The 72,089-nt window shown below is 43.1% G+C and overlaps 1 protein-coding gene and 2 non-coding genes across 7 annotated transcripts in view; 1 reads left to right on the top strand and 2 right to left on the bottom strand.

The window, feature by feature from the left end:
- Positions 1-25,205, bottom strand: part of GPD2 (glycerol-3-phosphate dehydrogenase 2) — a 122,165-nt gene extending 96,960 nt beyond the window's left edge. Inside the window, exon 1 of one of the 5 annotated variants that reach the window (XR_012154259.2) lies at positions 24,944-25,205. The gene's annotated coding sequence lies outside the window, so the exon portion shown is untranslated. The other 4 variants (XM_073305516.2, XM_073305520.2, XM_073305519.2 and 1 more) reach the window with 4 other exon arrangements.
- Positions 25,206-44,549: 19,344 nt separating this feature from the next.
- Positions 44,550-44,620, top strand: TRNAG-GCC (transfer RNA glycine (anticodon GCC)). The gene has a single exon. It is a non-coding gene; the product is annotated as a tRNA-Gly (tRNA).
- A 306-nt stretch (positions 44,621-44,926) lies between these two features.
- On the bottom strand, positions 44,927-44,998 carry TRNAA-CGC (transfer RNA alanine (anticodon CGC)). Its single transcript has one exon. It is a non-coding gene; the product is annotated as a tRNA-Ala (tRNA).
- Positions 44,999-72,089: the final 27,091 nt, after the last annotated feature.

Below are 72,089 nucleotides of genomic sequence, written 5' to 3'. Positions count from 1 at the left end.
GTGGCTTCCTCCTCGGACTGCAGCCCCTGGGACTCTCCTGGACCCAGCTTCCTGCTTTCCAGAACCCAAGGCCGCCATCTCCTCATGCTGCCTCTTCCACTTCCAGGCTCACTCCAGAAAGGGATACGGCAGCTCAATGAGGACATGGAAAGTAACCTTCTTAGGAAAATTCTGATTGCACCCCCCGATTGCCACCCAAGAATGATAGGCAAGAAGAATAGTGGCCTAACGGACAATGAATGCTTGTTATATCTAGCCATGCTGCAGAGAGGGGTCACTAATGGTCAACAAACCACCAAGGGGAGGCAGTGATAAAGGCAACAGACAAGACACAATAGTTCAAAAAGAAGTGAAGAAGGGTAGATTTGAAGTGCAGGACTCCACCTCCTAGCTGTTGAGACAGAAGACTAGGACTGTGTGTCAGACATTCTTAGAGAACAAATGTTTGAATGCAGGACTGTCTCTAAATCCTAAATAGGCGTAGCCTATCCATTTTTCCTCAGGACCAGCAGAGCATCACTCACAAAAGAAAAAATATGGGCTGAGTGAGAATGGAGCAGTAACTAGAAGTCAGTCAAAGTTGTTTGGATAGGAAAGTGTTCTTTGTCCATGCCCTACATGAATGGAACTGACTCCATAGTGAGATTTGGAATAGTAAAAGTTTAAAGCTTTGTATGAAGTCACAATTTTCTGCCCTTTTAGGAAACTCGGCAGGGTATAATGAATGACACGATATTATAATCTAGTAAATCTTTTCCTTCTCCAACTACGATAGATCTTATGATCTCAATGTCTGTTCTCTTAAACTGAGTATATGTAATTGCTTTTGATAATGACAACTTTCTTGTCAAGCACCTGCAGAAATAATCCTGAGTGACAGAGGACTCTGATTTGTATAATCCTGTAAATATGATTAGACTAGACATCTAAAAATATACTGTACATCTCCATTTACATGTTTGTTTATTTCCTATCTAGCCATCTGCTAGACCAGGGGTCAGCAACCTTTTAGAAGTGGTGTGCCGAGTCTTCAGTTATTCACTTTAATTTAAGGTTTTGCGTGCCAATAATACATTTTAACATTTTTAGAAGGTCTCTCTCTCTAAGTCTATATATTGTATAACTAAACTATTGTTGTATGTAAACAAGGTATTCAAAATGTTTAAGAAGCTTCATTTAAAATTAAATTAAAATGCTGATCTTATGCCGCTGACACGCTCAGCCCGTTGCCGGTCTGGGGTTCCGTTCACCTAGGGCAGCAGCAGGCTGAGCGGGGCCTGCAGCCGGGACCCCAGCTGGCAAGGGGCAGGATCCAGAACCCCAGACCAGCAGTGGGCTGAGCGGGGCCAGCAGCCAGGACCCCAGACTGGGAGTGGGCTGAGCAGCTCAGCCCACTGTCTGTCTAGGGTTCCGTCCACCGGCTCCTGCCAGCCAGGGCCCCGGTTGCCGGCCCCCGTCAGCTCACTGCCGGCCTGGGATCCCAGCCCTGCCCACATAGAGTGGGTACCTACCTTCTCCCTGGTTCTAGCCATTCTCTTCCTCTCTCTGCACTGAGATGAGGGTGGGAGTGTGCTGAGAACAGGGCTGAGAGTGAAGGAGAAGGCTGGGGGTTGGGGTGCAGGGTCTGGCCAGGAGCTAGAATGAGGGAGGGGGCTCAGGGTTGGGGCAGGAGGTTTGGGTGTGGAGCGCTTACCTGGGCAGCTCCCGTTTGGTGCTAGGGGTGCAGTTGGGAATGGGGGGGTGCAGGAGCTCCCATTTGGTGCTCAGGGTGGGAGTAGGGATGTGGGGGGTGCAAGAGTCAAGGTATAGGGTGTGGGGGTATGTGTGGGGGGTGCAGGAGTCAGGGCACGGGGTTGGGGGGGTACAGGGGTCAGGGCATGGGGTTGGAGGTGTGTGAGGCGGTTCAGGGGTCAGGGCAGAGGGCTGGGGATGTGGGCTGGGGTCGTGGGGGTGCTCCCAGCCCCCTGCCCTGAGCGGCTCACAGCAGGGAGCTGGAGGGGATATGCCCTGATTCCACCCCCCTTCCCTAAGGTCCCCGGAGCAGAGAGAGAGGCGCTGCGGCTCCGCTTTTATGTCTCCCCCACTTTCACCTCTCCCCCTCCGTAGCAAGGGCTGTCAGCTGATTGGCCACAGGGAGAGAGAGGAGGGGCAGGAACGCCGTACTGTGAGGGAAGAGGCAGGGGGAGGGGGAAGCTTGCCTGCCCTGCAAGGAGAGCACGGTGGGTGGAAAAGAGCAGGCCGGGCCTGGCAGGATTTTTAGTAGCATGCTGCTGTCTGCCTGCGTCCAGCAGGCAGCAGCGTACCATTAAAAATTGGCTCATGTGCCGTGTTTGGCAAGCGTGTCATAGCTTGCCGACCCCTGTGCTAGACATAGTTACTTCAGTCTCTTCAATAGTATGGGAGAAGGACATGGTACAGATGTTTTAAAGACATGTTGAATAAGGTCACTCAGTTCCAAATCACCATGCCTCCTAGTTCAACTTGACAGGGAGGGATAGCTCAGTGGTTTGAGCATTGGCCAGCTAAACCCAGGGTTGTGAGTTCCATCCTTGAGGCAGCCACTTAGGGATCTGGGGCAAAAATTGGGGATTGGTCCTGCTTTGAGCAGGGGGTTGGACTAGATGACCTTCTGATGTCCCTTCCAACCCTGATATTCTATGATATATTGAACTGAGAACTAATGGTCAGAAAGCCATTTTTAAACAAGCATTGGTCTTTGTGTGTGTTCTAATGATAACAAACATCATCTAGATACATATTGTAAACAAGAATATCATTCTCTCAACAGTATAAAGGAACATGGAAAGAAAAACTGCAAATCTAAGATTAGAAGCAAAAAAGTTAAATTATTTGCCTGTTCCCTCCAAGGTGGGCCTATATGGATGGGACTCTCAGGAGTTCAGAAGAAAAGTCACCAACAAGGCTGGGTTTCATATCTTGGTGTCTGGGCTCCTCTGCAGTGCACATATTTATAGAGGTTTGACTTTATAATAAAGGTTGGGTCCCTGTAAAAGCACTTACTGAAAATCAGGCCTCTTTACGGTGTCTCAAGTTAGGCACCTGAAAACTGAGACACCCAAAAATCATTAGATGCTTTTAAAAAAAAACAAAAACCACCTCTTAGTCCAAATTATTTACTGACTGCATGTCAAATTAGTTACAGTCAGCTTCCCTGACCCTACCTCAACAATAGCATGATGCATTTCATTCTGCATTTAGGATGAAACAATACAGAAACAATTTTGATAAAAATCACATAGCCACTTCTTTCTACTTAACACGTCAGAGGGAAAGGCTATGCAGTAGACAGCTCCAGGAACATTTTCCAGAAATGCTCTTGAAAGGGTTAAAACAACCCTCAAGAGCACTGCTCAGAACTTCGGTCCCAATAATCTGGGAGTCCAATTTGGCCACTGCTGTCACAAAGTCTGCGATATCTTAGTCCAGTTCTGGGGACACACCTATAGGTTATGTTTTCCCAGCAGAGTTAACTCAAGAGAGTATCTGTACTCCAATTACTTCGAGGTAGCCTAGTCTGAGTAAGAGGGATCATGCTGTGAAGTAACTGTTAAGCTGCTGCATCCACACTGTGACTTCTGGACCATATCCCATGGTTCTTTGCAATGCACTAAGATGAGCTACTTTAGGAATTATTTCCCAGTGAACTGCAGGAGAACTTGTCCGTCCTTTCTGGGCACATGGTAAGAAATGTGGGAAGGCATTGGAGGAGTACCAGCACTCAAGCAGAACTAGCATCCACACTGCAGAAAAGTCATGTTAGCAACTGACAAGTTGTGCTAACTTGAACTGTAGCCTGTATCCCTTGATAGGCCAAGCAACTTGAGTTAGAAGCACCACCACACCCAAAGGTCTGTGTGTGGACAGAACTCAAGTTACAAAAAACACTTGAGATATAGTGAAGATAAACTCAGATTCCATAAGAGTAGTACACATCAGTGGTAGCATACATCCATGCCAAAGCATCAGGTCTTTATGACATGCATCCACTAGTAATAGTCTAACTCATAACATTGTGTCAGTGTGAGAAACAGCAAGAGGATAAGTCACTAGATCCATCCATGTACTGAAAGAATGAAAGAAAAAGGCAAGCAGAATACTCTTGGATGACTCAAGTATATTACCTCATGTGAACAGCTCCTGCCAATAAGGTTTATCAATCAGTTTTGCAACATTTGTGGCAGAGGCAAGGGGAAAAGTAAGTAAGTGAGTTCATCTGTATTGAAATACATGCCAAGGCATGCCTCCTGACTTGATAGATTAAGAATTTCCTGAACCACAGCCTCGAAATAAATGACTTCTCTCATAAGGATGGACAGAAAAGCAGCAGATTTGCTTTTAAAAACTTCCATCAGTGATGTTGCCAACCTCTTTAGTGCAATTAGTCTATCACTTGTTCTTTCATTAAATTCACATGTACTCCCTCAATGTGGCCACGTAAAGAGCAGCCCATCTTTCTCTTTCACCACAATGCAGGAGAGGAGGCATAGAAAACAGTAAAAGAAACATCTTAGAGGAAAAGTAAGTTGTTTTGTTAACTAGAAAGAAAAGTAGGGTGCAGAGGTGTTGCACTAATGCTCAGATGCTATGGAGATAGATAATATAGACACCACAAAAACCTGCTGAAATCTTGAAGCTAGTAACCTCTAAAAGGTTCTGCCATGCATTCAAATCACCTCATTTTCTCCAATCTTAACTACCCAATTAAACAAAAGAAGTCCTTGAAATCCTTACTTGTGTATCACTGAAGTACAATTGCCTTCACTACCAGACACACCACCTTACTGGATTTGCTATTTTCAGTTATGGTTTTGGTAAACCCAATATCTTAGTTCATAGTGGTTTCAAAATGTGACTGCTGCAGAGAAGTGCAGGAATTTTGGAACGTTTTATGATGGAAAGGAAGAGAAACAATCAACATAAGTAAAACATCCAATACTCAAAAAGAATTAAGGTGCCCAACTAGAAAAATTATATTGCCATCGTCAACATATCTTTTGTTTGTAGGGAATTACGAAAACGGAGAATTCAGCTTCAGTGAATGTATAACCATTATCAAAGCAGTCCATGTACTACTACTCCTACTGTAAACTTTCTTCAATAGCCAGAATAATTAAGCATTCCGTTTGTAAACTAGTAGTCCCACGTTAATCTGGAAGCAGTTTCACACATTTGATGCAGCAGGAGTGAAATCACTTCAGAAAACATAATGAATCTCTAACTTGTAGATGCTTGTTCTGGGAACACAATATGTTCTAGAATCCAAGTGAATTTAAAAAAGAACAAATTAGCATCTTCCAACACCAGGCAAAAATCAGCCTACATTGTCTGAGAATGAACTGACCATAAAGAGAATAAATGGAAGCAATTCCTTATGCTGTTGTTATATGGTTTATATTTTTATGTAATTGAACACATTTTATAAAATGTGATTTATTTCTAAATCATGAAACCTATATTTTTCCCATTCATATATATTCAAGTAGTGTATATCAAGGATCGACAATTTACTTGAGAATTCAGCTCAGTGCAGTAGTTTATGGTAAATAAACAGTAGCTAGCTACCAGTATCACCCTACAAGATCCTTAGCATCCCCAATACCCACTGCTTCGAATGAGCTGAAAGCATGCTGTGGCTTACAGAATCAGACATCTACATCTTTAGAGGAAAAAGCACAGAAAACTAGACAATGCAAATCTTACTTTTTAAAAATGATACATTTGCACTAACAAAAGTATTCCACTTAAGGTAGTTATATCACATCGCTACACAAAGTACTAGGGAAAACTTTGCTTATGGTTTCCCCAGAGCAGAGGGCGTCAACTTCACCAGCAGGCAAAATACACCAAGGGTGAAATCCTGACCCCACTGAAGTCAATGGCAAGACTCCCACTGACTTCAATAAGGCCAAGACTACACCCAAAGAGTGCATACAGAATATAACGTGGAAGAAAGAGAAAAGCAGTTTGGAAACAGAAGTGAAATGGAACCTATGTCAGACATTTAAATATACTGGCTATCTAAACAGAGTCAACCTTTCACAAGTGTAAATGGTAAACTTCAGAATATTAGTCCATGAGAATTCAGTAGTTTTAGTTATGAAAATAGTGCCTTATGCATGGTCTTCCTGTAATAATGTCCCTTCTAGCATGTAAGTGAACTCTTTTTATAGATACTGAACAGCCTTGTTTGTTTAAATTGGAATTGTCGTGAAGTTAATTGAGAACAAAAGTTGTTTAAAAAGTTGATTTATATTAATTAGTTTTTAACTGTAAGCTGAAAATGGAACCCCCTTAAGAAGGTAACATGCAGAATAAGAAAATGTGTCATTTATCAAGATCATTTTGAAACAAAGATTGTGCACATATTTGAACTGACATTCTGCACACCATTTTCATTCAATAGAATTAAGGTAGAGAAATTTGAGCTGGAACACTAACGAACATGCTGACAAAAATCGTAATGCTCATTTCCACATCTATGTGCTAGTCAATTTAAAAAACAGTGATTTCCAAGGCAACTTTACCCATTATATTATTTATCAGCGGTTTCTAAACTTGAGAACCATAATCTTAAAGAAGCACATTCTATTAGGGCATTTTAACAAATATTTTCCCACTATTTTCAGAAAAGTCTAGTTTTTCTAGGTTGATAGCAATAACTTACCTATTGGTTTTGTTCAACTGACCTTTACATTTTCTTCATTATGGATTAAATAATCCTTTGTGCATCAGCCTAGAGCTAAAATTTTTCCTCATCACACAGAAAGTGTCTGATACATGTGAAGAAAAAAAAAATCACAAAGTTCTCTATCAGTATTTTCTTTTTTCTATGCTAGTTTTCTGCGGCTTGTGTCTGCAAAAATGCTACATAAAAATAAAGAAACAAAATCAGACTCAATTAACTGTTCAGATACACACCTACACACAAAAGTCACAACAAACAGCCAGACAAATCCAGCTACTATTTAAAATGTAAAAACTAAGGGGATGAGACAGTCATACTGTTAATACCTCTACAAACATTATTTCTTTCCTGCCCTTACCCAGCATATGCTTAAATCAGGAATGTTGTAGGTGCTATGGGAATCACTGGGTCGCTAGCATTGCTCCTTTGTGAATAGCAGCATACTGACCAAGATCTGGAACCACCACACTGGTATGGCTCTGGCCCAAGCACCCTCTCCCATCAGCTTCCTGACACCACCACCAGAACCACCACCACCACGATAATAGTGGCTTAGTGCACCAAAGTACCTAGTGCTGATCCTGGAGCACTGGCATCTCAACACAGCTCCTTACTGCAGATTCTTGAATGCACTGAACGGCCAGATTTTGTGAGAATTATCACATGCTATCCAATAAAGCAAATTTCACTCATCTATTATTTTACCAAAAAAAAATGCATCTTCACGTATTTAAGAGAATGAATTTTACCACTGATTTATGAAGAAACAGTCCTGCAAAAACAGTATACACCCAAATCTGAAAGATTGTGAAGCCTTTTCTAGTATCACCATCAACACCTTCATACAACTTGCTCCATAACTATTTAGTTCTTAAGTTAAAAGCTTATATGTATTTGGAAAAAGGATGATTTTAAATGCTAATAAAGGACCACCTTAATTGCTGCAGATACACATTATATGTAAAACCACACTGAAGCATCCAATTATGATTTTTTGCTTGATATAAAACAGTGGTTTTCAACCTCTGGGGATACACAGGCTATGTGGAAGATTTCCAGAGGGATCTGCACCTCCAGTTTTTTAGGGGTCTGCAAATGAAAAACGGTCGAAAACCACTGCTACAGAACTACTGGTGTGAGAAATTTACACTTTGTATATATGTATGCTTCTTAAAGATATCTTGATATCTCAAACTAGGCTGCCAATGAAAGACTACCTTTTACTTTCATGGCAATTAAACTCTTTTGTATCAACACCCCTAAATCACAGTGCAGATTACCAATTTACATGTAATTAGGGACCAGATAGCAGGTGTGAAAAATTGGGACGGGGGGGCGGTAATAGGAGCCTATATAAGAAAGAGCCCCAAATATCAGGACTGTTCCTATCATATCGGGACATCTGGTCACCCTACATGTAATACTTCAGGGAACAGAATACTCCTAGAAGACCAACTACTGAAATAGACTGTATGGGCTTCTCCTCACTGCTAAAAATGCTGTTTTTAAAAAAAACCTTGGGGTAACCAACATGCATGAGTTTTCCTGAGTTAAAAGACACAGTGAAGACCAGGCACTTCTGTTTTTACTGTAAGGTATATTCATGGAGGTCAACCTTATACCCTCAACCTGGAGCGGACCTCTGCAACTTTATCTCATGGTAAAACAAAAATGCCTGATCTTCACTGTGTTTTTCTTTTTTTCCTCAGGATCACCCCAATGTCTGAAAAGGAAGGGGGGGAGGGGAAGCATTTTTTACTCCTGAGAAAGAAAGGCAAGCCGTGTGTGTGTGTAACAGGAACAGAAATTGTTTAACAAACTATGATCTTAGCATGATGCCCTGTCATTAGCAATCGGCCAAAGGAAGTAACAATGCCCTATAAACACCAACTGAAAGCAGAGTGGTCTATATAAGGGTGCACACACAGACACAGTAAACAGTGTTTTAAAGTAAGGACTATCATGGGCCCAGATAGGGGCAGATGACCCAAGAGGCATGACATGAGAATTACAAGCATTTATTGAAATCAGAAAAATAAACTAGGCATTGCAAAGAATCATCTGACAGTAGATGATGTATAAAGTTTTGTACACTTTTCTAGCATATACATATTAAAAAGACATCTATTGCAAGTTCTGAGAGAAAATTTTATTCCTCTCCAAGTTTGAGATAGTTAAAAAAGTTATTGACGGCACAAACAGTCTATCTGTATTAATTTTAAAGGACTACAAAAATAAATCAGTTACTATACAAGGCACACATTGCAAAATGGACATAAAGTTAGGCAGTCAGACAGGTTTATTCCACTATATTCCAAATATTTCAAACAGTTAATAGCATGAGCATGAACCTGGAGTGCTGTAATTTGACTAAAGACTTGAAATCATAAACCGCCACTAAGCGTCTTGTTCTTAATCTCTTATCCAAATGCAAATTATACCTGCATAACAGAACCACCCTAAGATCTATGATCTTGATCCAAAGTCCAATGTGGTCAATGGAAGTCTTTCCATTGACTTCTACAGGGCTTGGATCGTGCTTAAAGAATAACCGAGGAGCACTGAAATTCTTCAGAGCCAGGCTGTAACTAGTTATTTGTATTATGGTACACATAGTTCAATCTGTCACACAAAGGGTTAAGCAAAACATGCAGAATGTACAGCATCCTGCTGAGGGAACTAGTTTAGGATCAATAAAAATGCACAGGGACAATAATTCAAACTTACAGCTACTGGTAGAGCTCCAAATATATACATATATATTAACATTTACAAGGAAATAAAAAAACAAAACAAATGAACATAAAAGGGAAAATATATTCAGGTTATTTAGCATAGAGGACAAATTTATATTTTTAACATTCAACTTCCAAAAATAAGGAGGTGAAATAATGTAACTTTTTCCAACAGAAAATAAAGTAAACCAAAATACTTATTAACCTTTCAGCAGTGCAAAAGATACCAGCTGAAGCTGAATTCCACTTTTGATTCTTCTTTAACATACTACACTGAAAAATTAAAGATGTCCCTCTCTGCGATGTAGACATCTCATTTAATAAGGCTAGCATCTTCCCAAGTGGTTCAAAATGTATAAGATATCACAAAGCCCTCTGAAACAGCATGAGAAACTGTGTTCTGCTACCAGTAATAATAATACCACCTCTCTCTTCTACAGTGCTTTTCAATATATAGATCTCAAAGCGTTTTACAAAGGAGGTCAGTATCATTATCTCTATTTTACAGATGGGGAAACTGAGGCATAGAAAGCCTGCCTACGGTCACTGAGTAGACTAGTGGCAGAGCCAGGAACAGAACCCACATCTCCTAAGTCCTCTACTCTATCCATCAGGCAATACTGCCAAGACAACTGGGGATGGAAAGTTCTTGTTTTGCCTTCACTTTCAAGGAGCACTACGACAAGTAGCTTCAGAACAAAATAAGATATATCAGATTTATTTTAATTTGTGTCTTTGGGTCGGAGGCGCCCTCTTTCATGCACATATGTACTTCAAAATGCAAAGACAGATCCAAAATACATAGGGGAAAGTTGTCAAACTAATTAACTACCATTGTTTACTAGCCTTGTACACAAAAAGCCAATCAAAAACAAAACACAAATACAAGTTTTCTACATTTTCTTTCATTGACTTCAAACTTCTTCAGGGTTTAAGTAAGCAAGTCCTTAATGAATGCATTGTTAACAGGGATGATTCTTCCAAGTGAATCCTTAAACCATGTGATAAAAACCAGACTGAATGCAAAGAGAAGAGAATCTTTCTTCCCTATCTCAGGATCTATTTGCAACCAAAACTCCCTCCCGTTTTATTTGTGCCTTTCCCCATACCTCAGCCACAACAAAGCTACTGGAGCTCCTTTAATGGATGAGTTCAAGCCCTGCTATTCTTAGCCACTTGAACAGCTACACATGAATGAAGGGGAAGGAGTTAAGTGAGCTAAGCAGTGGCCTCAGCTCTGCTCAGCAAAACCACAGCAGGTCTGCTGTCCAGAAAAGAGGCTACACACCATGTCCACAACAACTTCAGCAACATGAGACAAGGCCAGCCTCTTGAACTCGGCCTCAGTTCTAATCCAGCTCATTCTTTCTCCAGCCAGTTAGGGCAGTATCTGGTAGTCCAGAGCCGTGGTTCTCAACCAGGGGCACGTGCACCACTGTGGGTACTCAACTCATCTAGATCAGTATTTCTCAAACTGTGGGACTGCAGTCCCCAAGGGGGTCCACAGGATGGGTTTAGGGGGGTGGCAAGCAGGGCTTCAGCCCTGAGCAACAGGACTTGGGCTTCAAACAAGGCTCACCAATTAAAAACAGACTCAATTATCACACTGACATATAAGTACAAAATTTACATTCCAATTAATTTATTTTATAATTATATGGTAAAAATGAGAAAGTACCATAATTTTTCAGTAATAGTGTGCTGTGACACTTATGTCTGATTTTTGTAAGCAAGACGTTTTTAAGTGAGGTGAAACTTGGGGTATGCAAGACAAATCAGACTCCTGAAAGGGGGACAGCAGTCTGAGAAGGTTGAGAATTACTGATCTAGAGGCAGTGAAGGACTCAGGCTAGATCTGGCCATGCAACTGGCTAAAGCACTGAGCAGGGACTGAGCTAAGGCCCTTACTCAAATTTGACTCTAGCCACCCAGCTGCACTGTAGAATGTTTGTGCCCAGCAAGCATTGCACAGGCCACTTCAATACTGCATGATCCCCATGAGAGTGCAGCCAATTTAACACTCAGTAGTTAGTAAAATCTAGCTCCACGGTGTTTAGTGTCTAGATTCCGCCTTTGTCTTTCTTCTGTGCCAACATTTTCCATCTTCCCTTATCGAATAAATAATTCTGGTCTACAAGGGTCAAATTCTGTCCTCAGCTAAGAATAAGAAGCCCCCTTTGAAGTGACTGGCAGCTGGGGAGACTTCAAGACAGTAATTAGTTTCTAGTAAATGTACACGAGTTCAGGAGATGATACCACTAGCATAAAGGTTTTTATTTTAGGTCGTGAGAGGATTTGAGGTCACATCCACAACTAACAGGACACCAGGACTTCGATCCTTAGGTTCAAACTGCTTAGTAGCTCGAGCACTTGCTCTTCAGAAAATAAGATAGAAGAAGACTCTACTTAAGTAGAAGTCCAGAGACTTCAGGCTAACAGATGGATAAAGTAAACAGTAAAGCTTGGTAGTAAGTGTGAAATGCTCTATACACTGCCATCAGACAGTGTTTGAGATGTAAAACCCATGAAGAGACGTAATCCAATCTGTGATGTTTTGTATTGAAGAACTATATGAGGCTATTACCATGGAATCAGGTTGCCTTGCATTCCATTTTAAATCAGCATAACTAATAAAAAGTGACAGGTTTCAGAGTAACAGCCGTGTTAGTCTGTATTCGCAAAAAGAAAAGGAGTACTTGTGGCACCTTAGAGACTAACCAATTTAAAATAAATTAAAAAATAAAATAAAATAAAAAGTGAGTCTCCCAAATAGATGACTCAAAAATAGACACAATCCATGTAGACTGTTGTGATAATGATTGTTACTATAAATTGTCATTGGTTTTAATAGCTGTGCCTATTTTTTAATATTGTTTTCATTTCCTTTAAAGAAATGTTCAAGTGAATTTAAAATGGTGAGGAATTCCAGACTGATGTCCCTATAGACTGATCAGACAGACAGTGTAAGCTTTCTCACACTGCCCTGCCAACATGCTTCTGCCCTGACCTGGAGTTACTACCCCAGGTTCCCTGCCTATTCAGTCTTTAGCCTTTCCAATGAGACCGCATTACTATGGTGCCAGTTGTGATGGTGGACAGGCAGGAGTGAGACAATCAACCTATGACTGTTTTGTCTAATTTAATAGAAGTTTAATGAAGTATTATCATGACTCAAGGGTAATCCTACATATTAACGGCTGTTTGCAGTCATCCCCGTGAAGGAAATACCCAGCAAGTAAAAAGGGGGGTTAAAAAATAATCTATTAAATGTGATAAGAATCACATGTGATAAGAATCAAATGAATCGATAAGAAAAAATGTTTATCAAAAAAGTTGATCAAAACATTATTTTACATTTAAAACTAACTGATTTATTAAACAAAGGAACTATTATCTGTAGTTAATAAACTTAACTGATTATTTCTGGTCACCATGTCATTCAAGATTTTAGAACCAGTAGATTTTCATCATCTCACACCTGGTTTTTATTCATAGATTGGAAGATGAAAACAAACTTTCCTACTTTTTTGAGGGGGGAGAGAGGATTCTTAACTTGAATGAATGAGTCAGTTAACTGAATTAGTTGAATAAACTGTAGTGAAGAAAATATTCTCTCTACAATTGCTGTCAAAAGCTAGCTTAGCACTTCATACTCTAGTTCCAAGTGCTTACCGAGTGCCTTCCACCAGGTCAGTGGTTTGACTCTCTTTAAAACTTGGCAGCAAATATGTACTACTAAATTATTTTTTGCATTTAATTTAAATTTTAATAAATAACTAATAGTTAAATAACTATTTAAAATAACTATTTTAATTAGATTTGAAATGACAACCTATTAAATAATTTTTAATAAAGCTGCATTTGATTTCAATCTAAAAATCTCATTTTTTATTTTTTTTATCCACCCTGATTACTATGATCCTAACACTTACCCTTTAGCATCAGCCATTTTTTCCAGCCAAATAAACATTGTAGGAGGAAGTTGAGAGATACAAAAATTGTCTTGTTTATTCCAAAACTGGACATAGATCTGCACAACTAAACAGACACCACCCTTTCAGTAATTTCACAAGAAGTAATTTAGGCATGTCAGGGGAGGATTTCAATTTTCTAAATTAGTTCCTCATCTGTAAAGCTGATGAGCACCTGCAACTCCCATCCAAGTGAGTGGGAGCTGCAGGTGTTCAACATCTTTTGGAATCAGACCCTTAATTAGCACATATGGGCTCAGTTTATGAAGCTAACACTAGTCTGATAGCAACATGTATAGCAAGATAATTTTCTAACAGGGCAAAAACAAATCAGGATGTAAGCATATGTACTCTGTTTGGATAGGCACCCAGTAAATAAACTACAATTAAAGGTGTTCACTGAAGTTATTAACATTAGCCTACACTTTCTAGGTGGATGATCACTGGACATTTTGAAACTGCACTGAGAAAAGTAAGTGTTTTGTGTGGTGATGTTTTTTAAAATCAAACCAGTTAAACTGGATTAGGAATTGACTACCTTAGGGACATCAATACACATTTTCAAGCCACCCCTTTTGTTGCTTTATTGTAAAATTTTAGCTAAATGTAACTAGTTAACTTGAAAATAATTTTTTTGGTGTGAAATAATGCCTTTTGGTATTTTGGAAAAAAAACAATTATTTGCAGGGATTCAAGTGAGATCTGAGGTGCACTCTTCATTGCTGTGAACTGAGGGCAGAAGCCATGCAGTGACTTTTTTTCCTTTTTAATTGAAAGGGGGTTGCACTTGGACACTAGGGAGGGAAGCAGCTTGACATTCAGCTTTGAAAGAAAAGCCTGAGACTTTTTAAAGGCAAAATTACAAACATTTCCCTCCTCACTCCACATCCCCCACGAGTAAGACCTGAAGTAGTGGGAGGGATTATTTCGCATCAATGTTGGGCTCTTTTTTGTAAGTTCAGAATATTTCTCAGTCTAAAACAATATCTTCTTTTAAATGTTAAATTCACTAAAATGAATACAAAATGTTAATTTATTTTTACTGTTATGTAGATTTTCTATAACTTATTTTCCTGGGCTCATCCTTCATTCTGCTGAAATCTGTTCCGTCTTCCTCTTTGACAGCATGTTTTTCCCCCCTTTTCTCTGATCTGCCTCACCATTAGTTTTTTTTTTTTTTTTCAATCTTTCATCTAATGTTTGTTTTATTTCCCTCCCTTCCCATGTTACCTTTTCACTCTCTTCATTAAATTGTTCCCCATAAACCTGAAAATGTAGCAGGGGTTGGGGGTCAACAACTTGTGTCCAGTTATTCAGGGCTATACAATGCATGATTGTCATAAGAGCCCAATCCTGCATTTGTATTACATGAATGGTCCCACCAATGTCACACCCCGATGGTCCCCTCCCTCAAGGGGTCCCCTGGGGAAGGCAGATCAGCATTGTATATTGCTAACGCTGTTGCAAGCATCACAAAGCATTTTGGGGAGGGTCAAAGGTGTGAGTGAAGAGTGAAAGATTCTTTTGCAAGCTGCAAGAGGCCAAAGGGGGAAGGAGAAAGAGAGCAGAGAATGGATCAACTCAACACTGCAGCTAGCAAGCTCAGTCCAACGATAAGAAGTCCCTAAATGAAGCACCAAGGAGCCCAGGAATTAAAACCCTCCTGAGAGCTGGAGCAACTTGGAGATCACCATGGACCTGGATGATCTGTAAACACAGGACAGAACTCCCGTTCACCCTTCCCCCTCTTTTTCTTACGTTACACCCAGGCCTGGCCAGCCTCATGTAGTGCGTGTGAGAGTATGAAAGTGGGTTAGGGCTTGGGGCACCAACACTTTCTTCCTTCCTCTAAGTGATGTGGGGAACCCCCCACCCAGAACTCTCCACTGTTATATTATTTTATCAATAAAGCTTTAAAATTTAGACACTTGCTGTGTTATGTCATCTCCTCCCTTAACGATCCTGTGGCCTCAGCCTGATCACCTGACGCCTCACGCAGATTGGTAACAGAAATCTGTCACACCAACTTCAATGGCACACCCATGTGCGTAAGGACTAGTTACATAAGAAAATATAGTAAGATCTATTAGTATAGATGAGTTTAGACTAGAAGACCTATCTTTTTAAGGAAAAGAGAAAGTAGACAAAAGCTCAGGAAGAGGCAAAACAAGAATCTCTGGAAACCTGCCTACCAGCATTCAAATAACCACCACAACAAGCCATACAGATAAAAGTAAATAGCAAATTGTTGTTTGAGTTGCATGAAAACCCTTGCTTTGAAACAGCCAAGAAAGACATTTACATTTGAAAATAGGAACCAACTTTCTAAGCTGATATTGAAAACAGTGGTATTCTTCAACTATACTTATGAGAGAGATTTTAGAGGGTAGAAACCAGAATAGCAAAGAACTGTTGTCTGAGTGGAAATTAGATAAAATTTACCTAATGTTTTCATATAGGAAACTGATCTACCAAAAGATGGCTTACCTTGGTCTCCTCTACCCCTAAAATTTTCCAGCTCCCTTCTAATCCCATCAGCTTGCCTTGCCTTCCCTTCCCTCCCTACCATTCTCTCCCCTGGTCACAGACACAGAAGTCTCATCAGCTCTCCTCCTCTAACCTCTCCACCAGCCTAGTGATCCCATCCCACCTCCTGTTCTCCCTCACACTCATTCTCATCACTTGCCATGCAAAGCTCCTTAATCATTTACTCTTCTCTGGTTCTTCCCTTCCTAACACAAACATGTTTTAGTCTATCCCATCTTAACAAAAAGCCAAAAAAATAAACAAAACAAAAAACTTGATTCTGCATGACTCCCCAGCTACCTTCCCATCTCCCTTTCATCCCAAAGCCCCTTTCGACAACTGCAGTTTGGAGTCCCTCTCCCCCAGTTCCATTCTAGATTCTCTACTAACTGGTTTCCTCACCTTGCTGTCAACTGAAACTGCTCCTTCCAAAACCTCTAATTACCTCTTTTTAGCTAAATCTCCAACCCAGTACTCCATTCTCCTTCACCCATCAGCCACCTTTGACACAGTCAACCATATCCTTCTTGAAATCTTGTCCTCCTTTGGCCTCTATGACTCTGTCCTCTCCCGGTTCTCCTCCCACCTCACCAATTTCTCCTTCAGCATGTCCTTCAGAGGATCTTAATCTCCCTCCCTCCCCCGCTCCCCATTTTTTGTCTGGATTCCACAGGGCTCTATTCAGGACACCTTTCTTTACTCCCACTACACTTTATCTCTGAGTAATCTCATCCATAAACCAATTCAACAACATCTGCATGCTGACAACACACAGCTCTCTCTCTCCATACCAGACTGGTTGTCTTCTGTCCAAACTAAATTTTCAGCACATCTTTCTAACATCTCCTCATGGATGTCTAGCTGTCAGCTCACACTCAGCATGACTAAACCAGATCTCTATCTTCCCGTCTCCCAATCCCTTCCGAACACCAACATCCTGCCTGTCACTCAGCCCCATAACCTAGACATTATCTTCTACTCAGACCTCTCTCTAAGTCTTCACACCCCGGCTATATATAACTCTCTCACATTCTTTCTGTATAACATCTCTAAAATATGGCCTTTCCTATCCATCCGCACATCTAAAACTCTCATCAGGTCACATTTCTACAACATCCTTTTCTCTGGCCCTGACAAATGCAACCTTGCTCTGCTCACATCTTTTCATAATGCAGCTGCAAAGATTATTTTTCTAGCCCGCCACTTGACCACATGATCCCTCTCTTTGCATCCCTCCAGCAGCTCTCATCTCTATCCCAAACATAAGCAACTTATTTTCACTTTCAAGGCCCTTCACAGCCTATCCCCTCCCTGCCTATCACCTCTCATTCAGTATCAAGAGCTAGGCGATTGGCGTGCCTATAGCCCAGTGGTTCTGGCCGCCACTTCCACAGCTCCCATTGGCCTGGAGCAGCGAACCGCAGCCACTGGGAGCCACGATCAGCCGAACCTGTGGATGTGGCAGGTAAACAAACCGGCCGGCCCGCCACGGGCTTTCCCTGCACAAGCAGCGGAACAAACTTGGGAACCACTGCTATAGCCTATCGTGCTATTGTCTTACTGTTTCCTTGTATTCCCTCAACAGTCTCTATAGGTATCTGTTGTCTCGTCTTATACTTAAATTGTAAAGTCTTTGAGACAGGGACTGTCTTTTTGTTTTGTGTTTGTACAATATGTAGCACAAGGAGCCCTAGTCATAAGTCAAGGCCCCAAGGTGCTATGATAACACAAACAAACAATTAATGATAGATTGATCCTGAAGACACATTAGTGGTTAGCCTTCCATGGAGCATTCAGTACATTAATTTTCAGGACACTAATTCAGAATGCTAACAAAGCAATGCAGCATATCATTATTATATAAATGGGAACATTTTTAACATTTTTATAGAAATTGTACAGTAATAATCCAAAACACAGAATTCTGTACCATTACAGTAGTACTCAAAAAATAGATTTTTCATTTATATATATTATATAAAGACAGGAATTTACTATTAAAGACATAATAGTTTAGATGACACTAAGTTATTAGGAGGGCCTACTTCAAGAATCATAAAAGTAACTACTGTGCTTACACATGTACGAATATATATGCAGCAACTGGAGCTTATCTGAATTTTAATCTGATATGAAGATAAAATGTACAAGGGAATGCATGAAAATATAGAAACAAGGACATAGACACTTGACTGTGTCCTTAACTGTCAAACCTAGATATCACACACTAAGTAAAAGTTAACTAATCTTCAGTCATTGCCCCTTACTGCTGAACATTTATGATAATATATTACCTTTTCCATAAACCACTGAGATATAGCACAGCTCTGTTTGGCTAATATTATAATAGTATAATAAAAATATACTATTGCCATTGAATATACTATATGCCGAATCTGTTCCTTAATTAGGATGTAGAAACATGCCCCATTTTGGCATGGCACATTCATTGTCCTGCCTGTGTTATCCTCCTGGTCTTCCACTGCTCTGCCCAGCCTCCAACTCTTTCCCAAGTGAGGTGACACAGCCCTCCACGCTAGACCACACAACAGCTCCACTCCTTCTCAAGTCCAAAATGCAGCTGCAAAGATCTAAACACAGCATCTACCCAAAAAAGTCCAGTACAAGAATTCCACCCGCTGAAATCCACAATATACATGAAAAAATAAAATAAAAACTCATCCCTTTACCTGGAAAGGGCCCTGTTAAGAGCAGTCTTCCCAGTTCTTAGCCCCAGCCAACCTTCTCTCCTCACAGAAAGGGCTCAAAGTCTATTCTCCCTCCCACTAAGACAGCACCTGAGCTGGGTTCTCCCTTTTTAACTCCTCCCTCAAAGAATGACACCAGCTTCAGATGCCACAGCATGGGGATGATTTGGCCTCTATTAGCCTAACGAACCCTTGTTGCCTAATATGATATTTGTACACCCCATCATCACATGTTGTCATACAAATGAATATGTAGCTCTCCAGGTACTGCACCTACTGTTTTAGGATTTATCTAGAATTGGGAAATTTGCACCAGTGTGACTACATCAGTGTACAGGTTTCAGAGTAGCAGCCCAAATAATGTAGATAAACTCCATGAGTGCATGCCCCATCTTACATTGGTGCTGTATAGCTACATTGGTGCAAAAAAGCCCTGCATAGAAAGAGCCTGTGATGGAGTGTTCACCCACACCAGTCTTTAAGGGGTTAAGGTATGCTAGATGGGCCAATTAACCACATAGGTTGCCCCTGGAGGGGAGCCAAGGATCAATAAGGCTTAATTAAGGATGAAGCTTACCTGGGCAGAAACAGGCCGGGATTCAATAAAACTAAGAAGCAGAGAACAGAAGGGACTTGCAGGGGGCATAGGGGCTAATTTCATAGGTGCTACGGGGCTAGAGCACCCACCAGCAGTCAAGCTCCCCGCCCCAGCTCACCTCCACCTCCTCCCCTGAGCATGCAGCGTCCCTGCTTCTCCTCCCAGCACCTACCACTGTGAAACAGCTGTTTTGCAGCATAACAAGCTGTGGGTAGGGGGGAGGAGTGGGAACGCAGTGCGCTCAGGGGAGGAGGCAGAGAAGAGGCAGGGCTGGGGCGGGGACTTTGGGGAAGGGGTTGGAATAGGGGCAGGGTAGGGGTGGAGTCAGGGAGGCAGGAGACGTCAAGCACCCACCTGCACCAGGAAAAGTTGGCACCTATGGCAGGGGGAAATAGTCAACAGGAGGGATGTTGGTTAGAGATTACAGGGTTGGAGAAGTAGCTACAGAGCAGAGGAATCTCTGACAGGTAGTAAACCAGAGGTGTGAGAGGACAGAGAGAGGAAGTAAAACAGAGCTCCGAGAAGTAGCAGCTAAGTCTAGAAGTAGATCATAGTTGCAGAGCATAGGATCTCTGGGCTAGAACCTGTAACAGAGGGAAGATCTAAGTTTCCCTACCAGAAAAGTGGCACAGCCTTGGATGTAGAACAGAGAATTGACTGGAACAGCAGAGGGACAGCTTACCTAGAAAGACACTAATGGCCATCCCTCCCATCCCATGAAGTGGAGAATTAAAGTGACCTGGATGGAGGGAGAAGTAACAAAAAAGATTACTACCAAGAGTCCTAGAAGGTGATATTAAAACAATGGGCTGAGCAACTGCTGGAAGGGACGTCTGATCAGTGGTGAGCTAATCCCCAGATAAGCCATGAGTCAGTGCAGGAAGTAGTGAACCCTGCTACAAAGTCTTATGTACATGCAGAGCAAACATCAGAGAATGTAGCTCTCCCACTCAGCTAGCTAATGTTGTATTATTTGAATCGTTAGAAAACTGGGGCAAATGTGGCAGTATTAGGTCCATAAATGTGCAATGTTTCAAATATAACCTCAGTGGGGAAAAAATCCTCCTGCAATGTAAGTTTTTAAAAAATTAAATAATACATTCATTTTTGTGGTTTAAAATTAATCCTCATCTACACATTCACTGACATCAGAAGCAGAATTAGACAAGCATTTTCGCCCCGACAATAAACTTTTATGTACAAATGAGTCTTTTGAAGGCAAAAAAAACTTGGTCATTGAAAATTGCATAATGAATATACTTGGTTATATAATTATGGATGATGCAACTTGAGGCCATTTTTGAAAATATGAACCATGAGCCAAATCTTTAGTTAGTGTAAACTGGTAATTTAAGCCAGTGGAATTATGTTTACACCCATTGAGGATCTGGCTAGTCTCTTCATAGCTATATAAATAATCTGACAATGTTGAAGAATTCAAGGATCTAATAGCATAAAAATGACTTATAAATAAAGAAAATTATAGTTATAATCAGCTTTGTCACTCTCGGTGAGCAGAAGAGATTTTTTAAAGAGTGAAACAAAATTAAAACGGTTGTATTAAAATGTGACTGAGATACTGTTTATCGGGTAAGTTGTCTTCTTCCTCTTTCTTGCCATTTCCCTATCTGGAGTCAGCAACTTGTATAGCCTTCTTCCAAAACTCATGCTTGTATGCCTGGCTGTTATACAATTTGTCTCCCTAAGGTCCATTGATATCTGGTCAAAGTTCTGAGACTTTAGCCTTCCCCTTAGTCATCTTCCATCTACGATCACTACCAATATAACCCCTGGGTCTCCACTAGATATGCCCATACTAACGTAGCCTCACCTCTCTCAATTTGTCTTCAGTCAAGACAACCCACATTAGGTCCCCCACAACCTCATTTTGTTTCCTATCACAGAGTGTCCAACCATTTGACCATCTCAACATCTTCATTTCCGTGTTGGAGAGCACACTCATTTCTCTTCTTGTGGCGGGGCAAGTCTCTGTTCTATACATATAGGATTGGTCAAGTTACAGTTTTAAACACTCTTCCCTTTTAACTTTATTGGCATCTTTTTATCACAGAGACATCTCCTGCCATTTGTACCAACCAGAGTGGTACAATGCTGGGCATTACTCAGGAGGGTACCATATTCAGCAACCATTGATCCTAGGTATTTAAATTCACTTATCTGATAAGTGCTATCTATAATACTACCAATCAGTACTCAGAAGATGGGCCTAACTAGCCTAAGATGACAAACCATATAGCCCCTGTGACAATCAGCTAAGTAGAATCTATACATATTCACACCTGGGATCATGGAATGAAAGACCCAGCAAAATGCACAGAGCCCATGAAAGTAACACAGTTACAATTCCAGTGGAAAGTCAAAGTCTGAATTTCCTGACCTCAGACAATTTAAATCTCAAATCTGTTGCATTCATTATTTTAACATACACAAAATTAATATATAGCATCAATGATACCTCTTATATGTTCAAGAATTGTCCTAGGATGGACCACATCTAAATAGAGGGACTATCTCGTGGACAAACTCTCCTGCCATTTGCAATCAAACACCTCCCCTTTCATTTATAATCACATAACTGTCTTGTAGCAACTACAGTGATCATTACGCGGGAAAGTAATATTAGGAAAGTATTTAATATAGTTCAGCTGTTTTTTAAAGTGACTTCGTAGCTGGAAATAAGGAAAGCCAGCACAATATGACCAGCCAGCTTTCTGAAGACTGCCAGCAACTATTTTCAAACTTTGATCCAAAGAGTGTGTGTATGCGTATATATGTGTTGAGGGGGGAGAGAGAGGGAGAATATAAGAAAAGCATCTGTGATAAATATGGGTAAGAATCACAAAGTAGAATGAGTCTGAGACCAGTGTCACTACTGCAATTATATTTGTACAAGAGGTATCCACGGCTTGACAATTTCAGTCACCAGAGACAAGGAAACTCTCCCTCATAAATTAGGAACCATAAGAATTAAGATTCTATATAAAAATAACCTGCCCCTTATGGTCATGAAGATGAATTTCCAAATGTAACAGTGTTGTCTGAGTCTACAAACAGAACTCCAGTGCCCTGCTACTTATTCAGTGCTTTTTCAAACAGCATTAGTGTGAAATTGGTATGAGGATATTGAGTAGAAGCAGTGCAAATGCCTAGTCTTGTCAATTTCATTCTGTTGCTGCTTAAGAAATCTCTAAGCAGCAGCAGTAGGCACTGGAGTTGAAAAACAACAACAAAAAACAGGACAGAGGATGGAGAAAAGGCAGCTGCTAGGGGAAAAGAAACAGAATTATTTTTGCCCCAACAGTGGAGAACAGTGAGAGTCCAAAGACAGAGACAGATCCTACTTCTTATCAGCAGCCCGGGGTACAGGGCTAGCTTCAAGTTTATCTTTAGTATCATCCTCTACGTAGGTTTAGTCCTAAGGAAGGTAGATCTGATAAATTTTTCAAGCCTTGGGAAATAGCTCATATAATTGAGGGTGTGTCCTAATGGCCTTCACACAAGACACTTCCCTAGCAGCAAGTGGCTGGATAGAAGAGAGAAAAGCTCAAGGAACTCCACCTGGTCATTAACTATACAGAAATACCCAACTCAAAAGATTTTATTCCATAAAAATCTTTTTTAAAACTCAAATTAAAAGTAATTCCCTTTATTTTCAAAAGTTCAGCAATGTTACCATGAATATGGTATTCTGTGGCCAGTATCCATCTTCCTAGAAGTTAGATTTGTATGGTATCCAATAGGAAAGCAAGACTCAATCAATGTTCCGCTATGTTTATTAGTTTGTTATAGAACATTTACTTTTTTGTCAATTAGAATTTTCAAAAAAAAAGGTGCAATATATAACAGACATTTTCAGTAGTGACATCAACTATAGTAGAATGCTTCATTAGCAGAAAAGTTTACCAAACAGATTCCACAATGTTTAGGGAATTGTCTGAAATGTCACTATATAAAACAAGAGCTTCAAAATACTAATAAATACTCAGTGTACTTAACTACTGGATGAGGTGATGCAAAAAAAGAGGTAGCTACAAGGCACCTTACACAAGTTTGTAATGTATCATCAATTTTTAAAATTTAAATGTAAATACTTTCAACTCTTAAGTAACAACTGGAGTTTCTGTTACAGAACACATTCCACTGTGAAATCCCTGTTTAATCGTGTGATCTGAAAGGATGAGTATCCCCAAGAAATTTATAATAATCTGTTGGGGTTGTAAAAATGAGAACTTTTGCAAGTATGGGTAAATGTATAAGGATGGTTTATATAACTTTGAGTGATTACACTTAGTTTCATAACAAGTATATTACCCTGTTCATGGTTTGTTTTTAAAACCACTGAGCAACACTTTGCAGTGTTTCTCCCTCCCTCCCTGGATCCACAACTGTAAATATAAACTTACATCAGAATTAAATGCTGAAGCAAAAAACGTCACTTGCCGCCTACAAAAGTTTTGACAAGTCCATTACAATTTTATCTACGAAGCAAGAGGCAACGCAATCCATCGGAGTTATGACACAACAAAATTTAGTAACTGAGTCCTGAAGAAGTTGCCTGGCCGTAGTTTGCACAAGTTAAACCCTTCCTGCCCCTCATGCATAAAAATGCCTTTTGATGATGACAGCTCAGAAAGGAAATGTTTTCACCCTAGCTGTGCTCTTATTTGATTCTGCCAAATAACAAGAAGGTGAGGTGGAGTAGTTCCTGCAGCCCAGCCAGGGCAGCAGCTGCTTGACAATATCAATTGTGCTGCCAAGCCTTGTTTTATTATTTTACATGTACATATAATATTAAATTATTTATCAGATTACTTACCAGTGTTCCGATGAGTGCCCTCTCAAAAAAGCTCTGCCAGCCCACTATATTTAAATGGAGTGAGGTGGTATGCTTCAATTTTTCTCCCCCAGTATCCCTCTATATTATATTACTGACATGAAGTCAACTTAAAGCAAAGCAGCTTTTAAAAAAATAGCACGGACACTTACAAAGAGGGAATTTGCTGGCAAGGAGCCTAGTCAGGCTGTTGCTCCCTGAAACACGAGGAACTGCCCCGTAATACTAGCCGATGCTTCCAGCAAGGTTTTTACCGCCTAGGATGGAAGAGAAGGTGGATGCAGCGGGGCTGATGCAGCTTCCAGCCAGCAGCCTCGGTACCTGAGCGCTCAGCAGCGGCTCACGGGCTTTCTAGGTACCAGGAAGCGCGGAAGTCCACGGGGGTCGGGCCGGGGCCGCCGGCTTAACTGGCGTCTCCTTCGCCCAATGGAACGGCGAGGCGCGGGCAGGCGGCGGAGAGGATGAGCTCCTTGCAGCGCTCTGGCGCTGGGCCCGGGCTTGCAAGGAGCACGGCGCAGCCTGTGCTGACAGGCTGCCGGTGCCCTGCACCGTGCCCGGAGGAGCTAACGCCACCGAGTGCAGGATGGAGCCGTTACCCCTTGCACTATGGCCTCAGCACTCACTAGTGAATCCCCCTTAACACCCCCCATTAGGCCCAGACGCAACCTGATTCTGTGACTATTTATACCTCCCCCGTCGGCCTGTCTTTGTCCGCGCACTGCCTGGAGCTGTTGCCTAAAGGAAGCGACTCTTCCCCGAGCAGGGAGGGTAGGCTCCCCACTCGGCCCTGTGCAGCACTGGCCCGCGCTGCTCCGGGATGCAGGAATCCGTGCATCTCCCTTACCGTGCTTCTTGCTGCTTCCCAGAAGCTGCTTTCCCTGCTGTACTTGCCCGTCCAGCCCCTAGTTCAACACGCTTCCAGGCAGCACGAGGCGTGTCTTCTGGTAACCAGACGCTGAGAAGTAACCTCCTCCTGCTGCTGCTGGAAGGAGCGGCGAGGGGAACAGCGCAGAGCTGTCCCTGCTCTGGCACTGGCCGCGGCTGCTGCTGCGGGCGGGGGGCGGGTGCGCGCGCTCTGATCCCCCCCGACCTCCTGCCCTGGACCAGGGTCTCTGGCCACAGTGGCCAGTCCTGCTCCCCCACCTTGCGCTGTTTTGTTGGCTCGTCGCTGCTTTTGTCCCCTTGATGCAATTTGGATTTGCTGCCTCCCCCTTTGGGGCGGGGGGGGGGGGGGCGCATGCCTTGACGCCCCTTCTCTCCCCTCTCTCTGCTCTCATATGCCCAAGAAGATCCCCACCCCCCTTCTTGGCAACTGAGGGCCTCCTCTCACCGTTTGTTTCCCCTCTGCCCACCCGTGTCTGCCCCTTCCTGAACACTTCTTTCCCCTCCTCCACCTCCCATGTTTGCCTTGAGCTCTTCTCTCTAGCCATCCCCATGCGGCCGGGAGGGGCAGGTCACTAATATTCCCCTGGTTCCCCTGGTTCTTTTGTTTGGACCCTCCTGCCTCCTAGGAAGGAGGGCGGGCTATCGTTTTTGTTAACTGCCCCCATTTTTCTCCCACCACTGTGGCAAGCCCCCACCCTCCCCTATAAGGCTTCTGCCCCTTTGGCCCAGATGAGTCAGAGGCTGAGGGGGAAAGGGGATTCCATGGTCAACACTGTTGTCCTCTCCACTCCATGTCATCAGCCTTCCCTTCAAGGACAAAGTTTCCACTGTCAGCGCTTTCTTTTCTTCTAAGGGCAAAGGCAAGGGCCTACCAGAAAGAAGTCTTGATCACAGCCACCCCATCTACGGGGGTTGGGGTTGCGTCTATCACCGCCACCTCCAGATTTTCCACCCACTCCATAAGTCCAGGAGTACACAGTCCTAGGACCATGTGGCTGCAGGGTTACCATCTGCCAGAGCCACTAATTACCAATTACCAATTTTTTCTCTGCCTAGAGCAACTGATGCCCCTTTCTCAACCTTGACAGGAGGACCAGGTTCTGGCTTTCTGTTCCTGGTGGTCACCTAATTCTCGGTGTGGGCATTGTAGGCGGAAGGCAAAGCCAAAGCACGAGTCTCAGACAAGTGACTCTCTACAGTTTGCAGCAAGCCTCCCACTCACCATTCAGAGACGATGTTGTAGCTGCCTCTGAAATGCTGCCCCCTAGGACAGTCCAACAGATGGAAATGGCTGAGGAGGTAGCAGAAGGGGACAAAGTTGCTGTCTTCCTTTCTTTGGAGTCCTTGGTGAAATAGGCCTTGGGTGAGATCCCCCCGCCTTTAACACCATTCCCACCAGTTGGTGCCAAGGTCAAATTCTCCTCAGTAATTTATAGGGGGAACTCTGTGGACTTAGAGGCCATCTTTGAGGATATTGAGGCCCTGGGCTGACCCTAGTCATCCCATTGTAGTGCTTCCTCTTCTCCCAGTCCTTGACCCTGATTCTGCCCCTGGCCTAGACTCTGGCCCAGTGCTTGACAGTAGTAGCCTCTTCGCTGTCATGACCAGTTTGGTGGGTAACAGAGCTTGGTGGCCAAACTTTGGGCCTTCTGGGATGCCATTAGATGGAGCAGCTTGTCCCTGAGCTCCTTTGAAACTGCTCAGGGACTCTGAGCCTGCCAAGGGGAATGTCAAAACCAAGTCAGTGGGTGCTGAGTCCATTGTGGCACTGCCAGTCCCTGGTGTTAAACTCCTAGACTCCAGCCACAAAGATGGGTTGGAGTTCCTTGTTGATACCTTTACCAAGATTGCTGTGGTATTGTTGATCCCATCGTTGATCTAGGGGTGTTGACTAACCTCCCATATTCAACAGCCCTGGGGTAGTCCTCTCATTCTGCAGGGGACAGTCACCAGGAGGCTATATTTGTTTTTCTCCTTCTCCCATTCCCTCTGTAGCTGCTTTGCTCTCTCTGTCTCTAACACCTATGTTGAGGGACAGGTTGGCCTATGTGGTATAGGTAGTGCCAGGCCAAGCTGTTGTCACTGTGGAGAAGGGAGTTGTCCCCACAGGCAGAGCAAAAGTGATGAAAGTCTGACAGAGGATGACTGTGAGTCAGTGAGCTTAATTGAGTCCACAGACTCCTTTGCCTGTGCTGTTCCACAGGAGGACTTATACCCCATTTCCTGGAGCAGGTGCATAGCTTGACGATGCTTGCTTTCCAGGAATTTTGGAGTTTCCACTGCTTCCTCAGTTCTGTGAGGGCCCTATTGTAGGAAGCAAGGGAATGGGAGTGGTACTCAACATAGTACCAGGGGGCCCATTGCTTCCACGATTCCCTGTTCACCTATGAAGCAGAGCACAGTGCAGTCCCCACTGTTGCAGGAGGTGCTAGATACTCTCCTACTTTTGGATGGGGGAATTTTCTATGATAATCATGCAGAAGACTCACAGCACTGTGCCTGCCCAGTCCACTTGGTTGTTGGAATGTGGGAAGGAGGGAGAATAGTGTGCACTTCAGTCACCTCACCAGGTTATCTGGCAGGGTAGCTTCCCTGTTTCTCCTGGACCTATCGTCCAAAGAGCTGAGGGTCACCAAGATTGTGCTGAGTCATCTGCTGCACTTCCAGGAGCATACAGTGGGCGGGATTTGAGGACATCTATGCCCCCATAAGCCAAAATTAGTGTATTTATATCAGCAAGCATCTATCGTGTTTAGCTATCTTTGATCCTTTTGAGTGTCTAGTCCAAGAGAGGGATTTTAACATCAACTTTGAATTGTGGGGCTATATGAAGAGTGAGAGGTACTAGGTCACCACTGACATCTTCATTTTGGCCCATGAAGGAGCACTTACAAAGACCACAGTGTGGTAAGCCAGCTGTAGGATACTGCCACTCTGTCATAGTGGGCTTCATAGACCCCTCACAGGAGTTCTGGCTGGCCTGGCAAGGACAGAAGGGTGGTTTTACCATGGAGAGAAGGAGATGGTGGGATACATGCACAGTTCTCTTGCTGCCACTACAGTAAGGGGACCAGTTTGTGGAAGGATGCAGCACTGGGATAGGAAATGATAGAGTTGGAGAGGTGCCTGGTCACCAACACCAATGATCCATCCCTCTGCAGACTGGAGAAATGCAGGAAGTTTATGGCCCTTGGTGACCACCATGCCTGTGATACATTCATTCATATGGTCATGTGCCAAAGTGCTTCAGAGAATAGATCATGCCTTACAGAAGAGGAGGGTTTCCAAAAACTTTCTCTGCCTCCTGGCAGAGGATGGCATTCCCTTTTATAGATCCAGAGGTGACTGGGAAAGAGAAAGGGCTTTTTACACTGATCTGTTCCCTCTGGATCTGACAAATGATTAAACTTGCGAGGTCCTTTGGGATGAACTTCCAAGCGTCAGCACAGGTGACTAGGTCCAACTGGAGCTTCCTCTCACTCTGTCTGAGCTGTTGAAAGTCCTCCATAGGATACTCTCCAATAAATGTCCAGGTATTGATGGACTGACCCGTTAGTGTTCTGAGATGTCCTCATTCCAGACATTCTCCGTGTCTCAACCCGAATCCGTAGGGAGTGGAGCACTCCCCTTTCATGCAGATGGGCAGTGTTAGCTCTTCTGCCAAAGAAAGGGGATCTCAGTGATGTGAGGAATTGGTGCCCAGTATCACTATGCTGCACAACCTGAGCAGGCTACATACCACGCAGCTGGTCTGTCGCTGAGCCTTACCCAGCGAATATCTGCACACATTCCTGCTCCACAAGGTCATAATGAAGACCATCTTACTGTGGCTGAAGGTTGTGCTGGCAGTATTGATCCACCCCAACCAGACCTATGTCGTCTTAGGTCAGAGTATTTTTGATAACTCATTTCTGGTCTGGGCTGTGCTACATCTGGTATGTGTGGAGTGGTCTTCTGGCCAGGGAAAGGGTATCCCATGGAAACTCTGCTGGTGTTCAGATTTGGTCTCTGCACTGAGGGGTTCTTTCAGGTGCTGCGCAGCTCTGTGAAGTCTTGGGTCAACCTCAACAGGGACCTGACCTAACTTGTCATCATCCAGGGAGTGTCAGGGCTCTCCTCTGTCCACACAACTTTACACCCTTGCCACTGAGCCCCTCCTCTGTCTCTTCCTTGGCAGATGATCAGGTAGGTGCTTCAGGAGCCAGACTGATAGTGGTAATGTTGGCCTATGCAAACAACATGCCCCTTGTGTCTCAGTACACAGAAAATCTGGTGAGAGTGTATGCCTGCATGTTCATCTACAGAGCGACCTCCTCCAGCAGTGTCATCTGGGTCAAGAGTTTTCCCCTGATGGTTGGGACTGGGTTCCCTCCCACCTATGCTTTGTACTATTCAGTGGGACACACATCCACTACTTTCTCTCATTATCCATATTTCTGTCACTAATCCCTCCCCACTTGTCAATTGGACTGAACTGGAGTCCAGGATATCAAGGCCTGGACTTTTCCAGTCTGCCTCTCAGTGGTAGGACACTGGTGATTAAATAACTGATCCCATCTATACTTTGGCACCAGCACAAAACCCTGAGCTCACTCCTGAGTAATGTGGCTAATACCAGAGGAAAGTCTTGGATTTCTTCTGGCCAGAGAAGCACTGGATCTCCTCAGTTGGTCTCAGCCTCCCTCTGGGAGAGCGTGGAAAGGGCCTGGTATGTGTACAAAGCTCTCTTACATCAACTGACAGGTCTCCCTTGACACCTCTCTGAGCTGCTGGTCTTTTACCAGGACTTGGAAGCTGGTCTATATAACAAGGTCTATTCAGGCTGTCAGGGGCAAGGGCTTCCTTGCCTAACCCCTCATACCCAACCCCTACCTTTGTGTGCAAGTGATGGAGTTCCCCTTAGTGTTCTAAAGTTTGGTCCTGGTTGGCATCACCAGAGTAGGGTCGTTTCTACACTGCAGCTGAGAGTGAGCCTCCCAGCCCAGGTAGACAAACTCTCACTAATGGAGCTCAAGTTAGCATGCTAAAAATAGTAGTGTGGATTTTGTGGCTCGGCTGGAGCTTGGGCTTTCAAGCAGAAAGGGTCAGGAGACTTGAGAACCCAAGATCCAGCCTGAGCCACAGTGTCCAAACTGCTATTATTGCACACTAGCTCAAGCCCCATGAATGCAAGGCTGTCTACATGAGCTGGGAGGCTTGCTCCCAGCTGTAGTGTAGACATACCTATAGAGTTCAGTTGGTGGAACTGGATGGACTGAACTGTGCTTGTCCAGTACGTGGGACTGCTCATCCCTTCATCTCCCACTGTGCTTCTGAAAATGAAGCTTCCCTGTCCCACACCTCTTGCTTATGTTGAGCAAGTCTTGTGAGAGAGTGCTCCCCACCAATCTGTATCCCCTGGCCCTCTGGAGCTTGATGTTAGGCCACTGTCAGGCCTCCAGCACCCTACCCAAGTATGAGATCCAGAAAGTCTGTCTCTGTGCTACACTTTGGGAATATCGATACATACTCATGCTCCTCACTGTATTTACAGCCCTCTAATCCTACCATGATCCCAAGTGTCAGGATCTGCCACCTCTATATAAGAGCTAAGGTCTCTGGTGGGCCAGCCTGTATTCCACTTTGGTTCCACAGTGTGCCAGGGACATCAGTTGGTGGCTCCTGTGTGGAGTGGGGTTGTGAGCACGGCCATGGATTTGATGTGGTTTACAGATTTCCCCTGCTCCCTGAATCTTGCTGTGGGAAGGAAACCCTGGCACACACTTATCTACAGTGCAACAAGTTGCAGCCTCTCTTCTGCTGACACCTCCTCCAAAATGTGTTACTAAAATTTGGCTGCACTTTTTCATACCCCATCCATGATGTCCCTACAAATATTCAGGGTCTCCTCCTCAGCCTCCTCCTGGCACTGGCCCAAATGACCATTTTGCAGGTCTAGGAGGAAGACGAATGGAGGGGCTCTCCCTGTCACTCTGGGGCCTTTCTCTGAGCACTCATTCTAGCATGTATCTGGGCAAAGTTCCTTGGAGGGGGATCCATTCAAAACCTTGATTCCTTCTTAGAGCAGTGGGGATTGTCTGATGTTCCCTTCTGGATCCCTTGTTTTGACCCCCCTTCTTTTCCTGTATTAATTTCTCTAGCTATTTAGCTGAATATTGTGCCCCCCCCTTCTGTTGATGGGGAAACCTCGTTGTTTCTCTGCCCCCTAGGCTGGAGGAGGAGGTGGTGGTGGATGCACTGGAGCCGATGCAGCATCCAGCCAGCACCCCCAATACCTGTGATCTCACAGTACACAGCAGCAGCATATGGGCTTTCCAGATACTAAGAAACGCACAAGACCAAGGGGGCCCGGTCACTGTTGCCTGATTAACAGGCATCTCGTTCACCCAATATAATGGGAAAGCCCAAGTAAGAGGAGGACGGGCGCTTGGCTCCAGTTTGCAGGAAGCACTGCCTGACCCTTGCAAACTGGCTGCTGCTGCCCTGCACTGTGCCTGGGAGGAGCTGAAGCCATTCAGTGCAGAATGCCTGCCAGCGCCGATGCTAATCTTTAGCTCTTGCAGTGGGGGTCTTTTCACTAGGTGAAGTCCACTTAAAATCCCATGCTAGACTCAGAGGCAACCAGATTCTGTGGCTATTTATATACACCCAAGCTCCCTGTCAGCCTGTCTTTGTCCATGCACAGCCTAGATATGTTACTTAAGGGAACTGGGATCTGAGAGGGCAGGATTGCCCAAAAGACCATGCATTTTACTGACCCCTGCTTTCTTGGGATGAAGGGAGCAGTGATTGCCCCTTACCACATTTCTTGGCTGCGTCCCAAGAGCTACTTTCCTTGCTGTACTTCCCTGTTCAATGCCTAGTCAACGTGCTTTCTGTGCAGGACAAGTCATGTCGTCTACCAGGCACAGAAAAATAAACTGCTGCTGCAAATCGATGATAGGGCCCATCTCCTGCCCTCACATACTGTCCTTAGGGCATGCTCCAGTCTCCTGGCAGCCAGCTAAATGTCAGCAGCAGGTCCCATCTGAGGAGTCCACAGAAATCCAATCCTTCTCCCGTTGCACATAAACATTAGCTCTGATATAACCAGATGAACTAAATTGGAAGCTGAACTAATAATATGTGGCTGTCACATCTCTAGAGATCACTGAAAAGCAGTAAACACTTTCCCCATACTCAGTGTTGGCTTTCAAAAATTTTGCAAAGTAAGTAATAGTCTTTGCTTCCAATTTTGGCAGCCTGAATATCTCAAATAAAATAGAGAGACGGAAATACTTTTTAAAAGGGGGGGAAAGTCATTGGCGTGAGAGTTGGAATTTTTCAATACCCTAGAACATCAAGTTTGAATTCCCTTAGAGCCAGCTCAGCCCTTTGCCCTTCTGGGGTAGATAAACTAGGCACCATGCAGTTTGCTTTGGGGGTGGAGATCCTTCAGATGAGAACTTAACAACCAGGAGCTTGTCTTCTCTGTATGTACAGAGTTAGACCCAAACCAAAAGCCCCGAACTTTACATGGAGGTGAAGGAAGTAAGGCAAACAGTAGGGTTCAAAATCCAAACCTTGATGCGTAATTTACAAATACCCCATGATATTATAATAGGTAAAAACAAAACTCCAAACTGAACATATACATCAAAACTTTGCAGAGGTTGTAAACTGGATCTGAAGTTTGCAGCTTGGTCCATCTCTTGTGGACACTAAAACCCCTAATGTAGTTTTGTATCTTTGTCAGTATCTTTGACTAAAATTCTATCCTCTCACTGTGGTGGAAGGTTGCTGCATTTCAGTGGTGGTGTATGAATGCATATAGTTTGTCAAGTGCTTCTGGGTCATTCAAAATAAAAGGCATTATATAAATCTAAAAGATAATTATGTACATTTTTCCCAAGTGAGCACATTTTGAACTCTGAACCTTCTGTGTTTCATGAACCCTCCAAAACCAACAAAATCATGACTGAGTGGAAAAAAGTAGGGAAAGGGGCAGAGTTGCTCTTCTGAAAAAAAGCAAATCCAACAGTTAGTGAAATCTGTTTAAATTATCACCTTTATTAGGCAATATCCTTGCTAAACAACCCAAATAGCTAGAGCCCTGAAAATCTGCGGATATCCTCTTTATATCCGCGGATATCTAGATGCAGATATCCATAGACCATGCTTGCTGATCGGATGCAGTTACAAATTTTGTGTCTGCACAGGGCTCTACAACTAAGCCCAATGTACAAGGTATAATCCTGCCCCACCTTAATTAGAAAACTTCTGTTGAGCATCCAGTTTTTGTCAAATCCTTTTGGCTGTGCTAAGGACAGGTTCATAAGTTAAAAGGTACAGGACCGAAACAGTATTAAAACAGATTCTTTTCCCAGTTAAACAGAAAATTAGGTGCCCTAAAATATTTTTTTTAAAATCATCCCTTTGAGTATATTGTTTTATTTAATGTCTAGGTTACATTATTATCTCCCAATTCTTCATGCAGTTTGCTGCTTGGGATGTACGTCAGGACCAGAATTTCAAATGGCCCAGAATCAAGTGCTCAGCAGGTATTGGGTTAAGGAAGAGTTCACCTTTTGTCCTTAAACCTTGAGGCAGTTTCTTTTTGTTAGCAAGGGAATACTGAGAAAAGTATTATCAATTCTTGACTATATACCAAAGTTTTATATCATAAGTAGGGCTCGACTTAAATTGCGGAGAAATCACACAATTTTCATGGGTTGGTCATGGCATAAATAGCAAATTTTTGCAGCTCTGTTACACATCCACAAAATTTGCTATTTATGCTATGACCAACCCATGACAAACATGGGATTTCTCTGCAGCATTTCTCAAACTAGGGGCCTGCACCCAAGGGGAGGTTGCAAGCCTATTAGGGGGTCATGGTATTGCTACCCTTACTTCATTGCTGCTGCAGGACGGCATTGCCTTCAGAGCTGGCACCCGGGGCAGCAGCCCCCACTCTCTGCTCTGCCTTCAGAGCTGGGCGGTTGGAGAGCAAATTTCATGAGAGAGACCAGATTTCACGGTCTGAGATGCAAATTTCACAGCTGCAAATTTGGTGGACCCCTAATCATAAGAGCTCCATTCTTGAAGACAATCTGTCCATACTGCTACTGTTTTCTTCAACTAAATTTATTTATTTTTCATTCCATTTTTGAATAATAACAGCAGAGAAGTAGAAATATATAGTGAGGAAAGGTTTCAGAGTAACAGCCGTGTTAGTCTGTATTCGCAAAAAGAAAAGGAGTACTTGCGGCACCTTAGAAGTACTCCTTTTCTTATAGTGAGGAAAATAGCAGCAGAGTCTGAACGCTGAGATTTCTTCAAGAGGGCTCTATTGTAATTACTACCTTCAGAGAACAAAAGTACTTAGTCACAGCTATGATTAAACATTTAGAAATGTGTTTTCCCCCTCTCTGGCTGCTGTTATCAAGTATCACTTGATTATTCAGAAATCCAGTTGAACGGCTTTACACTAGGCACAGGTTGCCAATATATTATCAGGGAGTTCCTGCAAAAATGTTCCCCATTAGAGCGTGATAAACCTTATATTCCAGGGGTGTAAGTGCTTGAGGAGAAGTGGGGAATCCATTCATTTTCCCATTAAAAAAATGCATTTTAATCATAATTAAGGCTTCTTGTTGTCATGTTAAAAAACATGGCTTAGTCAGCAAAAAATGCAAAAGTCACGATTTAGGTTTTAAAAGTGTATAGTCACCGATCTCATTATTTGATGCAGAACACACAAAATAATGTAATGGCCAAGCCCAGGCTCCTAGAATAGGAGCACTTCACCATCTGCAGGAGGCAGGCAGTGGGAATAAGTGGTGTCTGACAGTGCAGTTAGCTCTTGAGCAGTATTTTTATGCAATCTACAGATAAGATGCTTCTGGCAGGGATTATTAATCAATATCTAGAAAAGAGACAACCCCTGCTAGAAGCAGGGGAACTCACCTCAACCTTCCCTTTATTTTGATGTGGAATGTTAACAATGGGCTCGTGAGGGCCTCTCCTAGCTTCCTCTCTAGCACAACACTGAATGGCAGAATTTGCCATGGTCAGATTTGTCAACCTAACGGGGGGTCACATGCAAAAGTGTCATAGTCAAAGCATTGCTAGGTGCTCTAATATCCATTCCTTATTAAGTGGGTTCTAGCCTGTGCCTGCTGGGGGGGAAGATACCAGCAAAAGGAGGACACTCAGGCCTAAGAATAGTAAACTATGCTTTATTGAAGGAAGGAAGAATTTACGCTCCAATCTGCCTGGGGATCCCCTAGGACGCGCAGAGGGGCTGCAGGGGACTCTAGCCGTTCGGGACAGCTGACCAGGTAGGACTCCGCCGGGGGGGGAGTCCTCTGCAGTGATATATTCTCCACGCTTATCTCGGGGTTACATGGGGTCAACAGCTGGCTGCATTCTTATATGTACAATTTATGCTTATTACATAAACTGACTCTTTTACAGGCAAAAATATGCTGAGCTATGCTACAATGTCTTTTGGCAGGATCTGTCGGACAAAGTTCATTGAAACTGCCTGCATCCTCCGCTTACATCCAGTCACATACTGAATCCACCACTTAGCTCCTCGCCAGTCTTCCGCAACCTTGCTCCTATATAGCCCACAAAAGCTTATGCCCAAGTAAATGTGATAGTCTCTAATGTGCCACAAAGACTCATCGTTATTCCTTACTCTGTTACACAAGACAGTCTCTCTATGCATTGCATAAATGCAAATTGCATCTTTCGACAACCAGAAGCTAAAGGTCTCAACAAACTCTCAAGTGCACACTCTCCTGTGAAACCAAGGCACTTTCATGAGCTGAGATCCAATGCAGTCCCTGCCAGAAATACACCCACCCTTCCAATAATTTCAGTAGACATATTGCAAATTTACACTGCTGCAACTGATATCAGAATCTGGCTCTGAAAGTCCAGTGAATGCCCACTCAGCCATTCCTGCCTGCTTACGTGAGTTTTCTGCTTCTCACGTGATGACAATGATAGAGGATCACAGAGTTGTTTTCATCTAATACTTAACAAGGAAATTTATTAGAATAAGGGAGCCATTACTGTCCCTAAAGCTACTCTGTCTCTCTTCCCCAACTTCCTCCTGAAAGACCTTGCCCTTAGAACAGCATCCTGAAAAGCGGTTGCCTAGGGTCCTGCTGATTCATGCACAGTCAGAGCCTGAACTACGAAGCTTGTTAAGGGCGCTAGGACCCAGCAGAAACCAAGGCCAAATTAGGGAAGGAACTGTTTGTTCCTATCACCCTCCTCCTCTTCCTTGTGGTTGCTTCCCCCACCCTGTCTGCAAGGCAGAGAGAGTAGCTCCTCCCTGCCCTGGATATGGCTCAGCTCCTGTATAAACTGAGCAGCTTCAAGGAGCTGGGGGACCAACCTCAGCTTCCTAGAGCAGTGCTGTTCAAGCTCCAGTCCCAAGTATTATGCAAGCAGGGAGAGGGAAGGGAAAAGCCCACCTCAGCAGCAGCACCATCACCACCTCCTCACTCAGGACTAGCAATCAACCCCACTCCACCATCACTCCACATACACACTCTGCAGGTGTACCACTCTGTGCCCCTAGTGCTCACCCACAGCACCCCTTCACACCATCAGCCATCCCCACATCCCCCACCTTGTAAAATCTGCATGTAACAAAATGGCCAAATAGTTGTTTCATGTTCTAAATCCCACAATTCTTTGTACTCAAAAGGGACTGTGGGAGATGATGGGGCACAAGATTTTTTTGGTGCATTTATGGGTTGTGGACCTAAAAGGCACGATCTTAACAACTTCCTGAGTCCCCTGCTGCACGGTTTCCCATTACAGTTTTAAAGAAACAGTACACACAACCTCACACAGCCACAAATTCGGTGATGCTGATGTGCAGGGTGGAATGAGACTGTGGATTTTCCTGCTTCTTCATCCTTGTTATTTTTTATAACATTGCTTCCTTATATCACCACCTTAGAGTAACTGAAACATATTATCTCACATATAATCAAGATAATAAGCATATTCTCTCATTTAATGGCTTCTGTGCCCTGGGGGGTGGAGGAATGAGGGAACAGGCCAGCAATGGGATAAAGCCTGTGCAGCAGTCGTGGAGGCTCAGTAGATACAATAAATAAGGTATAAAACGGGAACATTTTTGCTGTCTCCAGGTGGCTAGCAGCAGCCCAAAAGTCTGGGAATGATAGAAAGTGCCTTGCAGCTCCTTTTTAAAACAAAAAACAAAATAAAAATTAAGATTGGCTTCTAAAAATCTCCCCAAATAAGTGGAAATCTTATTCCAGTTTCTGGAAATTATTATAAATGGTGGTGGCAAATCTTTTAAAAAGTTAAACATAAAAAAGAAGCTTACAAGAAGTGGAGGATGGACAAATGACCAGGGAAGAGTATAAAAATATTGCTCGGGCATGTAGGAATGAAATCAGGAGGGCCAAATCGCACTTGGAGCTGCAGCTAGCAAGAGATGTTAAGAGTAACAAGAAGGGTTTCTTCAGGTATGTTGGCAACAAGAAGAAAGCCAAGGAAAGTGTGGGCCCCTTACTGAATGAGGGAGGCAACCTAGTGACAGAGGATGTGGAAAAAGCTAATGTACTCAATGCTTTTTTTGCCTCTGTCTTCACAAACAAGGTCAGCTCCCAGACTGCTGCGCTGGGCAACACAGCATGGGGAGTAGGTGGCCAGCCCTCTGTGGAGAAAGAAGTGGTTAGGGACTATTTAGAAAAGCTGGACGTGCACAAGTCCATAGGGCCGGATGCGTTGCATCTGAGAGTGCTAAAGGAGTTGGCGGCTGTGATTGCAGAGCCATTGGCCATTATCTTTGAAAACTCATGGCGATCGGGGGAAGTCCCGGACGACTGGAAAAAGGCTAATGTAGTGCCCATCTTTAAAAAAGGGAAGAAGGAGGGTCCTGGGAACTACAGGCCAGTCAGCCTCACCTCAGTCCCCGGAAAAATCATGGAGCAGGTCCTCAAGGAATCAATCCTGAAGCACTTACACGAGAGGAAAGTGATCAGGAACAGTCAGCATGGATTCACCAAGGGAAGGTCATGCCTGACTAATCTCATCGCCTTCTATGATGAGATTACTGGTTCTGTGGATGAAGGGAAAGCAGCGGATGTATTGTTTCTTGACTTTGGCAAAGCTTTTGACACGGTCTCCCACAGTGTTCTTGTCAGCAAGTTAAAGAAGTATGGGCTGGATGAATGCACTATAAGGTGGGTAGAAAGTTGGCTAGATTGTCAGGCTCAACAGGTAGTGATCAATGGCTCCATGTCTAGTTGGCAGCCAGTATCAAGTGGAGTGCCCCAAGGGTCGGTCCTGGGGCCGGTTTTGTTCAATATCTTCATAAATGATCTGGAGGATGGTGTGGATTGCGCTCTCAGCAAATTTGCGGATGATACTAAACTAGGAGGAGTGGTAGATATGGTGGCAGGTAGGGTTAGGATACAGAGGGACCTAGACAATTTGGAGGATTGGGCCTAAAGGAATCTGATGAGGTTCAACAAGGATAAGTGCAGGGTCCTGCACTTAGGACGGAAGAATCCAATGCACCGCTACAGACTAGGGACCGAATGGCTAGGCAGCAGTTCTGCGGAAAAGGACCTAGGGGTGACAGTGGACGAGAAGCTGGATATGAGTCAACAGTGTATCCTTGTTGCCAAGAAAGCCAATGGCATTTTGGGATGTATAAGTAGGGGCATTGCCAGCAGATCGAGGGACGTGATGGTTCCCCTCTATTCGACATTGGTGAGGCCTCATTTGGAGTACTGTGTCCAGTTTGGGGCCCCACACTACAAGAAGGATGTGGAAAAATTGGAGAGAGTCCAGCGAAGGGCAACAAAAATGATTAAGGGTCTGGAACACATGACTTATGAGGAGAGGCTGAGGGAACTGGGATTGTTTAGTCTGCAGAAGAGAAGAATGAGGGGGGATTTGATAGCTGCTTTCAACTACCTGAGAGGTGGTTCCAAAGAGGATGGTTCTAGACTATTCTCAGTGGTAGAAGATGACAGGACAAGGAGTAATGGTCTCAAGTTGCAGTGGGGGAGGTTTAGGTTGGATATTAGGAAAAACTTTTTCACTAGGAGGGTGGTGAAACACTGGAATGCGTTACCTAGGGAGGTGGTGGAATCTCCTTCCTTAGAAGTTTTTAAGGTCAGGCTTGACAAAGCCCTGGCTGGGATGATTTAATTGGGGATTGGTCCTGCTTTGAGCAGGGGGTTGGACTAGATGACCTTCTGAGGTCCCTTCCAACCCTAATATTCTATGATTCTATGATTATGTATGATCAATAAAGCTGGTTGAAATTTTTCGATCGACATTGTTTTTTCACAAAAAATTGGGTTTTCGACTAATTAATTTTTCACAAAAAGCATCTGTTTTCCATGGAAAATTTCATCAAATTTTGAAAGTTTCTTCAAAAAAAGAATGCTTGAAAAATGAAATAGTTTGACAAAAGCTCAAAATATTTAGGATTTTGGACAATATTTTTGGTATGGAAATTTCTGCAAAAAATTGAAAATTTCCATAGAAATTATCAACAAAAACTTTTTTTTCATTTACAGTTTGCAAGACTGTTTCAGGATTTTTTGAATGATTTAAGGATATTTCTTTTCCACTTTTTCATAATTGTAGTTGTGCCACAAAGTAACAATACCTAATGAATATTCTTTTCTTTTTGCCAGAGGGAGAAAGGGAGGACTTGTCAACAGGCTTTTAGGAATCTGTAGTTCTCAATCCACACCCGTGAGAGATTGTCACTGCCTGCCCTGTAACCCTGGGTTCTTTGTCCAAGTTATCCTCTTCATATTATGTATTATATTGCTCTGCTGCTGTAGCTCCCTTGTCTGGACACTCCCAGCCAGCACACAAGCATGCATAGAGTGTCTGTGTGATAAGCAGCCCTGGACCAGCAATTCTGATCCCAGTAACCTGCTTGTTACACCCAGCTATACTCTGGTATCCACCAGCTTTTTGATTACACCTCGCAAGATGATCCCAATACCCCCCAGTCCTGAATTTTCTCAAAATCATGTACTGTGCAACATCCTGCCCTTTCCTGGACCATTCAGAGGAATAATAAGGTTCATTTGCTCCTCTAAAGAGACAAAATGCACAGCTTATCTCTTTAACTGGTGTTCACAATCACTTCAGTTCAGACCCAGCATTGAGTTAGTTGAGATTAAAAGTAAAACAAGTTTATTAACAAAAAGAAATAGGATTTTAAATGAGTTCAAGTACAAAGGATAGAGTTAGAAATGGTTACAAGCAAATAAAAGTGAAAAATGCTTTCTAGAGACTAAGCCTTGACAAAACCACAGTCCTGGTTCAAAGTCAGATACTTACCATACTATCTTCCAGCAAGATGGCTGACCACCCCTCTTGGCAGCATCTCCCACAAAGTCCAAAGTACTCAGTTCCTTTGTCTTGCAAGGTGAAAGATAACTTGGGGTTCTTTGCCCTCCCTTTTATAGTTCAGTGAACATTTGAAATCAATTCTTCTGAAGGTTATTCCCCAAAATAAAATTCATTCAAGCTGTGAGGAAGGATACATGGAGTCTGCTTGTGAAGGAAATTCCATGTTGGTTTCCTCCTGCACTGGTGTTTACTAAAATGCAAATAAATGGCCACTTGAAGAGATTGCTAATCAACTCTCATTACACCTGGCTAGAGACATTGGCCTGTTCTTTGTCTGGGAGAAGCCTGTTTACCCACTGCCCAGACTTGTCTGGCAAACATATTTTAGTTCCATGTTTCCTTCATATTTGTATGGTCCCTTGGGTGTTTACCGTACGCAAGAATATTAATGTTTAGTGTGTTATTAGTTTTCCAATGAAACCTTACATGATACATTAATGAACTGGGGCACACTGAGCTGGACAGGTCAACTGAAACTCACTACCAGATATCAGTGAGTCCCTTTCCCTCTTGCATTGAAAGTGTGCTGCGGTCACCTCTTCAAGTTGTAGCCAAAGAGTGGTGAGTACCAGGGTGGGGCTGTTGTGTTGTAGGAAGGCTGGTGGGGTTAAGGCGCTGAAGCAGGGCTGAAGAGCACACACAGACTCAGGATACTGCATGTTGGTTAGCTGGCTGTTGGTGTCCAGGTTGCGAGCCACAGCAGCCAAGCAGTTAAGGCACCCTGGGCTACAGGGCAGAATCCCTTACTGGTTATGGGTTGCATCCCAGAACATGACAGAAGCCTACTTGTTTTTTCTATAGGGAGACAATAACAGACTAGATTCAATGCCAGCAAACATGCAGGTTTGCTACTTTGTCCCTAAACTTTCTCCAGCAACAGTTCAAGTCATTAGTAAAAAATCTTAGAAAACTTATCTAAAGACACGTCACAGTATAATACATTTAAGAAGTAAACACGAGATTTGAATCCCATGTTGTCCAAGTTATATTCTTCATATTATAGATCAGTTTTCTCTTTAATTAATTAATTAATTAACTTAGGCATTTGGATAATATTTAGACACAAATGCTTTCACAGGAGCCTATACATTCACAAGGAGCTTATGCAGGTTGCTAGCTATGTAATCAATAGCTGTCTACTGAAATAAAATTAGTTCAAATTATCTTATGTTTCTTGTAAATGTTTGTTTAGTAACCTTTTGCATTGCAGAACTATGCAGCTGAAAATAAAGGGAAATGAAGAAATCTGGGAGTTTTCATTTAGCTAAAACTGTACATGTGTTTCTGAGGAGACAAAAAAATTACCAGATATAAATGACCGATAGCATATTAATCTTGCTGATTGTATTTCGTGTTCTCAGCTCTTTTTCAGCAATCTTTTTTGCAATGCCAGCCATCCAGTAGGCTCCTCAGAACATTTAATTAGACTTTTTTTCTACATAAATATTTTCTTTGTATATTAAAATAATTAATTGGGACAGGCCCACTGGGGGTTGAGATGAACTTAAAGGAGGCAGATATGTGTGACCAAGTGACCTTTTCCTGTCCTACAAGTCCCTATGCTCTCACTGTGCTTGAAGGGACACTGTCAAAATAGCTAGGCCTTAAAACTTTAACCCGCATTGACAAGTTGTTCGACATAGTAAGTCTTACCTTAAAGATTACAGCAATTGTTTTGCTTGCTTTGTTTAAACAATCTTTGCTGAAGGCTCTACAATATATATTTATTCTGTCTATGTAGATAGCTATCTTTAAATGCCCACTGTACTCTATGACACGTTAAACACAAATTGATGTGCACTTGCTTTCCTGGGAAAGAAATTAGGTGGTAGGCCAAATTTTCTTCAGTTTCTAGAGAGCATGAATCCATAATACAACTAAGTAATCACTTTACAGGTTTATGATTAGTGTCCACTGTTTTTGGCCCAGTCATATACTTCTATTTCAGTTGGTGATATTCAGATCTGGTGTATTACTTAAATAAAAGGAACAAGAGTACGAACTTTGTTAGTCCTACAAAAGGGCATGGTTTTACATTTGTTTCATAGTTTTATTGTTTCTCAGAATAATAAAGAATTAGTCTTATTCTTAATGCAATATAATACTATTGAGCAAATGCTCAAGAAGGAGTGTGAGTCCAAGCAAACAGTACAAATATGTTTGTAGTCAGAGACAACCTGTGCCTGCTGATAGTGGGAGGCAGAGTCAGGGCAGCCAGCTTCAGCAGTGTTACTGAGCATGCTCAGTCCGTATAAGCATGTTCAGACAAGCCAAACAGCAAATCTGGGGAGGCACATGACCCTGCATGCCCCTCTCCTCCACACACATCACCTCTGTTTGTAGTGTGATCATTTCTTTTTATTCACTCTAGTCTGGTTTACTGTAAGAAGTGTTTCTGTCAAGAAGTATATACTGTTATATATAACAGTTTTCAAAACTCTGTTAATTTAGCACTCGTGGGTGCGAATGGGCTTCATTTGTGCTCGGAGAATGACCAGAGGGTTAGTTGCTGATCACACAAGTCTTGCTAACCTGTAAGGCATTCCGGTGGCAAGTTCCCCTGCATAAAATCAATCTAAACATTTTCTTGACGACTGCAATTCAACATAAATAAAACCTGTCCCATTAGTCACCTAAACCCTAATCCTACAAAGAGAACCACATTGGGGAACGCTTGTGGCTGTTTAGCGCTCTGCTGATTTCAGCGGGACATTCCATGAGTACAGACATCTCTGACCCCACGTTTCCGGATCAGGTGCTGGGCCTTAGAGGTGTACTTTACCTTTTGATGCTCAAAGGAAATTCTTGCTATTAGATTAATTCCTACAATTAATGGGAGCTGAGTGATTAATATTTAGCAAATAATTTATTTGATCTATGTTGCTATATTTCGAAATAATGTGTTTGCCTTAGTATGTAGATCTGAGTGAATAATTTTCAAATATAATAATTTGTCTGGAACATTTCATTGTTATTTTCTAAATAAAACATTCCTTTTTTTTCATTATTTACCTAACTCTTGGGAAAGTTAATGCCTATACCTGTTCTGTGGACAAAGTCTCCAATAATCCAGGGCGGGGGGGGGGGGGGCGATTTCATGCAGCCTCTCTTTTTACATGCAGAGAAAACTTGCACATTCACCCATTTGCACATGCTAAACATGCACTTATGAATGTACATAGGGTAGTCAGATCCACAGTTACAAGACTTATGTGCACAAATGGCCATTCGCATAGGCAAATTCATATTTTGACATAAATATTTTATGAACTCACAAAGCAGGAGAGAGCTGAAAATGTCCCTTGGTGTTAAAATAATTATTTTATTTTTTTATTCGAATCTAACAGATATCTGTTTTTAAATCTTCCATTAATAGTGTTTATAATTAATTATAGGCTCATTCTGGTTCAAATTTATTCCTGTGTGCCTTCTAGGCTATATAATTGCAGACATTGTTCTTACTTTCAGGTCTTATTTTCTCTTGATATGACTCACAAGTTGTTCTTGTTTTCCCTTGAAAGTCTTGCTTGCTATGCATGACTAGTCTTGAGAGTCTGTCCAACAAGACAAACTAAGGTGTCAAGACTTTCTATCATTTGTAACAACATTACATTGCTGCATCACAGTGCAAGTGATGACATTACACTGATACCTCATCAGTTCACAATGATTAATTTTTAATTAAAATATCACTATACATCATATTATATCAAAATGCCAAAATATTAAAACACAATGTTGCAAATCCAGTCATGATGCATTGCTTTGTTGGAGGATAATGTGAGCCCTGGAAGTCTAAAGTCATGGTCCCTACAACAAAATCAGGCAAGCTCAGGATAAATAAAATGAAAAAAGATAACCCTAGTTTGCTACTTCCATTGCACACATTACCAGGCAATTTCCAGGACATTACACAAATCTTCATGTTTATTTATTATTTTTGCTATTTATTATTTTTGCATCTCAGAGACTATTTTATATAAACCTAATGTTATTTAGCAGAAGGTGGATTTAAAAAGTAGAGTTTGTTTTTAAAAAAATATTGCAACATAAGAAATATAAATTCTGATCTGAAGTACAATTAAGAAATACACATCGGATACATTTTAATAGGATGTATTTGATCATGTGTTTGCAGTACTGCATTGGTGGTTCAGTGGTAGAATTCTCGCCTGCCACGCGGGAGGCCCGGGTTCGATTCCCGGCCAATGCAACTGGCCTTTTGCCCAGGACTAAATTCAATTTTAAAACTGTAATTAAAATCCACTCGTTCGCTCTGCTTTCACCGCTGTCTCCCTACAAGCGGCACCTCACCGCCAAAAACCAGACCTCACCAGAAATTTTTGCTACGATATTTTCAATATCCCCATTATTTGGCCTGGACTGGGAAGGACAGACACCAGCTCGGGGGCTGGCTCGGGGGGTTTGAGGGAACCCGGAGGCAGTGGGGGGGGGGGAGGAACTGGATCAGCCCGGTGCTTGGAAACAATTATTTTTAATAAGGAAAAACAAAAACGGCTGGAGATGCCGGGGATTGAACCCGGGACCTCACACATGCGAAGCGCGCGCTCTACCACTGAGCTACATCCCCCAGCTGTCCTCGTGAGTCCCGCCAGGCCTATGCATCGTTCCCAAGGCCTGGCTCGCCCTGCACCAGCACCAGGCTCCCCCGCCCCCCCCAGGCTCGTGCCTGGCCGCGGCTGCTGCGCTCGGCGCGCCCACAGCGTCGCTGCCCGCCCCCGTCAGCGCTCGCGGCCACGTCCCAGGCCAGGCGCGGGAACCGCCCGGGCGGCTCTGTCTGCAGCTGCGCCTTTGGCCCAGAGTCAGCGAGCCCCGCTCGGCCCCGGCGACCCCGCCGCTCCGGGGCTGCCCAGCGCTGCGGGCTCGGCGCTGGCAGGAGCCTTCCTAGGAGCGGGGCAGTGGCGCGAGTGGCCCCAACGGACCCTGGGGCAAGAAGGGGCGGGCGGGGGAAGCCCTTCCTGACTCTGAAATCCGTCCCCGCAACCTGCCCCGCCTGCCACCAATCCCGTCCCCACAGCCTCAAGCCGGCCCCTCCAGCTCCCCACACCCCCTGGCCACCTGCCGCAGTCCAGACCCCCCCTAACCTCTGGCCCCAATCCTCCCCCCTCCAGCTGCCCCACAGCCCCAGTGAGGAGAGGGGTAGACAAGAGCACTGTATAAATCCATGGAATGCCCAGGGGGCTCGAACCCCTGCCCCATAAGGAGGGAGAAAAAAGAGCTGGGCGTTCTGATGGAGGTTTATAAACTCTGGAATGGCCTCGGGAAAGTGAATAAGGACGTATTATTTACCCCTTCACCGAACAAAAGAGTCAGGGGTCACCCAGTGAAATGAATAGGCAGCAGGTTAAACACAAACATAAGGAAGTGCTTCCTCACACAAGGCACAATTTGTGGAACTCTTTACCAGGGGATGTTGTGAAGGCCAAAAGTATAAAAAAGAAATTAGTTAAGTTCATGGAGAATAAGCCCATCAGTGGCTATTTGACAAGATGATCAGGACTGCAACCCCATACTCTGGGTGTCCCAAAGCCTCTGACTGCCAGATGTTGGGATTGGATCACAAGGATGTATCACTTTATAATTGCCTTGTTCTGCTCATTCCCCCTGAAGCATCTGGCACTGGCCACTGTGGGAAGGCAGGATATTGGGCTAGATCAGTGGTTCTCTAACATTTGTGCTGGTGACCCCTTTCACATAGCAAGCCTCTGAGTGCGACCCCCCCCTTATAAATTAAAAACAATTTTTAATATATTTAACACCATTATAAATGCTGGAGGCAAAACGGGGTTTGGGGTGACGGCTGACAGCTCGTGACCTCCCTGTAATAACCTCGCGACCCCCTGAGAGGTTCCGACCCCCAGTTTGAGAACCCTTGGGCTAGCTGGACCATTGGTCTGAGGCAGTATGGCCATTCCTATGTTCAGTCCAGCCCCTCCCAGTTTTCTACAGCGCTAATCTAACCGCCATCTTCCCTAGCTCCTGCCCAGCCCCTTAGCTCCAACCTAACTCCTCTCCAAATCCCCTGCCCCTGCAGATCCCCAGTTCCTGTCTAACTTTACTTCAGGTTTGGGTTGCCAACTCTGAAGCTATTCTGGGAGATTCCCAGACATTATGTAATGTCATTTTCTTAAAATATCCTATTAAAATCTCCCAGATTGCTTTCAATAGTCACTGGGAGATGGATGCCTATTCCGGGAAACTCCAGCCCCAGGCCAATCCTGGAGGGTTGGCAACCCTACTTCAGGTCCCTTACAGCCCTTCTCATTCCCTTCCAGTTCTGATCCAGCTCCTCCCACAGCTCTCCCTCAACCCCCTTCCAGTTTCCTTCAGTCCCTAGCCTTCAACTTCCCCAGCTCTGATTAAGTCACCACTCCAGCCCTTTTTAGATCCTCTCCTGGCCCCCATTCCCTGATCCAGCCCCCTGCTCAATTTCAGGTCCCTACAATTCCCCTTCAGCTTTCCACCATAGAGCTTTTCTCTAATCCCCAAATGCTCTCCCCATTCTCCCAGCTCTGATCCAGACCCCCTGAGCGCCACTCCAACCCTGTTTCCCCACTCTCCAGCTCCAATCCAGCAGCCCTGCTCTATCCAGTTGTGCTCCAGCTCCCTCACCCCAGCTCCCTCTTTTTCCTCCTTTCCCAGTTCCTCTCCCGCCCCATGCAAAATGGCTGATAGTTTTGCCTTGTGCTTTGTCTTGGGACGGGGGTGTACCTGTCCTGTCTCTACTTCGACACACACACACCGTGAATATCCCCCAATACTGCAATCCCCCCACAAACCTTCTCCACTTGTCCTTGCCAGTTGCTCATGTCCAGTTGCTCATGGGGTTGTCCCAGCTAGAAGGACTCCCCATCCCAGGCACTCCCTGCCCCAGTAGGCCAGCAAGCCCCGCTCTCCACAGTGACTTCTCTCCACTGCGGTGTAGCTCATCTTCTTCCAAATTGGCAATGGCATGGACAGGGATACATGTTTGCAGCTAGACCCAAGCTCCACTGTTAGCAGCCCCCTGCAGCATCAGCACAGACAGCACACTCACACCCCAATTGCTGGACGCCTGGTTCTATCCACTGGAGGTAATCCATACAAACAATCTGGTTACATCTCCCGGCAGTGGGTGCACAGGCTTCCCGATGCCTGCATCCCATCTACTACACTAGTTGGCAGTGCAATCCACTATATCTCCAGACATGAGACAGTACCCTCCACCCTTGTCCTTCTGGACTCCTGGGTTCTAAAACAAACTCATAACCTTGTGGGCCCTGGTGCAACTCCACTACTTGCACCATTGTAGCAACTGAGCATGGGCTTCAGCCTCTAAAGACAGGTGTGCCTAAAGCTCTCTGGTTCAGTACCAAATAGCCTATGTTTCCCTTTGAGAAACTAGATCCTGAAAAATCCCTGCCAATATCAAAGAGTACTAGAGCATGTTGCACTAGAGGAGGCAGCCCAGACCAGCTCACCCCCGGGGGAAGATTTGTTTCTTGTGGCATCCACAATGGCAAGAACTCGCTACTTCCTTTTACCCACACAGCCTTCAAAGTCATCCCAAGAATAAGGCACAGTACTGGGAGAGATGACCAGGGAAGAATCCTGCAGCTCTTGAAGAGTTTCCCCATTCTCTAGTCCAGAGCCTTGACCAATGAGTGGCCAAATGATTTTCCTCCCACTCCATGGTGTGGAAAGGAAGATGGAAGAAGGAAGTCAGAACTGTACACAGAGGGAAAAGCATTTGCCACCTGCTAGTGAGGTGAGATAAAATTGATGGCATTCACGGTCATGTTGTCCAAAAGCATAGTACACATTACAGCAAATCAATGGAATTAAAAGCATGCCTTGTGTAATCCTGTACTGTAACTAGGCTATGCCTATGCTTAAACCCCCACAGTGGCAGCAATGCAGCTGCACTTCTGTAGTGCTTCAGTGTAGACACTCACTACAGTGACAGGAGGGGTTCTCTGATCACTGTAATTAATCTAAATGCCAGAGAGGCGGTAGCTAGGTCGATGGAAGAATTCTGCTTATGAGGGGAGGATGGAATGGGGAGCCCAGACAACGACCAAAGCATCGGATGATGGAGTGGCACATAGAGCCCTGGGCATGACAGAAGGGATGGGGGGAGTTGGAGAGAGTCCTTGAAATAGAGAGGAATGGGAGGGTAGCACATAGGGAGCTTGCTGGGGGAATAGAGGAATGCAAGGAGCCCCTGTAGGCAATAAGCTTGGCCTACAGAAGTTACAAGTGTGAAACCTCCACTATACATCTGTGAGAGAGAGACCCCTCTAAGGCCTGATCTACACTGCGGGGATAAGGGGCGGTATCGATATAAGTTATGCAACTTCAGCTACGTGAATAACGTAGCTGAAGTCAACGTACTTAGATCTACTCACCGCGGTATCTTCACTGCGGTGAGTCGACAGCTGACACTCCCCCATTGATTCCGCCTGCGCCTCTCGCTCCGGTGGAGTACCAGAGTCGATGGAAGAGCACTCGGCGGTCGATTTATCGTGTCTAGACTATAATCTTTAACATATAAAAGGAAATGTTAATGTGGAAAACTTCATCCATCTCCCTCAGTTTTCTTCTTTTTCTTTATTTGCCTTCTCCTCTTTCTGCTCCCCACATCTTCTTTAAAATGTACTGTTACTAAGGACACTGAATTAGAGTTCCTGAAACCACGCCAATTCAGTTCCTAAATCATAGTTATGTTAAGTGGAGCCCAGCTATTGGGAAAGGAAGCAGCAATTTTCCTTTGAAGGATTTCCTAGTGTAGAGTTAGCAAGGGCACTCTAGAATTAAATTACTACTTGCTTGTGAACCCAGAAACAACATTTAACAAGTGGCAAGGCTCCTTTTAACTTTAAAAATTAACTTTTTAAAAATAGTCAACTATAAGTGCATTTAAAATAAGAAAGAAAAGTTGTTTATAATATTTCCCTTACCATTTCCCTTATCTTTCTGTTATTGGTTTCATAATAGAAGGATTATGTTGCAGGAAACTCATACCATTGGATTTTTGCAAGGTTTTTGGTTGTTTATTTGTTTTTGTTTTTTTAAAGGAAGAAACAACCTAAGAGCTGAGAATGTTGTAAGAGAGCTTTTCCTCTAGCTGTTTTCTGTGAACTCACCTGAGGGGCCTAATCCAGTCAGCAGCCTCTGAATATGCCTGCCTGATCAGGCCCCACACACAATTTACGTAGCTGAACATCTGTCTTCCCTGTTTTATGACTTGCTCAGGGCTTAGGTGAGAGAGGGTCCCTGGGGCACCTAGAGTGGAGCAGCAGTGCACACACTCAGCAGCAAAAACCTAGATGCCAAGTTGCCTACAGCAGGGGTTCTCACAGCAAATTTTTTGGTGGCCTCAGAGTCCAGCTACCAGCTCTCACTGATGGCCGCACTGACACTTTTTCCTAAAATACTTAATTAACTTTAGGAAAAACAGTTAAATATGGACAGATACACGTCCAAATCATTATAATTTATATTTGTAGAGTTTTTTGGCAGACTCAGAAGTAAAAATAATGCTGCCTTCCCTTTCGGGAGTGATATTTGTATATTTGTTAATATCACAGCGCACTTAGTAGCTACCTGGCAGGCTAGGAAAAGTGATATTAACAAACATACAAGTATCACTTTTCACAGATAGCTAGTAAGTCTGCTGCGAAAAGTGATACTTGCGTGTTTGTTAATAACACTTTTCTGAGCAAGGCCCAGGACCGATTAAGCCCTGGATCGGGGAACCGAAGGGGGGGCAGCAGGGGCCAGAGGTGATGGTGGGATGGATGTGGGCCCAGGGAAGGCAGTGGGGCCCCGAGGCAAGGGTGGGGATGGATGCGGGGCTGTGGAAGGCAACGGGAGCCAGAGGCGATGGGGATGGGTGGTGAGTCCCACTGTTGCGTGGCCAGAGCTAGGATCTGGTGTCTGCTGCCATGTGGTTAGGGCCAGTGCCTCTGTCAGAGCCCAGAGCTGGGGACAGGAGCTGCGTGGCCGAAGCCAGGGATCGGAGCCTGCTGCCGTGCAGCCGGAGCTGTGGGGCAGCGCCTGGGGCCAATGCCTCCCACCACACGGCCAGAGCCTGGAGCTGGATGCCGGAGCCTGGGGCTGTGTGGCTAGAGCCAGGAGTCAGTGGCCGGCGCTGTGACTGGAGCCAGTGCTCGCAGCTGCGCGGCCAGGGCCAGGGGTCAGCACCTGGGGCCAGGTCCCCCCACCACCAGGTGGCCAGAGCCTGGGAACAGAGCTGTGGGTTGATGCCTGCTGCCGTGCAGCTGGGGTAGAGGATCAGCGCCAGGTGCTGGGGCCACTGAGTAGGGATGTAAAAGTTTAACCGGTTAACAGATAAGCTTGATGCTTATCAGTTCCAGTTACCGATTAAACTCCGCTGCCCGCCCCCCGTGCACTTGGCATCCCAGCTGCCAGCCCGTGCGCCCGGGGCTCTGCTGCTGGCCTGCTCACAGGGCTCGGCTGCTGCTGCGCCTGGGGCACTGCTGTTGCCCCCAGATGCCGGGCACCAGAGGTAGCAGATCCCCAGGCATGGCGGCAGCAGAGCCTCAGGTGTGGGGCTGGCAGCCAGGGCCCCAGGTGCGTGGGGGAAGCTGGCATCCTGGGTGTGGCAACAGAGACCCCAAGCATGCGGGATGGGGCAGTGGGGATCCCAGGTGCGGGGGGGAGCGGAGCCCCATGTAAACCTGCACCTCTAGTTCCCCATTAAACTTTTAACTATTTAACCGATTGAATTTCAACCGGTTAAACGGTTACTTTTTTTACCCACTGTTTACATCCCTACCACTCAGCCGGAGCTGTGGGTCAGCGCCGTGCAGCTGGGGAAGAGGATCAGCACTAGGGGCTGGGGCCGCATGGCTGGAGCCCAGGGCCAGCACCCGCCCCTGCATGGCCGGAACTGGGGGCCAGAGGCCAACTGACCCTCTGGGGCCGGAGCTGGGGGTCAGCACCTGCTGCCCTGTGGTTGGAGCTCACTGCCGTGCAGCTGGGGCTGGGGGTCATCGTTGCCAGGGGCCAGTGCCTGCTTCCACACAGCTGGAACTAGGGGTCGGAGGCTGAAGCCCCACAGCTGGAGTCGGGGGGTGGGGTTAGTACCCACTGCCCCATGGTCAGAGTCTGGCGCCGCACAACCAGGCTCCTGAAGTCCTGCCGCTGGAGTCTGCCACCCAAACTCTCTTCCCCCAGTATGGGTCAAGAACTCACCTTGCTCCTGCAGCGTTGTGCCCCACGTCTCGCCAGAGGCAGTATAGGGCCACGCATCCAGGAGCAACAAGGAGGGAGTGGGAGGGGCTGGTGCTTTACCCCCCTCCCTCCCCTCATCACCACCCAGGAGGCTGTCATGGCTGCATAAAAAGCCCCTGGTGGCTGCATGTGGCCAAGGTAGCCACATTTGAGAAATGCTAGCCAGTAGCTGAGCAGGAGTTTTGTGGATCGTAGTAGTGCCTAAAAATGTAACTTAGGCGCCTGAGTACCTTTGTGGATCACACCCTCATAGCCTTTTTGTGCACAACTCAGTTGTGAGTTTTTTGCAGTAGTAAGGCAATCACATGAACCAAATCATTCTGAGTGGATGTTCCCTACTATAGTTTCCTTTTCCAAACAAAGCAAAGGGCTATAAAGTCAAACTTAAATACCTCCCCTTTGTTTTATGGGCTGAGTAATTCCGTCAATTTTGTTAGAAATGTGGTTAGAAACTTTTCATATGTGTAACTGCTCTTTGACCTGTGCACTGTGCTTTTGCTTATTCTGGCTCATACAAAGATGATGGTGTTAGACTAATAATTTCAGAGTAATACTCTGTACTGTCCAGGAAGTAGCTTGAGAAGCCTTCAGTATGACTTGACCAGACTTATGATAAAGCATGAAGTATGCTATCAGATCATCTCAGACTGATTGATTAATTGATTAATACTCCTTCCCACATTAAATGATATTTCTGTTACTATGGCATTTGGGATTCCTAAGGGCAAAGGAGAAAAAAAAGAAAAGAAAAATGCTTGGTCTTAGCATTACTCCCTGTTCTTCAGTTCTCCATGGGTCATAACATAGTCTGGCTATCAAACTTTGAAATTTGAAGAGTGAAAAAAATACAGTCATTTTTAAATGCTCTGGGAAACATAAAATTAATTGATGATATAAAGTAAGAGTTTGTCCTCAAAGACTAATTGTAAAATGAACTATGTGCATCGACCACTGGAAGCCGAAGAACCACACCTCCGTCCTGAGAAAATCTTCCTGTCGAGGTAACTGAGCTGGCTTTCAGTTTGACAGCATCCCTTTGACTTTATTAGCTATTTTCCAAAGAATTCATTCCAAACATTATAATAAAAATATTCTGTTCTTTCACTTAAGATAAGATGTTAGCCAACTTCTCTCTCTTCCTAGCGTCAGTAACATGTTATGATCCCTTCACTTATATTCTCCCTTTAGATATTTTTTCTCCTTCTCTCTCTCCTTTTTCCAATGAACCTGTGACTCCGATTACTAGCTGCTCAAAGCAGTTTTTCTTCTTGCCCATCATGCATCTGGAATAATTTTCATTATTTTACTGAAGGAAGGTCTGGCTGGCCTTGTTTAAACAACCAGCAAACCATCTTTGTTGTCAAATAAAATTAATACATCTCCAGCAAGAAGAAACTGATCTGGAAGAAGCATCCTGACGCCTCATTATCATGTAGGCATGGTCCGGCACCGGACTATAATGTCTGATCTTACAAAGCTTATCTGTTCAGTATGTCACTTAGAAACAACATAAAAATCAGCTTAAGTAAAATTTATGTCTTTTAGAGTAGTGTATTTTCTCATGGGATAAGCTTTACTGACATTAAACTCCAATTATAAATGAAAAACCAGCAAACCCTTGTGTGAGCACTCCCACTGAAGTCAACAGCAAAACTTTGATTAGCTTCAGTGAGAACAAGGACTGGTCCCTTAGTTTCTACTCAGGTGTATTTCTTGAATCTAAGCAATATCTACCTCATCATAATGTAAGCTATTTTGCCTTCAGTTTGTATGCATTTATAACAGATGTTAACATAAGGAGTTGTATGTACCCATTGGTGCCAGGACACCCCCCTGAGTTGATGAGGATTCTATGCCTCTTAATAAAATTATTATATTCCTCTAGTATTTGAGGCTTTGAATTCATATACTTGGTGAAGGTGTTCTTTCAGACAGTCTATCATATCATTTTTCCATCCTATAAGAAGTAGTTATGTTCCTGAAAAATGCGACTTTAAGCGAAACGATGTTAAGCAAATCCAATTTCCCCATAAGAATTAATGTAATGGGTGGGGGTTAGGTTCCAGGGAAACTTTTTTCGCCAGACAAAAGACTATATATATATACATACACATACACAGTATAAGTTTTAAACAAACAATTTAATACTGTACACAGCAATGATGATTGTGAAGCTTGGTTGAGGTGGTGAAGTCAGAGGGTGGAGCAGCACATGGCTGTTGGGGGAGGGACAGTTGAACTGCCAGCAGTTGTTAGCCTGCTGGGTAGCTACCCCACAGGGAACTTAGGGGAGCGGGAGCTAATGAGGGGGCTGCTGGTCCACCCTGGTTCAAAGCCCCCACCAGCTAGCTCCAACGGGCTGCTCTTTCTGCAAGCAGTGGACAAAGCAGGGGGCTGCCAAACAAAGTTATAAGGGAGCATTGCACAACTTTAAACGAGCATGTTCCCTAATTGATCAGCAACGTAACAATGAAACAATGTTAACCGGGACGACTTTAAGTGAGGAGTTACTGTAGTGTACAAATAATTTGACATTGTCTTCCACACTTCAGACACTAACCACCAAGCTTCCAGAAATTAGTGAATTTGCTTTTGATAATTAATACAAAACACAAAATAATTAATTTAATCATCAACAGAGCACAAAATAATAATTGTGTTTAGCACTAAGAGAATCGGATCTAGTCAAGGGAGGTGAGAAGCCACATTCTCCCCTCATTCACCTTCCTGCAGGGGGCGGGGTCTGAATAATGCATGATAAATGCATAGTATCCCTGTATCTTTAAGGAAAGCCTGCTTTGATGGACTGTCAGTCAAATTGTGAAACTTCCTGTTTGGGAGGCAGATCAAGACACCGTACATCCATGTCACTGAGGAGAAACAGATGCAGATCTCTAGAGTACCAGCAAGTATTTAATTAATGTTCCTTTTGTCTTACAACATAAGAGGCTGTTTGCAGCTTATAATAAAGTGAAATCATGCTTCTGACACAGCCCAATTTAAATATCTCCCAGAGCATCCCTTAATAAAAGTAGAGTGAATTGAATCACTCAAACAAAACACTACCCTTGGGCTATACTCAGAGAAATAGATAGATTTAGATTGATCTATATAATATATTTTGCTTTCCTTACATAACTATAAATCTGTTCAGTACAAAACTCAGATATTCCCATCTACTGAATGCTTTTAAAACTTCAGAAAGCAGAAATCTAACATTGTTGTTGTTCCCATAACATTATGCAAAACTCCAAATGTTGCCACATACATATCTCATCTTTGTTCCAGATATCCTCCACGTCAGGCTTGTCCAGATGTCTGGAAGCAACCCATGGTTCCAGGAAATACTGTGCAGAACAATTTTTTAATTTTGCTGGATACCACAATGCAAACTTAACATTCAGCTTACTCAACAGCTCTCTCACAGGACTAAATTCACCTCTTTGTGTTTGTGTTTCTATGCTGACATCAGAGAAAAACAATGTCACTCTATTATATAGTAGTTTCTCTGCATTTCTCATTAAGATTAACTCATTCCTGGTACCTCAGAAATGTTGTACAGTAACTCCTCACTTAAAGTCGTCCCGGTTAACATTGTTTCGTTGTTATGTTGCTGATCAATTCGAGAACATGCTCGTTTAAAGTTGTGCAATGCTCCCTTATAACATAGTTTGGCAGCTGCCTGCTTTGTCCATTGCTTGTAGGAAGAACAGCCTGTTGGAGCTAGCTGGTGGGGGCTTTGAACCAGGGTGGACTGGCAGCCCTCCATCAGCTCCCTGCTCCCCTAAGTTCCCTGTGGGGCAGCCACCCACCAGGCTATCAATTTCCAGCAGTTCAGCTGCCCCTCCCCCCACTGCCATATGCTGCTCCTGCCCTCTGCCTTGGAGCTGCTCCTGGGAGCCTCCTGCTTGCTGTGTGGGGTGAATGGAGGGGCTAATGTCAGGGTGTCCCCCTCCCCCCTGCTCCTGCCACTTACCCCATCTCCATGGGGGTGGGGGACAACATAACGAGCCTCAGGATGGCGGGAGCTTGGCGGGAGCTTGCTGGCAGCAGCTGCTGTCTCAACTTGCTGATCTACTTAAAAAGGCAATCTACTTAGAGTGGGGGTAAGCATACTTAAAGGGGCAATGCACATCTCTCTCTTTCTCTCAAACAGAGTTTATGTCTCTGTCTCTGTCTGCCATGCTGTCTCCCCTCCCTCCAAGTGTGCTGCCTTGTAGAGTGTGAGGCTACATTAACAACATCTTAACTCTTGAGGGCTCAGCCGAGTGCTAGTTCATCATTTAGCAGCAAGGCATTCCCTGGGAAATATCCCACCCTCTTCCACCCTCTGACTTCACCACCTCAACCAAGCTTCAACTTAGGCAACTAAGCCGCCTGACTCCAGGAGGCAGGTTTCTGTACATGGATCAATAAGCAGAGATAAGCACCTCTGTGCAGCCCAGCATTAAGTGCCTCAGGTCTGGTCTACTCTACAGGGTTTGGTTGACATAAGCTGCCTTGCATCAACCTAGCTGTAGAAGTGTCTTCACTTAAAGACTTCACACTTCACTTTTGAGTCCCACCAATGTAAGTGCCTTTCTACGCCTATTTAATAACACCACCTCCCCAAGTGGTGTAGAGTCACAGTCAACGTAATTAGGTTGATGCAGTGTGATAGTCAGTGTAGACACTGTGTTGCTTACGTCAACTATTACTGGAGCCATCCCATAATGCCCCACACTGTCAATACAATGAATACATTGGTGAGGATGCACATCACCAACACAAGAAGCCAAGTGTGCACACACACAAGCAATTTAATAACTATGGTGCCTGTATGCCAACATATGTTAGGTCAACATAATTTTGTAGTGTAGGCCTGGCCTCAGTCTGTGAGAGGGACGGGTCTTAGTACACATCCTTCTCATCAGCATCTCCCATTGGTTAATTTAGGTAGCTTGCTTCTTAGCATGCTGGCTTTGTGGATCACCTTCAAAGGTATCTTTCTCTCTCTCCATTCATTGTATAGGGAGCGTAAGAGACTAATTCAGCCTTTTGGATCTCAGTGTTTTTCCTGTGATCTTCTAGGTGACTAAAAGTTAGGCGCTATGACAGTGTTGCAATGCCAAATCCCTTTGTAGATCCCACCCTAATTCTTTGGGATGAAGATCTTTTCTTCCTTTATGTTTTTATAATGTAAACACTGCCAAGAACAAATAATAAATAATAATCTCTCATGATGCTAGAGCCAGTTGAATAATATCACAGATTTGTGAATAAACAAACAGGTCAAATACATTTGTTTCCATTTATAAGAATATACTGTACATTTTTTTTGTAAATATTCTAGTGGGTCATCACAAAATGTTCATGAATCTTTCACATTTCACCAATTTGTACCAAAGTATATTATTTGGTATTTCCATTCTCCTTGTAAAAAGTTTCCATCAGGGCTCAGAAACAAATTCTTATGACCTAGGTGACTAATTTCGAACAATCCATAGAATGCCAATTACATGCTTGTGTTATTTGTCAAATATTTTAAAATACAGAATGTATTTACAAAATCTGGTATAGGTTTGTGAACAGTTTCCAAAGCCAGCTCTGTGTATCACTCAGGGAACACAGTTATCAGAGTAAATATTACCAGGGAAGATTTTCAAAAGTGCTTAAACATTTAGGAGTATAAGTCCCATTGACTGGGACTTATGCTCCTAAATCCTGTAAGTGCTTTTGAAAATCTGTCCCACTGTCCTTTTACATAACTGATTTTTAATTACTTTCTCTCATGTATTTGATTTGGATTACTCATCTGAGAAAGGTAGTGGAGCATGCAAAAAAGTCTTTGTGTAACTCACATTCATACACTGCATGCCATAAAGACTGACATAGAATCTAGATATTTAATGTCCCTAACAGGAATAGTCTAGTACACCACCTAAGATTCAGTTATATACAAATATGGTATTTACCATCACGTAATATGGAACAATGAAAGTTAGAGAAAAAAATTGAGATAGAAAGACAGAAAAACAGGATTAATGCTCTGAACTGCAAATTTTGTCATGGTTGAAGACTGATGAGTAAGTAATAGCCCTGTAGAAATTATTTGACTGACAAATTAATTGCACAGAACAATAATGGCTCCTTGAGCCAAATTCAGCCCTGAGGAAGCAGGTACAAATCCTAATGACTTATTAAAAGGAATCTTGACTCTACTTCAACTGAGTAAAAGTAGAATACTGTATTAACATTACTGGATTTGATGTTAAATAGAAATTTTGTTGTAAAACTTAGAAACAAAGAGTCTCACTTAGTTATACAGATTTACGCAGCTTATAAAGCAGAAGTTTCCAAACAGTTAAATGACACTGCTTTTTACAGGCCTTTAATTTATATTATAATCCCACTTGTGAAGCCATGACAGAAGTTGATTTGGAAACAAACACAGCATTCCAATTAGGATAGATCATTAAACAGGACATTCATATATGATCGGGGTTTTGTTTTGAAAATGATTCATTTTGAAAAGCATCAGCTTATTTTATGAACCTTAGTCCAAGCATGCAGTTCTCCCCCTCTTTCCTCCCACTACCCTGTGAAGGCCTTTAGAAAACACAGATCATGAGAGAGAGAGAAAAATTACTTTATTTGTCTTTTAAGTAGTAGGATATTTTTAAGGAAGAGATGCTGAGGACTCAGTTATTGAAACAAATATCCTCCATACTTTGTCCTCAATTTGGTCACCTATTGAAAAAGTTTTGGTGCACTAAAATGTACATCTTTTGCTGCGCTGAAACAAATCATCCTTTTGGCCCATGTAACTGATGATAATGTACATGTGTGTTCATTAGTTCATTCTGAACCAACATATTATTGCAAATACTAGTGAAGACAGATGCCGACTGCATGAAACTGCTACATGAAAAGTGAAGGCTCATGCTTATCATAGTGACACAAGAGAATGGCCACGTCATAAACAGCAAATAGAGGTCTAATTCCAGATACTTCCAGAGAAATTCCATCTCCGCTGTTCCTCTTTCTCAAACAGAATCTGATACTTCAATATTCTCTGCATTTTTAAAATCAGAGTTACAGATAGAGTCCAAAATTGTAAGTTTTTCCAGAACAACCCCCCTCCCCCATCAGGAACAGTATCACCAATGATGTCACGGCAAACCTGGTGGCTGAACTTTGTGATTTTGTCCTCACTCATAACTATTTCAGATTTGGGGACAATTTATACCTTCAAGTCAGCGGCACTGCTATGGGTACTCGCATGGCCCCACAGTATGCCAACATTTTTATGGCTGACTTAGAACAATGCTTTCTCAGCTCTCATCCCCTAGTGCCCCTCCTCTACTTGCGCTACATTGATGACATCTTCATCATACGGACTCACGGGAAGGAGGCCCTTGAAGAATTCCACAAGGATTTCAACAATTTCCATCCCACCATCAACCTCAGCCTGGATCAGTCCACTCAAGAGATCCACTTCCTGAACACTACAGTGCAAATAAGTGATGGTCACATACACACAACCTTATACCGGAAACCAACTGACTGCTATTGTTACCTATATGCCTCCAACTTCCATCCAGGACACATCACACGATCCATTGTCTACAGCCAAGCCCTAAGATACAACCGCATTTGCTCCAATCCCTCAGACAGAGACAAACACCTACAGGATCTCTATCAAGCGTTCTTAAAACTACAGTACCCACCTGGTGAAGTGAAGAAACAGATTGACAGAGCCAGAATGGTACCCAGAAGTCACCTACTACGGGACAGGCCCAACAAAGAAAATAACAGACCGCCACTAGCCGTCACCTTCAGCCCCCAACTAAAACCTCTCCAGCACATCATTAAGGATCTACAACCTATCCTGAAGGACGATCCCTCACTCTCACAGACCTTGGGAGACAGGCCAGTCGTCGCTTCCAGACAGCCCCCAAAGCAAATACTCACCAGCAACCACACCACACAACAAAAACACTAACCCAGGAACCTATCCCTGCAACAAACCCCGTTGCCAACTCTGTCCGCATATCTATTCAAGGGACACCATCATAGGACCTAACCACATCAGCTACCAATGTGATATATGCCATCATGTGCCAGCAATGCCCCTCTGCCATGTACATTGGCCAAACCGGACAGTCTCTACACAAAAGAATAAATGGACACAAATCAGACATCAAGAATTATAACATTCAAAAGCCAGTAGAAGAACACTTCAATCTCCCTGGACATTCAATAACAGACTTAAAAGTGGCAATTCTTCAACAAAAAAAACTTTAAAAACAGACTCCAACGAGAAACTGCAGAACTGGAATTAATTTGCAAACTGGACACTATCAAATTAGGCCTGACTAAAGACTGGGAGTGGATGGGTCACTTCAAAAACTAATTTCCCCATACTAATTTCCCCCTACTGTTACGCAAACCTTCTTGTCAACTGTTTGAAATGGCCACCCTGATTACATTAGCCTCATTACCACTACAAAAGTGATTTTTCCTCCCTTGGTATTCTACTGTTGAGAATAGCCCACTTCCACTTTAATTGAATTGTCTTGTTAGCACTGACTCTCCCACTTGGTAAGGCAACTCCCATCTTTTCATGTATTGTGTATATATACCTGCCTACTGTATTTTCCATTCCGTGCATCTAATGAAGTGGGTTTTAGCCCTCAAAAGCTTGTGCCAAAATACATTTGTTAGTCTCTGAGGTGCCACAAGTACTCCTCTTTGTTCTTGCTGATACAGACTAACATGGCTACCACTCTGAAATTAATAACTGAGAAACTCTTGGGACAATAGTTTTCTGCTATGAACTTCAACTTCAGTTAATATATTCCTATAAGGGCAAGAAAGGGAGAGTTATGAAGTCAGTTTAAAGTTTACTTCCTAGAAGACACTACTAATATATGCCTTGGTGACTATGTCAGTGGGCCCTGAAGGTAAACTTTCTGTGCCTCTTTACATGTCAACATCCACACCTGATGTCAGGACTGTGCAACAGTTCAAAAGAAAAGATTAAAGAAAAGAGGTCATCCAGGAAAAGAAAGCAGAAATAAAGGAGAGAAACATTAATTTACTCTATGAAATCACTGGATGGTGGAGGTATCAATGAGCTTAGAGTGTAAATTAGAAAATTTAGTAATAGATGTCTTTAAAAGAGGCATTCTCCCAACCTTTATCTTCCCACCTCAGCACTGCTGAAAATCAGACACAAGATGTCTCAAATTAAGCACACAAAATTAGAACAGTTCTTCAAATGTTGGTCATAATATGTACAACTTGAATGATATGGCTATTTATTAAGAATGGTTAATTGGATTTTATTAATTATAGAATATTACAGCAAATACTCTATTTCATCATATTTTCCTGACTTACATGATATGGATTTTGCCCATAATTGCAAACACTAATTATAGCACTAAAATCAGGCCTCACAACTAAAGGTATTTTTGGAGTCTTTCTCTGAATCTGTAGGATTCTTTTGTTTGTTGATACAAGTGAAAGTGAATGTGTCAGTAGTTGGTAGATGTGTCTTTATGAAATATTTTGTGTGTACCTTCAGAGTCTACATGCCTATCTTATTCTAGCCCCTCTATCTACAAAATTATCGACATTTATACATATAGGCATGTGCATTTTTTCTCTTTTTCTCTGATATTCAAATAAACACTCATTCAGTCTCCCCATTATTATGCCCAGTCCTGCAAACCGTTACTTCCACAAATAATCTGAATTCCTGATAGTAGTCTCATTTATATCAATGGGATTGTGTGACTAAGGATTTGGAAGACCAGGCTGTTTTTTTTTCAATATAATGCATGTAAGAATAGGCCTATAATTACCTCTGAAAAGCACATAAGATGAGTTTCCAGATGTTAATAGTTATCTGCTACAAGTTTTAGTATATTGGCTATTACAGCAAGTATGCAGAGTTATTATTCTAATAGATGCTTATTTGTCACTTTCATCAAAGAGTTTTGCGTGGTCTAGAACATTTTTGAAGTGCTCCAGGCTTGTTTGCTGTCAAAGGATCTTTAATGTGTAATGAAACAATAATTAGATATACTACTCACTTTTAATTAAGAGTGCGTTAAGCAGGGTCTTCACACAAACTATAATTATTTAAAGTAAATTCTTAACAACCCATAATGTGACCACAAAATGTTTTAGTTAAATGAGGAAGAGTAAATGGTTTCCTTTTAGAAACTTTAACATAATGATTTGGAATTCAAATGACAGCGTGGGATTGATTTAGAACATTTTCAAGTCAATGATAAAACTTCCCTGGATTACATGGAAGCAGGATTGGATTTTATATTCACAAAAGACTGTGGGCCAAATTCTGCTTTTGGTTACTCTACTGTAAATCCAAAGCGACACCATTGACTTCATTGAAGATACTCCAGATTTCCACTAGTGTCAGAGAGCAGAATTTAACCCAAGGTGAAGTGGGAAGTGGGCAGAGTTCACAGCTAAATAAAGCAGAACTGCCCATTTCACCTTGAATTGTCTCTTGCAATCTAATCTGTTCCACCCTTGTATTTAGCTGTGACGCTCTGAGTACCTTTCCCAGACCTGAGGAAGAGCTCTCTGTTGTAAACCTGAAAGCTTGTCTCTTTCGCCAGTAGGTGTTGGTCCAGTCAAAGTTATTACCTCACCCATCTTGTCTCTGTAATATCCTGGGACCAACATGGCTACAACAATGTATCAAACACCTTTGAAACTAAATTTCTATTTTAAAAATGTTAAGCTTTTCCACTCCAAAGTGGGCTTATTTTCCTTCAGAAATTATCCTTCTTTTCATGTAAAGACCTAGAAAATGTTGCTGTGCACCATAGAAATACAGCCCCTGCCCCACAGGGTTTCCAGAAACACTCCCATATTTGTAAGGAGCTGTGAGATACGGTGCTTTCCATCTGTAGACAAAGGTTAATTACCACTAATAAATACTTCTGAAGGTAAAGTTCAGCCCGTTGTTTAGGGAAGCCACACTACCTATGATAGGAATTGCACATTTGTGTCATTTTAAAGCTCAGTTTTGCTCTAAGGAGTTGACTATATCAAAATTGGTCCTTGTTATTCAAGGCGGGGGAGGGGGGGGCGGGATGGATCAGTGTCCCTGTCGCACTCCCCATCAGTACCCGGCCTGGCCTGGGGAAGCTAATGTTACAACCAGTGGGCCAAATTCGGTGATGAATCCTGGCCACGTGCTACCTGAGGCACTTGCGCATATACTAAGAAGAAGAAGACACAGGAGATCCTCCTCCCTTTTCAGAGTATCTGCTTACTGTCATGTCAGTCATAGTAGCCTGCCTGGCCCTTAACTGATTTTTCAATGGTACACCTCACATAAGTAAGGGGTGCAGTATTAAACCCCTCCCATTAGCACTACAGAATCTATGTATCCATGGGAGAACAAGCTGGATTCTATTCTGATTTGCACCTCAGGAATGCAATCGTTAACTAAGGCCTGGATCCACAAAGGTATTCACGCACCTAATTCCTATTTTTAGGTGTCACTGTGCTCCACAAAACCCCTACTCAGCTGCCATCTAACCCTGTATGCAGCTAAACTCACTCAGCTCCTAAGTTTTTACAGTAAGAAATCTCCAGGTACCTACGTTCCTGTCTCTGGGCTTGTGCACAACTGCCATACTCTAGGCATCTGGGCACCTGTCACCTGCCTAAGCCCAGGAGCAATCCATGAATCAGGGAAGATAGACGCTTGTCCTCCTATTTTGCATGCAGGGCCCAATCTAGTCGGCCTGATCAGAAGCAACCTAACTCCACACAAAGCAGGTAGGGGGGTAGGGCATGCTTCCCCCTCTGCCTTATGAGAAGGGATTTGAACAGAGGATTGCCCTAACCGCTGAGCTAAAGAGTTACTCATTCTTTCTCTGCCCCAATTTATAATTATTCAGCAATGGAATTAAAGTGGAACAATTTCAATAGGAGAGACTGATGGAGAGGCTCACCACAATATTCCAAGGCCTACTGGTTAGAGCACTCAGCTGAAAGGTCCTTTCAAGTCCCTTCTCCTCACCAGATAGAGGGGGGACATGAACTGGGGGTCTCCTACAGCGTTGGTGCTCTTACCACTGAACTACAAGATATAAGGAAAGTCTTCCTTCCTCTCCCTGGATCTTTTTGTGGAGTTAGGTGGCCTCTGATCACACCTGTAGGATTGGGCCCTGCACATGAGTCAGGCAGAGGTGCTCACTAGCAGAGATATGCACCTCCCTGCAGTCTGGACTTAGATGCCTATCTCCATGAGAGAGGCAGGATGTAGGACACACCCATTTTAGGGGTACTCCACCTAGCATGTTGGCTTTGGAGATAGCACTCTAAGGGTATGTCTACACAGCAATTTATGACCGGGTCTGAGTCTGGGCTCAAGCCAACTCCCCCTTGCATCCACATTGCAATTGTGCTAAACCAGGGCTTGGATCCAGGGTCCCAGGACCCTGCAGGTCTGGAGGGTCTGAGACCATGTTAAGCTGGAACCCATGGTCTGAGCCCTACGGGTTTCCTGTGTACACATGGCCCTGGCTTGACTTGGGTCCCAGGAGCCCTCTGTATGTATCCCACAGCACAGCTCCTGGAGGCAGAGTAGCAGCACTGCAGGCAGCCAGCACAGCAGACCAGAAGCACCATTACTGCCTGGCTGAGCCCGCTCCCTGTTCCTGCTCCTCTCTCAGAAGTGACTCTGGCTCCCCCTTGCTGCTGTGCGGAGCTTGCCCAGAGCAGGGAGCAAAGTTACAAGGTGGAAGGTGGCTCCTGGCCGCTGGGATGTTGGGGGTCATTACTCCCTGGGCCAGCTGAGCCAGGAGCTCTGCCACTCTCCTTCCGTGCAAGGCAGCGCTTGGTCCCGCTCTGCTCTCTCGCCCTTGCTCCCAAGCTTCCACTGTCCTCTCTGGGGCTGTGTGTGCAGGGGCACTCGGGCTGTGTGCACTGTCAGGGCAGTGAGTGGAAGCCAGCCCCAAAACTTCCCTGCAGCCTCCTGGGGTGTGGCAGGGGCAGGGATAAGGGATCGATGGGTGGTGCGAGAGCTCACTGCACGCCAAGCCCTGGGCATGCACTTCATCGCTCCGCAGCCAGCAGCAGTCAGGCTGGGGTGTGTGTGTTTTTTTCCTCTGATCCACTGCATTTTGAATACCAGAGCCCTGGTTCAGCACAGGTTAGAAAATTATTAACCAAGAGTTAAAATGCAGTGTAGATGCTCAAGCCCAGGGTTCCCTGACACAGGTCAGGTGACTTAAGTCCCACTAACTCAAGGCTTACTTTGCTGTGTAGACATAGCCTAAGGCAGCTATCTCTTCCCCATTCATTGTATAGGCACCTAGGTGTCTAACAAGCACCGCAAGGCACCTAACCCCTCCTGAGAACTGGAGACCTCTGTTCAAATCCCTTCTTCCCCTATGCCAAGGAAGGGAAATTGAATTTGGACTTACCACATCCCAGGTAAGTGCACTAACCACTGGGATAAAAGTTAAAAGGTAGGTACCACAACATTTTGTGTGGAGTGAGGCAGGCACCTAACTCATTCCCCCAAGAAACTACATAGGCTGCTAAGCCAGGAGGGGGGTTCCTGTTTGTGGATTGCTAGTAGAACTTGGTGCCTCCTTGTAGCCTGGATTTAGATGCCTATCTGTGAGAAAGGGGCAGCATTTAGCACATCATTGTCTCTCATTGGCTAGTTCAGGTGGAGAGCCACCTGGCTTTTGTAGATCCAAGTCTAAGACGCACATTCTGTTTTAATTTACCAATGTAAATACAAAGTAACTCCATTAACATTGGTGCAGATACTCAAGATTTTCAGCAATGTTACAGAATAGAATTTTACCTGCAGAATTTTATTGTGGTGATGATGCATGAGCCAGAAAGGACTTGCAACTGATACCAGGCAAGGATTACAGGGCTGACAATCTTTTTACTTGTTAAATGAGCAAGTGCTGAATGACTCTAATAAGGATCAGATACTTATTTGATTTCACTGGAATTTGAATGAAATCATTTTTAGTTAGCTTTGCTTTTGGTCTGAATCCCTATCATCTGGAAAACAATATATTTGCATTTACTTACCAATATGTCTATAAGAGCCTACTTCTGTAAGATTTCTTGTTAAATAATATGGACTAATCTAATAGGAATTTGATTGATATAAAATGCTGTTTTGACTTTATTTTCTAATGATCTTTTCTATTGAAATGTTGTGACCCAGAAATTAATGTATTTGTGCTTATTTATCTTATCAATGGGGCTAATTTTTTTGGCTTTGCTGTTGAATAATCTGATAAATATAAAAATCAGTTTTGATTTGGGTCCATATACATTTTTATTTTATCATTAAAGCTCTCGTATCTGAAGAGTAGCATGTTTGTTTTCACTAATAATATTAATGAGGATCAATTTTCATCTTAGTATTAATCTAATTTTTCATATTGAATAATCAGGTCCCATTTAGCTAAAATACAACAGACAAAAAGTGCAGTTTTTCCTTAGTTATATACACGTGTTAAATTTCTTTAGCCCAAAATGTCATTATTCAGTATTAGTATTCTTTCTCAAATCAATATTTCTTACTTAAGGTAGTCTTAGAGATAACCAATGTGCTCCTATTATTTTATTGTGTATTGTTGCCTTAACATTGTAAGGAATATGTTATTCCATTTTAAAATAATTATGTTATTGATCTAATACACAAAATTATTAAAAGAAAATAAACTGAGCAGATTAAGACCCCAGTCATGCAAAGTGATCCATAAATACAAACTTCCCTACACCTGAACAGAGTCCTGTTGAAGTCAATGGACTTTGCATGGGCAGAAGGAACTGCACTGTGTGATTGGAGCCTGGATTTGTAGCTCACTGAGAGACAAGATGTGTGGAACCTCGCTATGTCATTTTAAAAGTGCCACTTGTCAGAGTCGAATTACACCTTACTATGAAGCTGTAATCTGAGAGCATTTAGGGTGGAAATGTTCACTTAGCCGTCTTGCAAAAAGAAAAGGAGGACTTGTGGCACCTTAGAGACTAACCACAAGTCCTCCTTTTCTTTTTGCGGATACAGACTAACATGGCTGCTACTCTGAAATTAGCCATCTTGAAAGCTCTTCGTTGTCGTGGAGACATTCTGTCAGAGAGCAGAAACAATATCATGTGATGGAGGTGACCAATCACACAACAGAAATAGTGAATCGCAACTAGTGAATGCTTAAAGCAACAGTCACAACACATAATATGCAAGCAGCTTGTAGGCTGATCTAGGTACACATGAACTATTCATTGAATGTAAACAAAATAATGTGTAAAAATCGAGGTCTCTGAGGAAATTTGTAGATCTTGTCATAAAAACTAACTTTGTCAAATTGTTTGCTGTATGTAGTTTGCCCAGGTCTAGTCTGTATTTACTTCACACAAAACAGTACAAAAATCTGCCTCAATACAAGTAAACTACATTCACTAATGAAAATGCAAATATACATTTCAACTAGTATTCAGTAACACCAATTTTCAGCTTTTTGAAATTGATAATTTTAAAAAGTATAAAATTATTTTATGATCAGTAAATCATATTCAGTTTAATCTTCCCTTTTTCTAAGAGTTGGAAATAATTAACTGTTTTAAATGTAATTCCTTCATATTCTGTATTCAGGTCAGGCATTTAAAAAAAAACAAAATGATATTTTAATCACTGTTTTCATAATTACAGATCCCGTTCTCCATTCAAGTCCCTTTTTCAATTAACATCCCATATTAATGGGCTTATTCTCTCTACCTTTTACAAGTGTAACATTCTTTATCTCTAATTATAGTTACATTTACATGTATATGTAAAAGAAAGAACGTAACAAATTTGTAACTAACAGAAGTTTTTTAATTTCCCGATCCTCCAAACTGTTATTTTCAAGCTTTCTAAACTGATGGCTAAAGATGACTGGAGCTATTCAGAATTCTCATGTATTCACTCTGAATTTCTTGTCTGATACTTACCAATTGCTTTACACCTTTGACCAACTGAGTTCTGTCAAAAATTAGTTGCTCATGAGTTACACTGTACAAATTTGTAGCGGCTGTAACTCTCAGTTTATGATTAGTATAATACAATGCAAATCCAATTCATTTATGCACCATTCCAAGTCTTCCTCAATTGATTAACTACTCCAATTATTTTATCATTAAAATTAATTTAAAATAAGTCTCTGGTCAGAAAAGTGACTCTCAAAATAGGTTAATGTTTCATATTTATTCAATATTAATGACTTCCAAATGAAACTTGCTCAATTTACAAATCAAAAATAGATTTGTCAAGCCACCACCTCATCAAGCACAACCTGATATCGGAAAAATAAAAAATGGCTTTTTATCATCAACCATAAACATTTTTAGATATCAACTAAGGCCTGGATCGGAGCCTAATTTCAGCCAGATCTGTCCGGAGTGGATCGCCGGTAAATATTTTCAAACCCACAAGCCCCTGGATGCCCCCATGGGGCTGAACCCCCGGCACCTCCTGCAGGGCTGAAGCCCCAGGCTTTAGGCTCCAGGAGATACTCAATGAGAATTTAAGCCCTGGCCTTGATCCTGTAAGATGTTCCACATGGGCAGACCCCCTATGCCCTGCAAAGCTCCCGTGGAGTCTGTGTAGAGATAAGGATCCAGTTGTGCAGAACAGCTTGCAGCATCAGGGCTTAAGGGCCCAAACCTGCACTCCCTACACAAGCAAAATTTTCATTAGTTTTGTCTGAATCAGGAATGCAAAGTCAGGTTCTTAGCTGATAGGTTTGTTGATGATGCATGAGAGAAAATGGCTTTTCTGTAAGTATTCTGATTTTGTGGCACTGACTCCAGTAAAACCTGTTTGTCAGCTTTCCACTGAATCTAGGTATCTATAACTAAAAAGAAACCTAGCAAACAGTGTTTGGGTGATCATAACTACACTTTGGGTCCACTCTTGCAAGCCCTCCCTTCACAAAACTCCCACTGAAGTGAATAGGATTTCCATTCATTTAGGGCTAGTGGAACCTAGCCCCTTAATTTAACAATTTACAAAAATATGGATAAAATACGCAATACATCTCCTTTGGGGGCCTTTAACAATTATAACCACCTCTATTACACTTTCAAATCTTCTCTTGAAGCCTTAATGATTGAAAAGACTTATTTCTAGTCCTTACATGTCAATGCAAGAGAAAACATTCAGGACATATAAATAATGCTGTGTTGAATTGGATAAAATAATCCATGGTTTTTGGTATGTAATGGCATTTCACAGATACAGAATCAACATCCTTTATTTTGTACCCCAAGGTAAAGCATAGATAAATTGTATAAAAGAGGAGTCACATTGTCATATTTACTATGGATGTTCACTGTAACTAGTCCCTTGTATATGTTCACCTGTGGACAAACACCTCATTATTTTGGTAATTTATCTATTTGAAGGGAAAATGTTTGAGAGAGGGAGTCTAATGAGTTATTTTTAAATTAAGGAACAAAACAGAGTGTGGAGTCAGGTTTTCTCTCGTCATTCATTTCTAATCCCAATTCAATCACTGGTTTGCCATTCTACCTTGAAAAAACCAAAATCTCTGTACTTCAGTTTACCTAAGTGTAAAATACCATAAGTACAATAATACCAATCTCACAGGATTATTATGAGTCTCAGTTAATGTAAACACACTGAGAACCTTGGATGAAATGCACTAACCGAGAATGAAAAATATTTTTATTTTCATAATGCTCCTCTGAGTCCATTGAAAATTTTGTAATAGAGTCTTAAATGCCAAAAAAGGGAGAAAAAAAAGTGGGTCAAATTCTGTTCTAAATTAGTTTATCTGGAGTAAGTCTATCATTCTTTTATTAGTAATCCCATTGTTAACAGTTACATCAGTGACAATCTAGAGTAATTCTGTTATTATTACAGTGTTCCGAAATATTTCAATGGGTCATTCCAAAGTGTGAAGAACTCCCTGAAATAAATTGTTCAGTCTGTAAATACACAATTCAGCACTTTTCAGGAGCACTAAATTATCTTTTTAAATGAACCAGAAAAAAATATTTCAAACTCAATTAATTATAAATCCTTTCATCACCCACCCTCTGGAGGCAGCAAGGAAGGATGGTCCACTGATGAGGGTTGCAGTCTGTGATTCAAGAGGCCCATGTTCAATGTCATGTTCTCCACAGATTTCTGGTGGCTTTAGACAAGTCAATTGGCCAAGATTCTTGAAATCAATGGGATTTAGATGCTGCCTAATTCTGTAGGTGCCTCAGCTCACTTGGTGTCTACATTTTTGCTTTAAAACATCCCTCCCTGCCTAAGTTTCTGCCTCTGGCCATAGGGTGGCCAGTCACACATTTCTGGATAGCAGACATTCTGGTACTTCTGGGAATGGAGTGAGCCTGCCCCCCTCCAGTGGGATCCTGCCTCCACCACATGACGTCACAGGCATAGTGTGTGTGAGGTCACACCCCACAGGAGTGCCTATCTTGCCTGTGGGGCCCAATTCAGCCCCATTCAAAATGCAGCCAGAGAAGAAGGAGCCTCCATTATAATTTTTAGCCCACGGGTTAGAGCACTCATCCAGGATATGGGAAACCCACATTCAAGTCTGTTCCCTTCTTCTCTCTCCCCCCCACCTGATGGGCAGAAAGGATTTGAATAGGGTGCTAACCATCAGGTTATGAGATACTCTGATATGAGTTTCCCTCAGTCTTTCCTGTGGAGGCTGTTCCACTTTAGCTAGGTACTAAAATAGTCATAGGGGCAGAGAGAGAGAACGTACCGGCTGCTGCTTCCCACAGCCCCCGTTGGCCTGGAGCGGCAAACCGCGGCCAGTGGGAGCTGCAATCAGCCGAACCTGTGGATGCGGCAGGTAAACAAACCGGCCTGGCCCACCAGGGGCTTTCCCTGAACAAGTGGCATCCCAAGTTTGGGAAACATTGGTATAGTGCTTAGGGCATTCACATGTGTGAAACTGTGGTACAATTCCCCTACTTCAATGACTCTTTAATAAATTAATGTTTAATTAGTTTAAACTATTTAATTTAATTATAATTAAGCATTGCAACACCTACATTTCTTTGGAGGGGTCTCCGTGCCTCAGTTTCCCATCTATACAATACGGATAATAGTACTTCCTTGCCTCACAGAGGCATTGTGAGTATAACTACATTAAAAAAAAGATTATGAAACATTTAGATACCATGGTAATGGTACTTAAATACCTTATAAATACCTAAAATGAGATGCTGTGAATTTTACATGTAATCCATAAATATGTGTGGGTGTTTTAAGATTTTTGGGGGTGTGGGTGGGAGAGGGGTGCATTTGTATAGCATATGCTGAGATTCCCAAGCCAGAAGGGACCATTGTGATCATCTAGTCTGATCTCCTGTATAACACAGGTCAAAATAGAACTTCCCCAATATAATTCCTAGAGCATATATTTTAGAAAAACATCCAATTTCAATTTTAAAATTGTCAGTGTTGGAAAATCCACCGTGTCCCTTGGTAAATTGTTCCAATGGTTAATTACTCTTACTGTTAAAAATGTATGCCTTATTTCTAGTATGACTTTGTCTAGCTTTATATTATGCAGCAGAATAATTTCCTTTTTTACATTTGTGATTTTTTTAATGAAACATTTAAGGTGTTTTTAATGGAAGAATGAGGGAGGGAATCACAAATACATAGGAAGGTAGACAAAAAGAACAGGAGAAAGGATTTCATATTAAGAAAGAAAGCTGACAAGACAAATTAGGGGATCAGATTTTAGAGGGATAGCCATGTTAGTCTGTATCCACAAAAACAACGAGGAGTCCAGTTGCACCTTAAAGACTAACAGATTTATTTGGGCATAAGCTTTTGTGGGTAAAAAAACACTTCTTCAGATGCATAGAATGAAAATTACAGATACAAACATAAATATACTGGCACATGCAGAGAAGGGAGTTACTTTACAAGTGGAGAACCAGTGATAACAAGGACAATTCAGTCAGGGTGGATGTGGTCCACTCCCAATAATTGAGGAGGAGGTGTCAATACCAAGAGAGGGGAAATTGCTTTTGTAGTGAGCCAGCCACTTCCGGTCCCTATTCAAGCCCAAATTAATGGTGTTAAGTTTTCAAATAAATTGTAGCTCTGCAGTTTCTCTTTGAAGTCTGTTTTTGAAGTTTTTTGCTGAAGGATGGCTACTTTTAAATCTGTTGTTGAATGTCCAGGGAGATTGAAGTGTTCTCCTACTGGCTTTTGTTACAATTCCTGATGTCTGATTTGTGTCCATTTATTCTTTTACGTAGAGACTGTCCAGTTTGGCCAATGTACATGGCAGAGGGGCATTGCTGGCACATGATGGCATATATCACACTAGTACATGTGCAGGTGAATGAGTCCCTGATGGTGTGGCTGA

The sequence above is a fragment of the Lepidochelys kempii genome, chromosome 11 (genome assembly GCF_965140285.1).
Source record: "Lepidochelys kempii isolate rLepKem1 chromosome 11, rLepKem1.hap1, whole genome shotgun sequence".
NCBI classification, from domain to species: domain Eukaryota; kingdom Metazoa; phylum Chordata; order Testudines; family Cheloniidae; genus Lepidochelys; species Lepidochelys kempii.
Note: the sequence above shows the minus strand (reverse complement) of the source record. Positions and strands in the feature narration are given on the sequence as shown.